The sequence below is a fragment of the Lissotriton vulgaris genome, chromosome 2_1 (genome assembly GCF_964263255.1).
Source record: "Lissotriton vulgaris chromosome 2_1, aLisVul1.2, whole genome shotgun sequence".
NCBI lineage: Eukaryota > Metazoa > Chordata > Amphibia > Caudata > Salamandridae > Lissotriton > Lissotriton vulgaris.
The window spans coordinates 879,498,957-879,571,045 of record NC_141687.1 but is presented as its reverse complement, the minus strand read 5'-3'; the positions used below and the strand labels follow the sequence as shown (position 1 = coordinate 879,571,045).

The 72,089-nt window shown below is 46.7% G+C and overlaps 1 pseudogene; it reads right to left on the bottom strand.

Annotated features, from left to right (window-relative positions):
* Positions 1 to 36,058: 36,058 nt before the first annotated feature.
* On the bottom strand, positions 36,059 to 44,571 carry LOC147731348 (uncharacterized; annotated as a pseudogene).
* Between the last annotated feature and the right edge of the window lie 27,518 nt (positions 44,572 to 72,089).

The following is a 72,089-nucleotide window of genomic DNA, read 5'->3' as shown; positions in this document are numbered from 1 at the left end:
AACCGCCACTCATCATGTGCACCTCCACCAGCGCAGCCACAGACCAGGCAGAGGGTCCACACAGTGCTCCAAGGATCACGCCAGGCAATCTACAAGCACAGATGAAGAAAGCCAGGAGCAGCCTCGTGACAGCAGAGCCTGTGGAGGGACAGCACCGGGCAGCACAGTACAGAGGCAGCCAGGACGACCACCAGCAACCATGAGTGCCAGAGTGCCCTAATTGCACATGCATTGAGCCCTCCTCTGCCATCTTCCCCCCTCAGTAGTCCTTCAGAGGCATGCGTGCATCAAGCCACCCCTGCCTCAGCTACCCAAGGGGCAAGCACACACCAGTCCACCAGGGCACCCCCAGGCCTGCCTCCGGCACCTGACTCTAATGCACCAAGGCCAAGACCAAGTGGGCGAAGACCTCACATCCCAGGCAGAGTCTGGTGTCCAGCACGATCAGCCAGCACCGGGAAGCCCCATGTCCATGCCAGGAAACTCCCCACCACGAAGGCCTGCCAGCATGTGTGCGCAAACGTTCTCTCTTACTAACCCGATCCCCTTCCTGCCAAAACCAGGGGATTCCGCCTTGAAAAGGGAGGACTGGAAAGGTTACTTTTTTACCTATTTATTGTTTCTAGAAGATGAGGGAGATGAGGTATTCCCGAGCAAACACAAGAAAAAAATCCTGCTACATAATTTGGGCCCGGAGGCCTTAGAGTGTACCAAAACTTGGTAAAACAGACTAGGCTCCCAGATGACAATGATGTGTTTCAGCTCGCGTTAGAAGACCTCTGCATTCATTACCAGCCTATAGTGTACACCGCCTTAGACCGCTTTAATTTTTTTCAAAGGAAACAGTCCACAAGTGAGTCGGTTGAAGACTATGTAGCGGCCCTAAAGAGATTGTTGGTCACATGCAAATTCGGCGAGCTTCATGATGACGTGATAAGCGACCAAATATTCATGCACACAGTGAATACGTCCATTCAGGAAAAGCTGCGGGTCAGTGGTGACGTCCCCCTCAAAGAGGTAGTAGCCATGGTCAAAAAGGCAGAACTCTCAAAACGTTGTACAGAAGCGGCAAAGAAAGACAGCTCCAGTAAAGGTACAGTGTGTAAGGTAACGGACACAAAAACCCAAGAGAACAAGCAGCTGTCCCCAAGGGGAACAAAGCAGCACAAGAAAGTCACCACCAAACCGTCTCCTCCCCAAAGGACCCCGGGGAATTACAAGACTGGCTGCTACAGGTGTGGCAGTCGCACGCACCCAGCCAATGACAAACGATGCCCAGCCTTCAGAGCCAAGTGCTTGTATTGTGGGATAATGGGACATTTTGAGAAGGTATGCAGATGCAAGCCTCTGAAGACCTCAGTGAGATCTGTAATGCAGGACTAGGACACTGACGAGGGAGAAGGCAAGGCTGATGAAGGCAGCGTCCTATGCATTGATGACCAAATCTTGGGCATATACTGTTCCAGAAGAAAAAACCCTTCTTGTTTATTGTCAATAGGGGGTGTGCAGGTATCCATGGTAGCTGAGTCAGGGTCCCCGTACATCATCATCCAATGCAACATCTGGGACCGAGATTTCACGCACACCTTGGGCACTCGCCTGCTCCCTACAGACATCCACCCAGTCACCTTCACGGGGGAACCTATCCCCATTGTAGGGTTCTGTCCCCTGCAATTTAAATTCAAGGGTCGCACTGCGGAAGGAAAGCTGTATATAGCTGAGAAAGGACCCTCAGTGTTGGGGTGGGTTGACCAGGGAGCTTTAGGGATCCAACTAAACCCAGGCGGCACAACACAGGTACTCATGACAGACCACTCGCAAACATATGGGAACAATACATGGAAAGTAGACTTTCCGACAGTCTTCAGTGGCACAATAGGCAAACTCATGAAATTTACAGATAAAATATGCCTCAAAGAGGGTGCTGAGGCAAGAAGTCACAAGGTGAGGAACATCCCATTCAACTGCAGGGACGCAGTGCATCAAGAATTATAACGCCTTGAGGACAATGGAGTAATAGAGCCAATCGAGAGCGCAGAATGGCTAGCACCATTAGTAGTAGCCCGGAAACCTAACGGAAAGGTGCGCCTCTGCATAGACTTGAGAGAACTCAATAAAAATATAATTGTGGACAAATGCCCGTTGCCGAAAATAAATGAAATGTTGGCCCTGACCAAAGACATTAAATGGTTCTCCACGATAGACCTCACCTCAGCATACCACCAAATTGCACTCCACCCTGCCTGCAAGAACCTAACATCCTTCATCGCGCCTTTTCTGGCGTATGTCCTTTGGTTTGGCATCCGCCACAGCGGTGTTTAAGAAACTAATGTACAAGCTTTTCAAAGACACTAAGGGGGTGCAATACTTCCAGGATGACATCCATATCATGGGAAAGACCAAATCAGACCATGATGCCAAGCATGCTACGGTGTTACGCACTGGCTCAGAATGGCCTCACAGCTGAGTGGGACGAATGTAAATTGGCCTACGCTCCGTCATGTACCTGGGCCATAAAATAAGTGATAACAGTATTGCGCTGAAATGCACCAATGTGGAAGCCATCAAGGAAGCACCCACACCATGAAACAAAGATGATGTTCGCTCATTCCTGGGAATGGTGGAATTATACAGCGAATGTGTGCACCATTTAGCCACCAAAATGCACCACCTACGCCGGATACTCAAAGAGAAGAACACATTTGCATGGTCGGAGGCTGCCCACGAGGAATTTCAACAGATCAAAGATGACATTTGTGCAGCAGTGCCACTACACAGCTTTGACTAAGCGGCTTTATCCATTCTCACCACCGACAAAAATGACAGAGGGTTGAGAGCAGTCCCCATGCAGAGATCCCTGGAAGGTGAAGTAACCAATGTCAGCTTCGCGTCTCGCTCCCTCACCCCTAATGAGGACAAGTTTAGTGTCATCTAGAAGGAGATGTTAGCAGCTATCTGGGCGATGGAACAATTCTGGCAGTTTCTTTGGGGTTCCAGATTTCTCCTTCGAACAAACCATAAGCCGTAGGGCAAAGTGCTGACATCCAGCGGACACGCCAGCACCACCTACGCATCGGAAAATGACACTCCGACTGCTGGACTTTGTGTACGAAGTAGAATATCTGACAGGCAACAAGAACAAAGTCGCACGCTATCTCAGCAGAGCAGCAGCAATGGAAGAGGCACCAGAGAGCACAGTGTGGGATAAGTACACAATAGACTTTGCGGAGGACCAAGAAGCAGTCATAAGCGCACAAGACTTGGAAACTGCATACAAACATGATGCATTACACACGACCGTCAAACGATTTATCGTAACAGGGTGGCCGGAGAAGAAGCATTTGGACACCGAACTCCGGAAATTCTGGGAGGTTCGGGAAGAACTATCCATAGGGGACAACACCAAATTCCTCCTACGTGGTGACAAAGTATTCCCTACAAGGCAACTGGTGGACCGTCTGCTTGTGATCATGCATGAAGGCCACCTTGGTATAGTCAAAACGAAAAGAGTCAAACAGGCGTATTGGTGGCCAGCAATGGACAACCAAGTGGAGAAGCACGTCAGAGCCTGTGAGCAGTGTAGTAACATCGACAAAGCGCAAACCTTGCTATAACCTCCGTAGTGAAAGTTCATAAACCCAGTCAACCCATGGGAAGAAGTATCCGTGGACATTTTGGGCCCAATTCTGTATGCACAGAGCATTCCCAAGTATGCCATCGTCCTCATAGATCGATACTCCAAGTGGCCAGAAGTCGACCTATGTGAAACAGCAGACACAGACACCATTCTGGCCTTTCTCACTGCCACCTTTTTAAGAGAAGGGATACCAAGGGTCATCACGTGCGACAATGGCCCACAGTTCACGTCCGACAAATGGAAAGCATTCATGGAACGGAATGGCATTGTGACCAATCACACCCCAGTGTTTCATCCCGCCGGGAACGGTCTTGCAGAGAGGATTAACCGAGTGATCATGGTATCGGTGCAGGCAGCCATCAGCGCAGGAAAGAACTGGGAGTCGGAACTTAAATGCACAGTATGGGCCTACCGCATTACTCCCACTTCGACAGGATATAGTCCGTTCAAAATACTACGGGGCCGAGACCCATTCACGAAGGACAACTTGGCATGAATGCAGCTAATGCTACAAAGTAAATGGTCTCCATCAGTAGTGTGAAGCAACTTAGAAAAAGCACAAAATGTCTACACGGACCACTACAACACGCGGAACAAAGTCAAGGAAGTGTCACTGGAGAAAGGCGAGTGGGTCTGAGTGAAGCTACCACAGCTAAGGAAAAAAGGTGACAGCAAGTTCAGCGCCCCCTTGCAGGTGAAGGAAACTTATGCCAGATCTGCTCTATTAAGCGATGGAAAAGTATGGTCCCAGGACAGAATGGCCAGGTGTAACAGAGTAATGAGGTGGGACAAGACCTGAGACACACGCAGCACCAGGGGACCCTTGGAGGAGTGAGGATCCTGAGTATATTTCTGCCTTTCCTGTCAGACAACCTTCTACCTGGCAGCCATGTCCAACGGGCCTTCCCTTTACTGACAGTCCCCCATCAATCCAGCAGCGAACTCCTGCACATATGGGGCACCTCTGACCCACTCGGAGGGGCTCTCAGCAGAGGAGTGAAGGGGCTGTTCTCCACCTTTAGAGCAGGGACACTGATGGTGGTGAAAGGGAAGTAACTGCCACAGAGGAGCTCTGATTGAAGACCCATGGTAACCCTGTCCTACACCCTGGCCAAGCGTCCTGGTTTGGCCATGTTAAATGACTTCCTGGCTTTGTTGGGGGGCCCTATTGACAGTGCTTCTCCCACCCACATGCAACCAGAACTTCTGGATCAGTAACTGCCACACTCTGCACCAATTGTTGCTTGTGCCCCCTTTGCTCCTCCTACTAGTCCCTCCGGCTGACACCTGTGGTAAGTGGAACTCTATTACCACTTAATGGCACCTGAGCTCCTCAAGAGCGGTCAGTGGTGAACTATACGTTCCCAGTGCTGAGGACATAACTGGCTTTGGTGCCTCCCTCAACGTGCTATGCCTTGAGGCATGGCCACTGCAAACAGTTTAGTTGCGTTTTCACTCTAGAAGAGAAACAGATCGAATTGCAGGCCAAACAGGAAGTCCTCAAGAACCACAGTCACTGTTGCAATATCCGCATGCAAGGGGGCCAATGGGGTCCGGTGGGGGAGGATATCATGACCTTTACCGGAGACCTGCTTTGAGCCATCCGAGGGGGGCCACTCATTCTGGACAGGGCACATTGCATCACAGTTCAATCTGGTAATTTGTATGGAACCCTCAACATCCTCACCAGGGCTACTTCTTCCAGGACACAGAGACCGTCCAGCAAGAGGAAAGGCTGACATCGTTTTCCATGGCCACACTTTGCAAATCTTCCCGGACCTCTCCCAGCTGACACTCAAAAAGAAAAGAGACTTCACACCAGTGACCGAGAAACTGTGTGACCTCAGGCTCAATGACCAATGATTCCAGCCCTTCTGACTCCTCTTCAGATGGTGAGATTGCTGGCCGAGCCTGAATGTTTGCTGGTTCTCCCTGATGAATTGCTTAGCATGGAGCAGCAGTTGGTTCTGTAGGGGAGTACAATATCACTTTTAGAAACCTCTTTGTTCTCTATTTAACTAGGAAAAGCCACATGATTGTCACAACCCATCTGGTTAGTAACTGTGAAATAAATCATTGGCACCAAAGATTCTTGAAATATGATGAGGTATAAAAACACTCATATACCATACAGAGTTTACAAATAATGATGTACCACAATTATACCCAGGATCATTACTTGACATATACAGAAAATGAAAAATGAAAAACGAATAGATGCAGTGTATCACATCTAAAAAAGTACAAGACTTTACATATTTTAACACAAAATAAAAACATTACTCCAAAGGGTATGCAAAAGAAGTTCATATAGATTCAAGCATATGTCCTTTTTTGGATTTCCAATATGCTCAACCGAGGTATGGAACATCTATAGTAATCGTCAACATTTTGACACAATAACATTGTGTGCTTAGATCAAGCATCAACACAGGTCTTCATCAGGACAGCTAAATAGAAAGTGTGGCCTGTGTGGTAAAGGATAATTGGTGTCAGTGAGGTGCATAAATCAAAATAACAGATGTAGCGAGATCCATTCACAATTAAAACGTCTCACCTTGTGAGAATGGCCTCTAAGTGGGCTATCTGATAGAATCATAAATGTATTATCCACAGGGAGAAAGCCCTTATGATTATAGTAGAACTGGGCCCCTAAGTAATAAGACACATATTAATTAGAAAATACTTGGAAATAATGAGGGGCAAATGTAAGGAAAGCCAAACCAGAATTATCCTTTCCTTAGGTACCAGGTTGGTTTTCAAAATTCTATTTTAATTCAGTTTAGAGGGCGAGCCTTCTTGTCGACTCCCAAATCGTTATGGTGAGTAGTTGTCTAGGCGGGAGCCCTCGCACCCCCTACCTGAGAGGCCATAGGGGTCGCTCCCGGTTAGGCAGACAGCCCGAGTCCGTGGCCCATTTGGTACACCCTGGTTTAGTCCCCTTTTTTTCTCTTCTTAGCTCATGCCTCCTGTGATCTGGGGAGGGGGGCCAGACACCTGGTCCTACATTAGATGGGGCCTGTGCGGAAATACCCAGCCTTCTAGCATTTCCACCCATCCCCTGCAGGCCATGAGGTTCTTGAATAATGTTAAACTTTTCTCCCTAAATGTCAAAAAGCCAAAACTCCTACTAAGAGGAAACAGTAAGAGGAAACAAATATGGTGCTATCTTCCCCAGCGGGTACCTGAGATCATTTTCTTACAGGAAACTCACCTGATCAGGGAGGGTTGCCACCATATGACCACCCTCGTTATCGATGACAACATTGGGCATATGACGATTAAAAAATAGCGGGGTTGCCATTTTCTTCAAGAAAGGTTTCTTTCCCAAGTTACTGAAGATTTCCTGGGACACAGGAGGGCGGTTCCTAACCCTGAAGGTTGAGAGGGCGGAGATCATCCTTGACCTCAATCAACTTATATGCCAGAATCAAGCACAAGGCACGTTTCTATGCAGAATACTTAAGAACCAACTGGGTTCTACTGGAGGGGATTACTAGTGTGACTTAATTTACATCTAATTGTATCTATATACACGAGGGCTGCTAAGGGTTCAATTCTCCTGGGTTTCATGGACTTGTCCACAGCCTTCGATCTAGTAAATAGATTGAGGCTGTGGACTATGCTGTTGGACCTAGGACTTGACCGGCCCCTTGTGTATTTTTTAGCCGAGTTACACAGAGACCTGAGAGCGTCAATAAGGATGACGAAGGAGGGGAAATGTACTGCAAGTTTTAAATCAGGTAGAGAGGTGCGCCAAGTTTGCATCTTGGCCCCTATGTTATTTACCTTATACATAAACTCCCTGGAGGATAACTTGTTAACGGCAACACTAGACATTCCGCGTATGTGAGGAACATACATCCCTGTACTCCTATACGTGGACGATGCCGTCTTACTGGCTCGGACCCCCCCTGGTTTACAAAGATTATTAGATTCCTTTGGGGCTTTTATGAAATCACTGGACCTTGTGATCAATAATGGTAAATCACACATTATGTCACTAGGCACGGGGAAAAACAACCTCAAATCCTTTTATTGCAGCGGGGAAGCAATCTCAAGAGTGAAAGTGTTTACCTATTTGGGAGTTGTTTTTGATGACAAAGGACTTTGGGCACCGCAGCTCTCAACTAAGGTAAATGCTGTGAGAAGCTCCTCAGCTGCAATATTAGGTTTCGCTAAAAGACTGGGGGGAAAGCCGTGCGAAGCAATCCTAGCTATATACAAAGCAAAAAGATTATCAATTGCTAGGTATGGGGCTGTAATTTGGGGGTACACTAAATCTGATTCCATCCAAAGAGAAGAAAATACATTTCTACGTGCCGTCCTCGGCCTTCCACAATCGACAGCGACCCATTCGGTCCATCTCTAGTTGGGGACAGGATATATTTCAGATACAATAAAAATGGCCCCAATCCTGTTATGGATTAGAACCTGGTTGAATCCGAATCTTACTCCGAATCACAAGATTCTGAAGGATTGCATGAAATTAGACAAAATGAAGGAAATCCAGTGGCTGTCCTATATCAAAATGTCAACAAGGAGACTGGGGCTACCAGAGATTTTCTCCAATCCTGAAGGTCTATGTAAAGCTGATCTTAAATGGGTTAAAATAAATTACATTAAACTCAGCGAGCTAGAACGGGAATCAGAAGAGTTAAGTAAACCTACAGTTAGGGCCCTCTTCTTGCTTATTTCGTCTCTAGCCATGCAATCGTACCTTTCCATCGTTATGATCCCCTTTCATAGATGGCTACTGACAAAATTTTGTTTCAACCAGATTCACTTGGTTTTAAGTGACGGACAGGGATGAAGCAGGCTCCTTGTAAATGCGATGATTTCTCCCCCCAAGATACCATGCATTTTTTTTTTGTCCTCTGTATTATGAAGTCAGAAAAAGGTTTATTATTCCAGTATGGAAAGAGAAGGCTTTCATACAGTCTAAACCTGCATTACTGTTTTTACAATTAATGGAATCCCCTGTAACCATGTTTGGTGTTGCAAGCTTCCTTGTCGCGTCTATTAGGAGTAGGAGGATTAGACAGGCTGCCGAACAGGAGAAGAGAAATTAGTCATCAAGGGCCACATGTATCATTATTACAAGTAGCGATTACCTAATTGCGATTTTCTCCGAATCGCAATTAGGTAATCGCTAATCCTAATGTATGACACTGTTTTCAGTTTCATTAGCGATTCTTAATGGTTTGCAAATAGACCTACCTCATGCATATTAATGAGGTAGGTCACAATTTTCGAGCCAGTAGGAATCTACGCCATCACAGGGATGGTGGCTTGCTGAGGTCAGCAGACCACCATGTCTGTGATTGCTTTTAAATAAATCAGTCTTTTTTGTTTTTTAATGCAGCACATTTTCCTTAAAGGAAAACGGGATGCATTTAAAAAGAAAAAATGAAACTTTGCAGTTTCATTTTTTAAGAGTAGACATTGGTCTGTGGGATCACTGCCTGCTCTTCAACATGATTTTGCAATCATTCACAAAGGTGAAGGGGTCCCTTAGGACCCCTACCCTTTTGAGAATGGGTTACCACCTACTTTAAGCAGGTGGTAATATGCAAATGTTTTGTGACCACATTCACAGTCACAAAACATTCATGCATACCGTTAGGATTTGGTATTTGGAATGTACGCCCTAAACACACCCCTTCCAAATACCAAATCGCAAACCCATTTTGCAATTCAGTAACACCGAATCACAAATTAGGGTTTGCTGCATATACAAAACATTATTTGCGTTCGCAAACGGGCCAATTCTGCAAATCGGCCAGTTTGCGAAGGCAATAAAGCTTGATTCATGTGCCCCCAAATGTTTATCTAGCGTGATCAATTGACTTTAACTATGAAATTGTTTTTAAACTGTTTTTAATGGAATTTTATGTTTTGATATCATTTTAAAGGAAACAAAAACTTGTATAGTATACTTTTATGATTTTTAATAATCGAATAAAGTGGTTTTGACTTGACTTGACTAGTGTGCAAGGACTTTATACTAGTTTGGAACCCTGAATTAGACAGGACCACATCACACTTTCTGGGCCCTGGATCCATGTCAGGACAGCTCTGATGCACTCTTGTACACCATCCTAAGATGCCTTAAGCAGTTGTAGAAGTGGGCGGGATCGGAAGGGCACGGCATGCCCCTACTTTAATTATTTCAGTCCGTTCCCCTACTTCTTTCTTTCAAAGAAGCGTCCCTGGACGGCAAGAATAGTCCAACTTGAAAACGATAACTTTTTCTTTCAGCTTAAAGTCAGGGGCGGCTCGCACTTCTCTGTTGAACTCCAGAGGCTGCAGCAGCCCCTCCCTGAGCTCTCACAGACTGAGGGTAGGCTAATTGTCATTCCGATTGAGGCTGATTATCCCCTTTTGAATGACAATGCGCCCGTCATCTGCCTTTAGCATATCATGCTGAGTTAGTGATTACAGAGGAGCTTTCCCCAGACAGAGTACTGTGGGGAACTTGCCACCATGTGAAATTTGTCAATGTTGTACACAGAGTCAAACTGTTGAGGAGCAATGAAGGGACAGAAGAGGAGACATGAAAGGAGTAGTGATGGGGCGGGAGAGGTGACCAGGCAGGAGAAGTAATGGGCAGGAGAAGTGACAGGGCAGGAGAAGTGACAGGGCAGGAGAAGTGAAGGGGCAGGTAGAAGTGACAGGGAAGGAGAGGCAACAGGGATGGAGAGGTGACGGGGCAGGAGAGGTGATGGGGCAGGAGAGGTGACTTGGCAGGAGAAGTGACTGGACAGGAGCAGTGATTTGGCAGGAGCAGTGATTAGGCATGAGTAGGAGTGGTGAACGGGCAGGTGCGGTGAACGGGCAGGAGCGGTGAATGAGCAGGAGAGGTGAACGGGCAGGAGTGGTGATGAGGCAGGGGAAATGACAGGGAAGGAGCAGTGACGGGATAGGAGAAGTGACTTGTACTTATGTTCCTTGTCTATTTATTTATATTCTATTACATGACATTCACTGATGTGTCTGCAAAGCATATCTGTTGCCCCGAATTTTTGTCCTGAATTTTGACCTCTTGTCCTGAATTTTTGTCCTGAATTTTGACCCTTTGGCCTGAATTTTTACACTCACCATCCTGAATTTGCACCCATGCCATTGTTCCTGCTTATATTTCGCATGCTTTACATAAACCTGTATTCCCTATAAGTATTTGTTTTTTCCTGAATTAAACCTCAAATAAACATGTTTATCCATTGTTTAAATTAAATAACTTTATAAGCTGTAACTGGCCAGTGAAATGCTAAACGTACAAAAAATGTGTATGTTTTGCGATTTCTAGCGACACCCCTGACTCTGCCCACTGATCCAATCTTTGGTTATTCCCGCCCCCTGATTCTCCATCCCCAGTTCTCCTACTTTTTATTCCCCACTTCGACCACTTGCATTAAGTCATATCAGCTTTCTGATATCTCTATTTCAGACCACGCACATGTCGAACTCGTATGGAGTCTGCATGAGACACCTGCGTGAGGTACCCGGCCGATGGCACTGGCACCCTCAGCTCCTACGTGACCTGGTTAATATTGCCTCCATTAAAGAGGCCATCACCGAATACTTTGAACTCAGTGCTTTGCTGGGTACTTCCCCACATGTGCTCTGAGATGGGTTTAAGGCAACCATCAGGGGTGTCATAGCCTCCAAATCTATAGATTAAGCACGAGACACTCGCCTGCTCGAAGCCAACCTCACTGAGGAAATCCGCTCTCTGGAGCTTGCTGATAAACAGCAGCCCATGGCTTGCGTTAAATGGCAACTGTAAGTGCTGAGAGAACAGCTGAGGAGTCACAGGGTTAATTAGGTGGAGAGATCCCTCCTATCCCTTAAACAAAAATACTACAATGTGGGTGACAAGGTAGGCCCTGTCTTTGCCCGCAGTCTGCGGGTACAATTTGCCAGTTCCCATTGCTATAAACTGTGGGTGGTAAATTCCCACTGGGCCGACTGGGAAGAAGGAGGACATTCGGGCCTACTTACTACCAGACTATCTATTCCAGCAATGAGGATGACCAGGCTGCCATTAATTCTTACCTCCATGATTGTCCCAGGCCTCCTTTGGCCCTCAAGTTGTTGAAGGCCCTTTACAGTGGCTGGATTGAGATGTGCCGGGTGCCCTTAAGAGCCTTCCACTGGGGTAGACTCCGGGCCCTGACAGCCTACTTGTTTTCTTTATTAAGCTTTTTATCCCCATTTGAAGCAACATCTGCTTGAACTCCACAACTTTTTTACAAATGCCACAGGCCTCACACCAACGATCTCGGCCACTGAGATAACCCTTAACCCTAAGCCAGGTAAACATCCTACTCTTTGTATTTCTCATCAGCCAATCGCTTTACTGAATACTGATGACACACTGTATACCAAAATGCTGGCTAATTGCCTGGAAACACTCCTGCCAGGGGTGATTGATCATTAGCAGGACAGCTTTATCAAACAAATACAGGGTTCTGACAACATTAGGCATCTTGCCCACCAGGTTGAGAAAGTCTGATCTCACAACATCCCAGCCTGCCTTCTCTTACTTGATGCGTAGAAGGCATTTGACAGAGTCAGTTGGGCCTTCCTCCATACCATTCTCCAGAAGATCCATCTGGGCTGTATACTGATAAGCAAAACCATGGCCCCATATGTCGCACCCACAGCTACCATTCGAGTGAATGGACAAGCCACCCGCTCTTTCTCCCTCCATTGGGGCAGGGGTGTCCCTTATTTCCCTTTTGGTGGAACCCCTGGCTATACACATATTGCAAGACTGGTCTATAGCCAGCATCACATTTGCAAGTCGACAACATAAGGACCTGATGTGTGCCGACAACCTGTTTCTGGCAATGATGGAATGAGAGATTTCTCTACCCACAGTGGTCCAGTGCCTCCATGCCTCTGAAACGGTATCATGCTACAAAATCAATATGACTAAAACCCACATACTTAACCTGGCCATCCCGCCACTACAGGTTCCACGCATAGTGCAGCTCGTTCCCTTCCAGTGGGGTTCAAGATCCATACAGTACTTCGGCCTCACCATCACTTCCTCTTTACAGGCTTGGTCCCAAACCAAACGGGACACTGCTTCACGGGACCATACTGGTGGGACTGTGAAGATGGAAGCCTCTTCATAATTCCTGGTTGGATTGTATAAACATGGTGAAGATGAATGTCCTCCCGTGCTTGTCGTACCTATTCCAGTCCCTCACCACACCCATTCCAGTCGATGACATCAAGTCCATGCTTAAGGATCTATGGGCCAGATGTAGGTCACCAAATGCCGGTCGGTAACAGCCGTTTTCAGCCGTTGCCGACCGGTATTTGGTGATTGAGATGTAGGGGGCCTAAATTTGACAGAATCTGTAAATTTACCGAATCGGTAAATTTACCTATTCTGCAAAATACTGATTCGGTAACTTTACCGAATCGGTAAATCTATATGTAGGTGGCACTGCAAACAGTGCCACAGGCCCCTAAGAATTCGTTCTTTACCATGTAATACTATTGTATGGTAAATAACGAATTCCTGTGTACATGCACATCTGTGCATGTACACCTGTGCCATGTGGCACACAGACATGCCCTAAGGGCATGTATGTGTGTCACATGGAAAACAAGCCTGAATCAGGGGTGCAACAGGGTGTCAAAGTGACACCCTGTCCCCCTTGTCAATTCGGTAATTTTACCGAATCGGTATTTACCGATTCGGTAATTTCCATAGGTTCCTATGGGCCTCAAGGCCCATAGGAATCAATGGCAATTACCGAATTGGTAAATACCGATTCGGTAATTACCGAATCATTCGGATTTGGTAAAAATTACAGAATAATTACCTACATCTTATTTACCGAATCTAAAATACCAAATCGGTAAAATTCGGTATTTTAGAGTCGGTAAATAAGATTTACCTACATCTGGCCCTATGTTCCTTCATCTGGAAGGGAAAACAACCCAGCATCACAAAAAATTTACTGATGCTACCTTGGAATCACAGGGGCCTTGCATACTGTAATCTTTTGGACTATTATTGGGCTGCACATCAGCGCATTATCTCCGAGTGAATGGTCAAGGAAAGTAAGAAGCATTGGATGCATATGGACTTGGAAACGGCATGTAAGCAGCTCTGATATCTGTCTTGGCTCCTGCGACATCACCGCCCCCAAAGTGCATACCTGATGACCCTGACTCACACAGTCCTTGAGTTCTGGGATAGATCCTCAACTAGCCTAGAAGGTAGGTGATACCAAACAAAACCAAGACACCTTCAGTGTGCTGGTCATCTTTCAACACTAGTCCTGACATATGATCTACAGAATCCGCTGGTACACTTTGGCCATAAAAAAAGAAGACAACTTTTACTTGATTGGTTTCAGGAGCCTTCTTCGTCCCTTAGATTCTTTCAAACATTGAACTCAGTCAGGGAGTGACATCAGGTGTTGCTGATAAAGATTAAGGAGGAGAAATGTTTTGGAGGAACTTCAGGACTTTTGACCAGAATCCTTTTCTGCAATTTTAAGCACCAACTCAGTGTCTGTTGGCTATGAAAGAACTAAGTGAGTTGTGATACATCTTTTATCTTACCATGAGGGCAATTCTGTTAATATTCATGGATACAGAGGAGTCTGGTGTGTCCCATAAACCTCTTTTGAAGCAGCGAAGGTGACCAGAAAGAAAGGGAGCATTGTTGGCAAAAACAGATATTCCAGATTCTTTCTTTCCCTTATTTCAGTTCTCATTTGCTGAGGAAGGAAAATTCTAGTACAAACACTTTCCAATTGTGGTGTGCGGTGTCATGTGTGATCTTTAGGGATTTTCACAGTTTTCTTGAGTATTTTATATGAAAAATACTGAGGTATAGGAGCGGCAGCATATCACATTAATAGTTTTTTTTGATCCACAGAAGGAGAATGTAGATAAATCAGACAACATTTCATACAGGTGATAAATGTGGAATTCTACTCATGCCAGAAAAGTGAGGTTGGTCAGTGTAGTTGATATTGATATGGAGAAACAAGAGTGAAGGATGGAAGCAATAAAAGGTGCATGTTGATTGCAAGGCAAGAATATGATGCAGTTCCTATTGGGTCAAGTACATTTTCCCAATAAAGAGATAACTGCAACAACCATTCAAATGGTAGAAATTTGCTAAATGTTTGCTCAATGTTCTCACAAAACAGTTGCAGTATCAATAGCAGCAGTAAGAAATTCCAGACCCTTATGACCTTGGTATCATAGATTTTATTTATGTGATCTGTTTATATAGTTATCAGGGTTCCATTAGAAAATAGAGAGTCTGAGAAGTAGAAATATTCTATTTAAAAAAGTTTTATATCTTGATAGTCACTATGACCCAGTGGAAGTCAGTGCTTAGCTGAGTGATACTTCATTGTGATGGTATACAGAGTCAATCCTTTTCTCTCTTATCCCTTCTCTTTTTTTCAGGTGTACAGCTAACCAACATATTCATCTTGTGTATAGTTGATTGTTTCATGTTTATTTATTTGTTTGATAAATTAAAATCTTACAAAATAGATATAATTTTTTTTTTACAATACTTAAATATTGATGCATCGCTTATATTCAAATACTCATAAAATAATAAAAAGTACTCTGACCCATTAAAAGTATTCCATTAATCATCTTGAGAGTAGTTACACAAATTTCAAACACAAGCGTCCAACTTATTCTTGGCCAATATAAGAAATTTCACAAATGCTGAATTAATTGCTAGGTCTTCGGGATCTAAGCTTGCCATGCGAGCCTGTCTACAGGTCCTTATACCACGTTCATTAAATAGTTTCTTAAGTACAGCTTTTCTTTCGACTTCCAGGTTCGGGCAAAGGCACATTAGGTGTATGATGTTTTCTTGACCCGATTTACAAAGCGTACATGCCCCGAATTCTTCAGGTCTTTGACATGAGCCTGGAAAGATACCAAACCTAGCATTCATTATGATTTGTTTATTTTTTTTGGTCCATGATGTTTCCAAATAGGTTTGGATCTTCTTTTTCTTAAAACCATTTACTATTGGCCACGCATGATGGCTTTTAGTGAAATTATCTTTGTCCTTTATCAAAGAAAGATAGTCCGTGATTTTGTTTACTGTCTTTTTGAAGCTCTCCTGTTTAACCGTGTTGTTACAAATAGAAGCTAAACCATAGTCCTTAATTGCAGATTTTAAATAGGCAAAAATAGTTAGGGAACAGTTGGTTCTTACTTCTTGCCAAAGAAGGCGGGACATTTCGTTGTCATAATCATTTTTTATTCTGTTCCACACCTTCATTATGTTTCCTTTTCTTGCACAAGATTGGTCGTTCAGACCAAATTCCAACCTTACTTGTGATTGTGAGGCATTCTTAGGGAGTGAAAATAAATGACGATAGGTTTTTGCTACCGAAGTATTTATAATCTCTGCATCGCTCCCATTAAGCACCTCACTCCCATATGTTAGGGAAGGCAATAGTTTAGCTGATATTGATTTTAATAGGGGGCGATAAGACAAATCTCCAATGGATTTCTGGATAGATCTAAATGCGGCGGTAATGGGGTTCGCTTTCCTTGTAATTTCACTTTTCTGATGAACGAATTTTCCATTATCACAGTAAATTACTCCCAAGTATTTGTAATCATTTACTTGTTCCAGTTTTTTACCTTCCAAAAACCAGGTATGCGCATGCTTTAATCAAATATTTTTGGTGATTACCATCATTTTAGTCTTTGCGTCATTAATGTGCATACCGTTTTCCTTGGAGTATTTAGCTATGCCGTCGATCAGTCGTTGCATCCCCACCTTTGTATAACTCATTAGAACAACATCATCCGCATATAGCAGGTTTGATATCGGAGTTTGAGCCAGCCTTGGTGGGTGGGCGTTGATATCATTAAGGTCAGAGGTGAGGTCGGATAAAAATAAGTTAAAAAGTAGGGAAGCTAATACACAGCCCTGTTTAAGCCCATTCGATGTTGGAATAATTTTAGTTACCGTTGAGCCATTACCCATCCTCACTCTAACCCAGGTATCAGAATGCAAAAGTTTAATCATTTTTAAAAGCTTGACTGGAATTCCTTGTTTTGCAAGCTTGGTCCAAAGAAGCTCGCGATCAACACAGTCGAAGGCAGATTTAAAATCCACAAAACACAAATATAAAGGTAGATTTGCAATTATTGCCTTTTCAATTAATATTGCTAAGATTAAAAGATTTGTTGTTGTACCAAGGCCTTTGACAAATCCTGTTTGGTTTGGGAGTATTACCTGCACTTCATTTGCCCACTCCGTTAAGTTCTTTAGAAGGATATTGGCAAACAACTTTGCATCTGAATCCTGTAAGGTAATTAGACGGTAATTTTCTGGCTTTTGCCAGGTGCCTTTTTTAAATATCAGAATTATAAGCGAACCTTTCCACAAGGTTGGTATTTTCCCTCTCTGGACCACATCATTAAAAACAGCTGTAAGATGATCAGACCAGAAGTCGGGCGATTCTTTAAATAATGCAAAGGGAATGCCATTCGGCCCAGGGGTGCCATCTTTTTGTTTAGTTGATTGTGGATTTGGAGAGGAATGGAAACATTCATTGCTCCTGTTGGATCCGACTACAAGGATAGTGCTTTCTGATATCAGTTTAGATGTAGCATCAGTCCCAGTTGTATTTCAGAGCATTATGAGATTATGAGATGACATATTTACAGCTATAAGCTATTACGAATTGTTTGGGAAAAAGTGCGTGTATGACCCCATTTCATAGAGAACAGACAGGAGTTACTGGGATCCAAATGTGGGTGTGGAAGTTGTTTGCCACTGGTGTCCTGAGTAATGACAAACATCGGTTCTGCATGCCTCAGGTGTTCCACATGCACATTTTTAAGATGAACATATCATCAAGTTAGGCCTTGCAGAACTCTTCCAGCCCTGTGAAAACATGATTCACTAGGCACTGAAAAGTGGGAGGAGCATTTACTAATCCAAAAGGCATCACCTCAAACTGTTGCAATCCTTTTTGTGTAGAGAATGCAATATTCTAATTGACACTAGGTGCTAAAGTGATTTGGCATTAGACACTGGTCAGGTCACAGGTACTCATGTAGCGAGTAGCACAACATCACTTCATTAGCTCATCAGCTCTGAGGATTAGTTATGCATCCATCTTGTTCACTTCTGTGAGGCCCAGGTATACCACACAAAAGCTCAAGTCTGAGTATCCTTGCCTGGGTATGAATACTACTGGAGAGTTTATGGATTACTTGGCCATCTGCTACACTATTTAGGTTTGCACGAGGTGCATTGTAGGGTGTGGTACCAGAATATCACAGTCATAATATTGTCCATATTTGCAAATATGTTTGTACTAAACATTGCCAAGTTGAGAAAAGGGAGAAATATGGTGTATATTAAGCATTATGATATGTATAGGATAAATTATCCAGTACAGAAACCTTGTGATTTACTTGGAATATTTAGGGTAGCATTATAACGGTAAGATTCTTTGTGGATACTAATATTTCTCTTATATTTAAGACGGTCTCAGACCAGGCAAATCACTGATAGGTCAAATAACTATTTAAAACATGCTTCAGGAAAGTGTATGAAAGCGCCAGAGCACAATCTCATCCAGAGGAAATCCCCAAAGTGCAATAATGACTTTATAAGACACAACACAGAGGGCCTGATTAGTCGGAAGTGTAGTACTATTTATTGAACCCAATGAAATATCAATCAATCAATCAATCAGTGACACTTATATAGCGCGCTACATACCCGTAGGGTCTCAAGGCGCTGGGGGGGGGAGGGGGGGGGGGGCGCTACTACTCGAACAGCCAGGTCTTCAGCTTCTTCCTGAAGGAGAGGTGGTCTTGGGTCAGGCGCAGGTCGGTCGGGAGGGAGTTTCAGGTCTTGGCGGCCAGGTAGGAGAAGGACCTTCCTCCTGTAGTCGCTCTTCGGATGCGGGGGACGGCGGCGAGGGCGTGGTTGGCTGATCGGAGGTGGCGTTTGGGAGCGTAGAAGTTGATCCGGCTGTTGAGGTAGCTCGGGCCTTGGTCGTGTAGGGCTTTGTGTGCGTGGGTGAGGAGGCGGAAGGTGATTCTTTTGTTGACGGGGAGCCAGTGAAGGTCTCTCAGATGTCCGGTGATGTGGCTGGTTCGTGGGATGTCGAGGATGAGTCTGGCTGAGGCGTTCTGGATCCGCTGGAGTCTCTTCTGGAGCTTGGCGGTGGTACCGGCGTAGAGGGCGTTGCCGTAGTCCAGTCGGCTGGTGACGAGGGCCTGGGTGACGGTCTTCCTGGTCTCGGTGGGGATCCACCAGAAGATCTTCCGTAGCATGCGTAGGATGTTGAAGCACGCCGAGGAGACGTTGTTGACTTGCCTGGTCATGGAGAGGGAGGAGTCCAGGATGAAGCCCAGGTTGCGTGCATGGTCTGTCGGTTTGGGTGCGGTGCCCAGGGCGGGAGGCCACCAGGAGTCGTCCCAGGCGGAGGGTGAAGAGCCCAGGATGAGGACCTCCGTCTTGTCAGAGTTCAGTTTCAGGCGGCTGGTCGTCATCCACTCGGCTACCTCTTTCATCCCTTCGTGTAGGTTGGCTCTGGCGGAGGCGGGGTCGTTGGTCAGGGAGAGGATCAGCTGGGTGTCGTCGGCGTAGGAGATTATGCTGAGGTTGTGTTTGCGTACGATGGCCGCGAGGGGGCTCATGTAGATGTTGAAGAGGGTGGGGCTCAGAGATGAACCTTGAGGGACGCCGCAGATGACTTCGGAGGCCTCTGACTTGTACGGTGGTAGGCGGACTCTCAGTGTTCTTCCGTCGAGGAAGGAGATGATCCATTCCAGCGCCTTGTCCTGGATTCCGATGTTGCTGAGGCGCTGTACTAGGGTGCGGTGGCAGACCGTGTCGAATGCCGCGGAGAGGTCTAGGAGGATGAGGGCCGCTGTTTCTCCATTGTCCATCAGGGTTCGGATGTCATCGGTGGCGGCGATGAGGGCGGTCTCGGTGCTGTGATTGGTTCGGAAGCCGGACTGTGAGGGGTCGAGGGATCCGTTCGTCTCGAGGAAGGCGGCCATCTGCTTGTTGACGGTCTTCTCGATGACTTTGGCTGGAAACGGGAGGAGCGAGATGGGGCGGTAGTTCTTGAGTTCGGTGGGGTCCGCTGTTGGTTTCTTGAGTAGAGCGCTGAGTTCGGCGTGTTTCCAGCTCTCAGGGAAGGTGGCGGTGTCGAAGGATGTGTTGATGATGTCTCGCAGGTGGGGTGCGATGACAGCGTCGGCCTTGTTGAAGACGTGGTGAGGGCAGGGGTCGGTCGGTGATCCGGAGTGGATGGAGTTCATCGTGCGGATGGTGTCTTCGGTGCTGATCGGGGTCCAGGCGTGGAGGGTGGTGGTGGGGGGTGGTTGTTCGGTCATGGTGTGCGTTGGTTGGTTGTTGAAGCTGTTGTGTATGTCCGCGATACACTACACAAGTCGGAATTCTGACCTCTGCTCAAACATGGGTTTGCTCAGGGACTGGAAAACATTAAGTATAACTATCAGGTTGTTTGTGAAGAAATGTGTGAATCAGATGAACAAGTAAGACAGTCCTCACAGAGTTAAATGTTTTTCCTGCAGGTTGTTGGGACGGTTCTCTAACCTTTGAAGTGTTTCTCGGACAGGATATCAGAATATTGTGAAAAGAAATTTCGTGTGACAAAATCTGCACATAGATTTTCTGTTACTAACTCCAATAGGGCCACATATTTGCAAATATGGACAATATTACGACTGTGATATTCTGGTAACACACCCTGCAATGCACCTCGTGCAAACCTCAATAGTGTAGCAGATTGCCAAGTAATCCACAAACTTAACGACGGATGGAAAACGAGATAAAGCCCTATTATTACCACCAGAAAGCAATTTAAATGCCCTGATGCTGCTGTTTTGCTGAGTTTACTAGATAGTAGGGCCGAAATGGAAACCATATTCACCACTGGCAAACAACTTCAAACTGTCCAGCATTGCAGGAGGCTGCGTCTGCAAAGGAACATTTGAACATGGATGAGTCACAGTAGCTAATCCTGCCCTGAAGCAGCCCCCTAGCTTGTAGCCACCAGGAAAATGCCAGAGTGGCAGAATGACCTGAGCGACCCTGGTAAATAGGATGCCAGAGGAGTGGGAAAAGCATGCCGGAGGACATTTCCCAGTAATTTGATTTACAATAAACTGAGAGCTATCCCGGAGGCCATTACGTCTAGAAAGCATTTGCTCAGTGGGCACTTCAGACACCGTTGGAGGCCTCGCGCAGCTCTTCGTCCTGATTCTAACACAGTGCCCAACAGTTACGAATTGCCAAATAGGCAAAGTAGTCACTGGTCTAAGGGCCCCACTCCTTTTAGGGGCCCAGCGACAACGAATCAAAATACAACTTAAAGTACATAAACCAGAGGCATCAGATTCACATAACAGTTTGTCTCTTAAAAGCTCATCTTTTGGCAGCTGGCAGCTTGTAAAAGAATCCGGGTCATTGGGTATTAGGAGATATCACAAACTAACCACTTCACGCTTTGTCTTAGCGTAAAAGGCCATTTTTGCTAGGACAAGGTTGACAACAATACTTTAACCAAACATCAATAAACATATACCAATCCCCAAACTCAGATCTTTCATCCATCAGCCATTTACACACTCCAGTTACTCTCTCCCAATTCACTCAGCGACCTCTTCCCTTCTTCCATTCGCTTCCTCACTTATCTTTCAACCTCCTCCAGCATCTCCAGCCATCGCACTCTTGCATGCCACACCCTCATCATGAACCTGTATCCCCCTCCCCAGAAGGGTGAGTATGCCCAGCATGGACTTCCCACCCCTCCAAAGTACTGCAAACACCACTCTAAACCTATCCTAAACTGGCACGCTATTTGGGGTAAATACCTGTTACCACTGATGTGTGTTGATTTAGATACCGTGTATAGATTTCCTGATGTATGCCCTTCTATAGGCACAACTCCCATAGCCCTTATTTAGGCATACAAATCCAACCCTTATTTAGGCATTATCCATGCTAACCAAATACAGGCATGGTCACCTACATCCGTCCATAGATGTCACAACAAGTTTTGGGAAAACCAGACTCTTAAGCCTTTAGGATTTCCCCTGCTTGGATATTGATTTCTCCAAGAACTCATTTATTATGCATGAACATCTATTCCATAGGGGTTCATTCATGATGTTCATCTGCCTGACTTTTACATCAATACTGGCATTCCTAAACACCTTCAAGGTATAAATATACCTTCGGAAGGAATTCGAGTCCCCGCCTGACGGTATGCAACTGTTACAACGCAACTTTTAGCACGAAATACCATTACCATGCATCTTTTACAACGCATGCCATTACAACGCATAGCGCTTTGGGGCGATCTGACATAGGGAATGGGTAGTGAATAGGTTAATTTACTATCCAATAACCTTCCCTAGTGTCCTCGGGGACTGGTGTTGCAATAGTAAATGAAACAATTCACTATCCAGCACCCAAAGCACTATGCGTTGTAAAGGTATTGCGTTGTAAAAATTGCATGGTAATGGTATGCGTTGTAAAAGTCAGCGTTGTAACATCATACATCCCCGCCTGACGTACTGACCAGGTGCTGTCATCCTCCTTGCAGAGAATCAGCTCCAGTGATTCAGACTCCCCTTGCGGGGTGTTAGAGATCGAGACCCGGAAAGAGATTCTAACCTCTCTCATTCTATAGCTAGCTATACTTTAGAAAACAGCACCTACTTCTTACCTCGTACTACACTTAGGTCGGGCACACTGGGGTAGAACTATTTAGAAGCACCAGTTGAGTATTAACATTTTAGCTTGTGTTATTTATGTATGTATTGTTATGAATATATGTCATAGCTATACACCATGCTATTGCAGTATTATTTTATCTTACTGATAACGCTGCACGTATTATACTTCACATTCTGTCTTACGATTGTAGCAGCTCATATCTCTTGCACAAGAAATAAGACTGTTCAATAAATCCTTTTTATTGAAACGCCCGTCTATCTATTTCTGTGCAACTCTGTAGAAACGAAGCATGCACGATTGACTGAGTGAAACTATTATCTATTGTTTCCACGTTTCTGAGAAGAACTGTTCCGCTTCTAAGGGAAACAAAGCTGTCATGTTAATGTGGTTGTCAGAGACTAATCCCTTCTTGTTAATTCGAGAAGTTTCTAGTGACCTCTGAGCTAGCTGGCACACACAAGTAATTACGTTTACTGTACTCGATAGGGACATGCTGACCTCAGTCCTATGTCAAAACTATAGTGTATATTATTCCAATGTGCAGAGCCTATAAGGGGTATAGGAACTACACTACATGGCACCCAACGGTTTTGTAAGGCACTAATTCAAACGCTAGATATTGAAGTAACTCAGTCATGCTTTTCTCAGAGACCCTCTAGTCATAATACTCTATAAGACGTCTGGAGTGGGTAGAGATAATATCCGCCATAGCTGAGTAGGCCGAACAACCTATGTATTAGCAGTTTGGTTTGTTTAACGTTGAAGGATACAGTGTTCCAAAATATTGTGCACCTTATCTTTGTTCCCTTGAAACTTGCTCTGCATTTTTCATTAAACAATGTCTGAAAACGGCAAAAACAATGGAACCGGTGAAGCTGTACCTGATGAAGTCCCTGCAGCTTTTGATTATACAGGTTTTAATGAAACCGATGAGAATGCTATAATCAATACAATTCAATTCAATATCTTTATTTCGATTTTAGAAATCATAAAAGATTACATACTATATAAAATATTCATACAACAATACATCAATACATCAAGACATGACCCGCCAGGAATAAATACAGTTATAAATAGCAATCGATGTCCTATTAGCAATTTTCCTAAAATTTAAAACAATAAATATTAATTTATAATTTGATACAAGATAAAAAAGCCCTCCCAGTACCCTTTTCCAATAAATTCAGCAATAGCTTTTTGCAATTGATTCAAAGTGCTAATAAAACTACAAAGCACTAATTGCAAAGCGATTATGCAGAATCACATCTAGCAACACATTTGCTTCACTTATACAAAGAAGATGAACCACCTGAGGAATATATTCCATTCAAGGATATTGAAATTCCACTCACATACCAGGAACATGATCTCTGGTTTAAAGGCGCCCTAAAACATTTAAATCACATTACCAGGCTCGGTCCACTAGAAAGACTAGGAGCAACATGGCCGGTTTTAGCCGGTTACACACCTGACCCTGACATTGGATCAATGTCGGACAAGGAATTACTTAATAACATACATAAGTTAATAAAATTATACAGTTAAACCACAACTGTCTGAAGGTCCCGAGTAGGACTCTATTAAACACAATCCTACCTCTTCTAAAAAAAAGTGGGATAATAGTAAACAACATTCAAAAGAGAAACTTTCTCAATCCCGAGGAAGGTCTCCTCAAAAGGAGACCTCTGAAAGGAGGTATAACCTAAGGAATAGGGATAATTTGAGAAAACCTGACAGGTATCAAGACACTGATACACGTTCTTTTCGTACCTTTCAGATATCGTCACAGACATCCAAAAGAAGAGAATGGTCAGATCAAAAGGAAGAACGCGTGAAGTCCAAAGACGATCAACACATTCAGAAAAAACAAACCAAAACCTCAATTTACCAAAAAGAAGGTAGCAGGTCTGAACATCAGACATGCCTAGAATTCTGAGAACACAACTCAAGAACGGAGAATGGGCTCAAACAATGCTGGACAGTGCAGCAGAAGTAACAATGGTACAAAAGGGGGTGGTGATGGACGGAGCATCCGAATCAATCAAACACTCACACCCAGTCAAAAGATCTGGGTTTAATCCATCACCGTTCTTTAGCCCACTCTGCCATCCCAGTTCAGACATGGCTATATGCAAATCAGTCTGACCATGTGCCTCATGGGAACAGTCCAGCCAGAACTGCCAAGCCATGTCTTCCCTGGACCGGAAACAAGCTTCCGAGGACCAGTTTCTGGCATTCCAGCCGTCTTCAGCCCGGCTTGCTTGAATCCAGTGGCAAAGTGAGCAGGGGACTCACGTCTGAGCATACCCTGCCACACTTATGGCGGCCAAAAGCGGTACAAAAGGGGGTGGTGATGGACGGAGCATCCGAATCAATAAAAAACACTCACACCCAGTCAAAAGATCTGGGTTTGGCAGTTCGGGCTTGGCTGTTCCCATGAGGCACAGGGTCACACTGATTTGCATATAGCCATGTCTGAACTGGGGTGGCAGAGTGGGCTAAAGAACGGTGATGGATTAAACCCAGATCTTTTGACTTGGTGTGAGTGTTTGATTGATTCAGATGCTCCGTCCATCACCACCCCCTTTTGTACCGCAGAAGTAAAAATAGCTCTCCAGAACCTGAAGGGACTTCTGGAGACAGTGGACTTGAATGAAGACGTCCAAGTTGAGACTACAGACACCAGGGTTAGCTCCCCACATAGGTAATATGAAATAACAATCCGCGTGGAGGGAGACATACCAAGAAAAGTGAAAGCACTCTTTTGGGAGAGACTTTCAAAGGGTTATGATATACTTCTAGCAGAGCAGGATTGGCCACCAGAATTTGTCAGGGAGTGCCCACATGGTGAAGACATCATTTTGCCAGCATTCTCCAACCATGTTCCAGTACATTTAAAATATACTTATGCCAGGAAATGGGCAGTTGCCCAAGCCCCAGCATTATATAAAAATCATGTAGGATGGGATGAGGACTCACCTCACAACAAGATCCATTTGAAAATCAACTAACTGCACAAAGGCAGTACCCAATTAAGCAAGAAGATAAAAAAACAGGTCAAAGAGATTTTAGATCAGCTTGAATACCAAGGGGTGATTGAAACATGCACCTCATCAATGAACAATGCTTTGTTTCCTGTTTCCAAACCAGACAATACATATCATCTAGTTTTGGATTACAGACACCTGAACTCATGTTCAAAGAAATTTGCAGTACGAAATGCACATAGTACAGCATTATTGAATACCATTGTGCGTAAAAAATATAAAGCAACATTAGACATTTCCAATGGTTTCTTTTGTCAAAACATTGCACCTTAAAGTAGGTATTTGACAGCTTTCTCTATAATGGGGACCCAGGGTCACTTCTGTCGACTCCCACAAGGGTTCAAGAATAGCCCAGGGTTATTTTCAGCAAGAGTAACAGAGTTACTACAAATTTTTGATGACGAAGCATTGCCATATGTCGATAATATCTATCTGACAGACAATTACCTGGATAGGCCCTTGAACAGGGTGAAAACCATTTTGCTGGGGGTTGCCTCTGAGGGCTACAAATTCAATTTCAAGAAATCAATAATTGGCTACCTCAATGTCCTTTTCTTAGGATATGAGCTTTCAAGTGAAGAAAAATGCCTGGCAGACAACTTGTTAGAAAAGTGTGCGCTGCTCCAACCCCCAAAAACGATGAAAAACTTACCGTCAATTCTAGGTTTGCCTAGATTGTGGAAGAACTTACACTCTAAATTACACAGAAAGGGTTAAACCTCTCTACGAATTGATCAAACCCGATTTCAATATCACAAACTGGACACAGGAACATACAGAAATGCTGTGCTCACTTCAAGCTGACATGTTAGCAACTAAACACTTACAAACACGCATAAACGTATGCAACTTAGCGATCTGAATCATTCTGGGCCAATGCGGATTCACCTACTTAACTTTAAATGAAGGTGAAAACGTACCAATTGCTAACAAATCATATTTGTACTCACAAGGAGAAATGACATTTATGTCAATAGAAAAATTCTGACAGCAGTTCAAACCACTGTAGCAAAAGAAAGAGACCTATCACAGGGGAAACGCATTATGGTCGTGACACCTGTACCAGCCTTAGAGGCAGTTACAAGAGCGATCATTCCGAATGCAAAATCTTTACATCCGAGATGGATACAATGGGTTAATTCTCTTGCTGCAACCATATGTTTTTGATCCTTATTTGAAAACACAAGCATTCCTGCAATACAAACACAAATGTCCTCTGCCTACTGAGATTCTCCCTCTTGACCAGTATGAATTTATAATTTATACTGACGGATCTGCACAACCCGCTACAGGGGGTAAACAAGCTTATAGGGCAGCATGCATGATCGTTAAAGGTCGTATGTGCGATGGCAAATTCAGTTCAATGGTCACAAAAACGCAATCTCTAGGAGATTGTACAGCTCAGCGAGCTGAACTACAAGCATTCGAAATGGCACTTGAAAATACGTATCGTGAATTCCCCACACTCATAGAGTGAGGTTCTTTTTACTGTGTTCAATCTTACAAATGAATATTTACAGAATTGGCTTCAAAACGGTTTCAAAGATGCAAACGTTTGCACAATGAAGCATAAAACGCTTTGGGAACAAGTAGTTCAGTTGCGAAAGGGAATACAAAACACTCACGTGATAGACACGCTGAGTCATCAACGTGATGGCGTTCAATTTGAAGGGAATTTATTGGCTTATGAAGCCTCGAAGGGGGCTGTGCAAATGGCTTCCATAGCTGCAATCCCTTGTTCAAAAACAAAAATAGTGAAAGGATACTGGCAGTCAATACTTCAAGCAAAGGCAGCGATGCAGCGTTACCTAAAACGTTTCCACTCAAATACTCATATAAAATGTATGCGAACAATGTTCAATTTGCTTGAATCTCTAAAGTGGGGGATCGGGTAATTGCAAACATGGAACATAGATTAGGACTAATCCTGGCAGCACATGAAGGGATCGCCTCTGCTCATGCAGGTGTTTCCACCACAGTGTCGGTATTAAAACAGAGATACTGATGGCCCGGCATAAGTAAACAGACCAGAAACTATGCTTTGGACTGTGAAATCTGCCAGAAGATGAAAGTCTCTACTGTGAAACATCCTGCACAGACGCCCCTGTTAATTTTAGATAAACCATTAGCTTGAGTTTACCTGGACCAATGCGGTCCCTTACAAAGGTATGGTAACTATAAATATATCATGGTCGCAGTGAATTTGTGTTCACGGTTCCTATAGATGTGGCCTCAGCGCTCGGCTGCCGCTCGAACTGTTTTAAAAGATTTGCGGGTCTTTATCGGCACTTAAGCAATAGGCACACTACACTCTGACCAGGGCCCTGCGTTTAGCTCTCGAGCTTACAAAGAAGCCATGGCCAGTTTGGGCGTAGTATTGCGGTATCCTTCTCCATTCCATCCTGAGGGAAATTCTGTTGTGGAAAGAAAAAACCTGGACATAAAGCAGTCTATAGCAGATAGGGTATTAGGTTCAGTGATGGGTGGGTCAAACATCCACATGGGGTCCAACGCTCATTAAATCATTTGCCAAGAAGTTCTCTAGGGAACCAAGAATGTTGGTACCGGACCTTGACATGCAAGGCACAGTGATCGGAAAAAAACAATTTGATATCAAAGATTGTTAGGCTGTTTTATAGGACTTAACTGAACTAAGATCGAAACAAAGCAACGTGTTCCTGAAGCCAACCACCACTGGGGAAAATCTGGCCATCCCAGCAAGGCCTGTCTGGATCCCAAAGCTTGGTGATGTTTCAGAGAAAAGATCACAGACAAGTAGGAATTTAGGCCTTCTTACAGACAATCAGTACCTGCCCTAGTAATCCACGGATAAAGAACAGTACTTTTGTCGCCCCTTGTTGGTAAAAAGGAGAAAAGATTTGTGTCCATCGACCTGATCATACCACACTATGTGGCCGATACTAAGCAGTAGGCCAAGTGGACTCTGTCAAAGTAGCAGACACACTCCTCTAGCTACAATCCAAGAAGTTCAAATTGAGAGACTCATCACCTTTGAAGATTCTACAGTTAGAAATGAAAGACTAATCAACAATGCTATGGAACTCGTTCCTCTTGAGATCCAAATAAGAGTTCGTCCTGATACACCTCTGCAATGAAGTAACAAGTGATCAACTGGTTCCAGCGATTTCAACGAATCCTGATGCAATTCCAACCATTGACAGAACTGCCTCTGACTATTTCATTAACTTTTCTGAGGATCCCAGCGAACCTGAAACGACGCCAGCACAAAGAACTTTCAAAGAACAAGCAATTGACTTTTTTCATCACCTGAAAAAGACGTATCTCGTTTCACCATGGATTGAACTATTGATTGTTTTGGGAATAGTTTTCTTTCTACTTTAGCTAGCTCTGGTAACGACTATGGGTATGCTGATAAATGGAAAATATATTCAAATGGACACAGAAAGTAAAAGAGTCAACTTACTTCTCCAACCACAGAAATCATTCCATCGTGAAGCAAGAGATTTGCCATCAGTGAACATCACAGCCGTTCCTATACCAGATGGTATAGTTTGGGACAAAACTGATGATGTCATTTTTAGCCTGTCTGAACCTTTGAGGATTCCACACTTATTTAACATTTCATTGAGTGACTTTATTACCTCTAATACCTTTTAAGATGATTGGGACTTCAAGACTGTTAATAACATGATGTCTGATCTAGAAATGTCTGCAGCATTCACAAATCATGAATATTTAGAGGGTTCATCAGATTATGAACAGCTTTATTGTTATAACCACTATGGTCATCATTTCTTGCATAAAACTGCATCACCTAGAAATGTATTTATGTATAACCAATGGGAACATTGTCTTACACCTCCAAAGGGTAGAGCAAACACTTTTGCAAAGAAGTTTCCATATTTTTCAGGGTTCAACTTGTCAAATCCAGAAAATTTTTACTTTGGATATACGAACAAGACAGGAACAAATAATATGTTGACCAAAATGAAACAGATTTATTCTGCAGCCTTTATTGCCCAACTACCTAGACAGGGTTTCGACTTTTGGAAAGACAACATTGACACAAAAACTGTCAGTGGTACAAAAGATTGGCAAGTGCAGGGGATAGAAGCTTTGTTTAGAGCTTGTATCATCCCTTAACAAACAATGTTTTTGACTGCCACTGTCCAACTAACTTCTTGCCTTGGAATAGCCAAGGTCAAAGACATGAACACTCCGTCCATACCTGCACCTGCAAGTAAAAGCACAACACAAGGGGAGGTCGATGCACATACTATTTTGAAACACAACAGATCAGATCCTGAATGGGAAAAATGGTTGCTCTGGCAAACAGACACAAAAAACTGTCAAGATCAATTCCTGAACAAAACACAGGGTTTCACTATCAATAGGCCAGACCTAGGATATGTTCAAAGCCAGCATACAGGGGTAGTACCAACATACAGTGTAGGGAAACTATGTCTTGATTGGCTACAGAAAGCTACACTAAGGGATGTAAAACAACACTTATCTTTACTTAAAGAAGGCACAGACCTTAGGGAATTTTTGCTAGGACCAAGAAAACCGTGTCAAAAACGTTTTATATAAGCCGGTATCTACGCGACTTATATTGAAATATGGAAGGTTACCCAAGCAGAAACTGCAGAAAGAATACGAGAAATTGATTATGTAGTCGACAATGGGTTAACAACTCTGCCATCCAGAATATATTCATTGGACAACATTGCATCTTCTGCGATAGACATCATGGAACAAGACTTGGTCATGCTGTAACATGGTAAGTCTCAATTATGTTCTATCATGCTATTACAAAAGGGGGTGGTGATGGACGGAGCACCTGAACCAATCAAACACTCACACCCAGTCAAAAGATCTTGGTGTCCATGGGTGGGTTTAAAATTTAACCGTTGGCAGCCTTACATCCAAACATGGAAAAGTACAGGCAAAGGCCTAAAATCAGTGGGACTAAGGTTGAGGCTCTATGGGACACTGCGGTACAAAAGGGGGTGGTGATGGACGGAGCATCTGAACCAATCAAACGCTCACACCCAGTCAACAGATCTGGGTTTGATCCATCACCGTTCTTTAGCCCACTCTGCCACCCCAGTTCAATCATGGCCATATGCAAATCAGTCTGACTCTGTGCCTCATGGGAAAAGTCAAGCCCAAACTGCCAAGCTATGCCTTCCCTGTACTGGAAACAAGCTTCCTAGGACCGGTTTCTGGCATTACAGCCGTCTTCAGCCAGGCTTGCTTGAATCCAGTGGCAAAGTGAGCAAGAGACTCACGTCTGAGCATGCCCTGCCAACTTATGGCGAACAAAGCGGTACAAAAGGGGGTGGTGATGGACGGAGCATCTGAACCAATCAAACACTCACACCCAGTCAACAGACCTGGGTTTGATCCATCACCGTTCTTTAGCCCACTCTGCCAACCCAATTCAGACATGGCCATATGCAAATCAGTCCGACCCTGCTGTGGCATGTTGCCAAGTATCCCATATCTAGCAACAGTTACATCCAGGGACACTTGCTTTAGGCAAGTCTTGTTTCCACAAATAGAGACAGCTAGGGTGTTGCCTTTATGGCTTTCACTGAACATCTCTTCTATACGAATTGATACTTTAAGCAGAATGAAAGCCATTCTTTTGCAACAAACAGTGCCACTGACCTCGGCCAAAGAAACCTATGATCTACAAGTTGCAAGGACTTCAGCCGAGATACATGCCCTTTTGAATACAAACTGCCCTATACATTTCTCAGAAATGTTGGAACGTATCTTAAACATGTCTGATATGAGCGGTATTGTACATGTATTTAAGAACGTGCGTTCAGGACTGTTAGCACCTTTTCAAGCAGACCTCAGAATCATTCCAAACTTCGTGCACTCTGTGTTTGGCGGACTGCCACTACTTTTAGCACTCTTTGCGGAGGTCCTATTTTTATTCCTACTGCTACGATATGGCAAGCCAAATCACCAGCGTCACTCCAAGCACCATCGAGAGAGCTCTACTGGAGATGAAGTGTTGTGAGTGCATTATCCAAATTTTGGGTATACCTCATCTATGATAATTAAATACCACATGGTTTCTGTCATTCAGACCAATCTGGTAAGATTGCATCTTACCTGTTCTACGCTGCCTGCTTTGCGGTGAACAATGCATGCTAGACATCTGTCTAACACTCCCATCAGTCATGCCGACGAACGTCGATACTCTGCTGGACCCATGCTGTGTGTTGTCCCCACCGGCTACCAATCCTGATGACGCCATTCATTGAGATCTCACAGACGCAAATTGCTACTGCTGAAGTACGAGAGGAAACAACAGGCATGCAGGTAACCTCCGATACGAACATTGCTGATTCTTCCAATGCTGAAGGCGATAGTTCACATCTATGTGCGGTTAATTTTCCAAATGAGGTATTCCAACTCTCACCTACAACGGTAGATGACTTTTTGTCTACGGAAATTGTAGATTTCATGTTTTCTCCAAGCCCACACACTGACTTTTGATTTTGCACACAGTGTACCGGGAAGACTCTGAATCTGACCTTCATTTTTCAAAACAGTGACTAACTTTGGAACTTTTTTCCTCTGATTAATTTTTTTTCTCCAAATTTGTATTTTTTCATTTTACTACAGTAATCTGCTTATAGTAGAACTATTCATAGAGAACAGAATTCTTTGAAAAACTTCCAGAGACAGTATGTCAACTTGTCAATAACAATTGTTTTATGTAACTTGACATGAAATGGTTTTGGACCTTTGTTCTTCTGTATTTATGAGCCATTTCATCATGTGTATATATATTTATGATTCATTCATTTAGAATTTAATGTAAATATGTTTAGAACGAAACATTGCTTTGATATGCACAGCACCAATGCATTTTATGCATCTCAACAGTTTTAAATGCATTTTTTATTAATGTGTTTTAGACATGTGTTTTGCAATTCATGTAGAACTCTATTTCAGATATGTTTAGCATGTTTAGAATTTAGTAATGTTGTTCATACGAAACTGGAGTGGGTGTTGTGTGTCGATATAGATACCGTATATAGTTTTACCGATGTATGCCCTTATATAGGCACAACTCACATTGCCCTTATTTAGGCATAGAAATCCAACCCTTATTTAGACATTATCTCTGCCAACCAAATACAGGCATGGTCACCTACATCCGTCTATAGAGGTCAGAACGAGTTCTTGGAAAACCAGACTCTTAAGTCTTTAGGACTTCCCCTACTAGGATATTATTTCTTCAAGAACTCATTTATTATGCATGAACATCTATTCCTTAGGGGTTCATTCATGATGTTCCTCTGCCCGACTTTTACGTCAAAACTGGCATTCCTAAACACCTTCAAGGTATAAATATACCTTTACTTACCATGGCAAACCAGCTGGACTGCATACTTGCACAACACAGCTCGCCACGGCAAGTTTGGAAGGAATTCGAGTCACCACCTGACGCACTGACCGGACGCTGTCATCCTCCTCACAGAGAATCCAGCTTCAGTGTTTTTGACTCTCCTTGCGGGGTGTTAGAGATCAAGACCCCAACATCTCTCATTCTAAGGTATGGAGCAGACTAGAACCTAGAGGGATTCTTTACAACTCTTGGCAAAACTAAAACATAGCTAGCTATACTTTAGAAAACAGCACATACTTCTTACCTCATACTACACTTAGGTTAGGTATACTGGGGTAGAACTATTTATAAGCACTGGATGAGTATTTACATTTTAGCCTGTGTTATTTATGTATGTATTTTTATGAATATATGTCTGTTAGAAACGGGACCCTGGCCGGCCAAGACTCGCGTCGAGGTCAGTCAGGGATCGCCATTTCTAAAGTCAGGGCAAGGGAGTCACACACCAAGGTAACCCCCACTCACCCTCTAGGTAACATGGCGCGAGCAGTCTAGGCTAAACTTGGAGGCGGTATGAGTTAAGTATTTGCGCACGCACCCCAGCAACAACACCCAAGGCCCACCACAAAGAAAGACTCCACACAAGGATATATAAAAAATAGCCTTTGTATTATAATAAACAAAACACATTAGATAACACACAAACTTTACAATGTGCCAGGGGCACGGGCAAAATTTACAAGGGGAATTATGTACAGGACAGGGCCACATGGACCACCGTCAGGGGTAGGCACTTGTCAGAAAATAATACTGGTAGGTATACACTTATGTCGTAAACATAGAATGAGTAGCACCAAAATTACAAATGCAACACACATCCAGTAATCACTGGAACAGAGTCAAGACCTCCTACGCAACCCTAAAACACTGTAGGTAATCACGCAGGTAACTAGGACCTTCTCATCAGGACCTAAGGAAGGAATACCAACACCTAAGCAGTTCACTCTTAGCAAAGGGAAGGAAACCTAAACATAAAATGAAACATCAGCAATCCTCTATGCAGGTCACATTTAGCAAAGTGGATAACATAAAATGGGACATCACCAATCCTCTATGCAGGTCACATTTAGCAAAGTGGATAAACCTAAAGTGGGATGTCAACAATCCTCTATGCAGGTCACATTTAGCAAAAGGGGATAAACATGAAATACCTAATCAGGTCACTTTTAGAAAAGGTAAGCGGACATAAACAATTGCACATGAGATGCAGGTTAGAACATTTTGCGCAAGAATCACATAGCAAGAAATTACAATGCGCGGGGTGCACAAAGCACAACACTCACAATGTCCCTCAGGCCGACTGGCCTCGAAAGGGGCGAAATGCCCTGAGTCTCAGTGTCAGGGAGGTCTGCGCGGGCAGCACAGAACACAAGCCTAAACATGGCAACTGTCCACTAAGTGCTGGACAGTTGTTAACAGGACTGGGCAACGTTGGAGCCAGGAGGGCTCAAGAACAAGGTGGGCAAGAAGCCTCTCAGGGCTCGCAAAGCAAATAGGTAAGGTAGAGCTCAGCGCTCTGAATCATAGAAAATGCCCCAGAGCCTCTCTCAGGGCTCTCAATGCGATGTGGGCGTTGAGCCTCGCTGGGCTCGTGGATTAACTGTGGCCAATGAGCCTCGCCGGGCTCGAAGAACAGAATGGCCCCTCAGAGCCTTGCAGGCTCGCACAGCACAAATGGGCGTGTTGGAGTCTCTCACGGGGGACTCAGGATCAATAAAAATGCCCCACGGAGCCTCATGGCTCCAATCACCAAAGAATGGCCCCTTCTCTCCTGCGGAGCGGCCCGCTGCCAACCGGGGCCGCTCTGCACACAATGCAGATGCCTCTCACTCACCGGGACGGCGGGGACGCTCCGACACTGCTCCTGGGCGGCTCTTCCTCTGCCGGGGCTCTCCCTTCGCTCGGGAGCCTCGGGGACGGCCGGCTGCTTCTCTCCTCGCTGCTCCGCTCCGGGGGCGGGACTTCCGGTTCGCCTCTCCCGGGCCGCGCAGCAATTGGCTGGGCCAATGATCGCTTCCGGGTCGCCGCGGGCAGCGCAGCGGCTCGTACCAGGCAGGCAGGCTTCTCAGTACCCGAGGAGTGGGCTCCCTCGAGGTATTTACAAAATCCAAGTACGGGGCAATGCCGGGTGGCACCGGCCTTCAATTAAAAAGATAAAGCGAGGTGGCACTCGCTACGCCAAAAATCGGCGAAATTGGCTCCGATGCCGGGTGGGCACCGGCCAGGTCAATAAAGCGCTCCCAAGCGCTCTGGAGCACAGGAGAAGCGCGCTCAGCGCTTCAAGGAAATAAAAGCGCACCTAGCGCTCTAAATCAAAATCAGGGTGCCTCCAGGCACAGGAAAGCTCCAGCAGGGTCTGGAGGCAGGCAGAGGGGCAAGGCAGGGCCAGAGCCAGCACACTGGGTCTCCAGGCAGGGAGACAGCCAAGTGGCGGTCCTCTTGGCCCCTGCAGCAGCAGCAGCCCCCTCTGGCAGGATCCTGGAAGGAAACCAAAGACAGGACAAATTGTATGGGGACACAGCCCCTTCTTATACAGAAAAACCCTTTGTCTCAAGGGTGCAGGGTGGGGGGAAAACCAGTCGCAGCTGGTTCTGAAGTACTCTGTTTACCTCAGCCACCCTCTTTATTCACTGGCAGGGCTAGGGCCATCAGTCGCACTACAGGGGGTGGAGCCAGCATTGTCTGGGGAAAATCCAGGCCCATCAGGGACCAGGGGCACTCCTCCCAAGCCATCAAGAATGCTAATCTCACACTCACCACCGGGCAGACCCATCCAGCCTTCCTGGAGCCAGGCTCACCAGCCAGCTCCAGCCAATCACACTGCAGACATATTTTACAGTAATATGCCAAGTCCTAGAAATGGCATTTCTACTCATGACACACACATGCCACATACACCATTGCAAAGCATTCATTCCCACGAACACGCACATACCAAATTCGAGCATGCACTCCCCACGCATCAGGAACTACTAGGAACACAGACATTCCCCATGCATCCCTATGGGAGAGCAGGCCAGCCTAACTACATGCACGCACTTTACCCTGGGACACAGAGAAAAAGTGCGCACGGACCAGAAAATCATCCACGCATATCACAAATCTAAAGCAAAAAGATTAGGGGTGAACCTGCCTTAAGGGCCAAGTCCAACACAACCCCCTTCCAGCCAAAACGCAGGGCAGACCAATCACCACCGTGATGGAATTACCTGCTTGGGGCGATAAAACACGGACGCGGGCCCGCAACTGCAGGGACACCCTCCTGTTTTACGCCACTGTGACCCCCTGGGGTTCTTTCTAAAGCTATGGTAGGGACTCACTGGATTACCCCACTGTTACTCTCCAGCTGCCCTCGGCGAGGACCAGGCCCTAGGCCATCCAGGTGCCACTGGATCCTGCCAATTCACCAAGTGGGGGGTAGTAACCCCTGGCACATAACAGCCATGCTCCACTCTTCCTGTCTGCAAGACAGGGCTAGACTGCCACTGGCTCTCCAGCCTAGGGTCTACAACCTTAGGTGGACCAGGAGTCTCAGGGAAGGCTCTCCTCCCCTTACCTCTTCTCCTAGGGTTCCTCCTCCTCCTGCGAGGGGTACCCTCTAAACACCACTCTCCCAACCTAGGGTTTAACCCCTCAGGTGGTACCGGGGTCAGAGGTGGGCTTTCCCACCCTCTGCACCCCCTTCCAGAGTCCTGCTCCCTCCCAACCGGGGCAGTACCTCTGGAGAAAGAACTGGTTAGGACACTGCTTACAGTATTCCCACCCTTCAGGTCAGGCAAACCCTGAACCTGGACCTCCAACCTCCGGTCTAGAACCTTTGGTAGAATCACTGCCTGGCACTCCAGGACTTCTGAGGACTCACAGGTCACTCCCCAATCACTCATTTCACTGGACTTCTGTACTCTCCCTCCTGGAGCAGTACTGCCAGACTCCACAACTACAGAAGCTCCGCTCACAGATGCTCCAGGTCCCCCACACACTAGGAGATCTCCCTCAAGTGGACTAACAGGTAAGCATAGGTCCCCACCCTGGTGTTCCCTAAAGAAACCATCCAGGCTCTGAGGCAGGGCTTCGGGCATCTGGGGACTCTCGGTCTCACACTCACTTCCGCTCCACTGAGACAGACAGCAAGCCCCTACACCCTCCTCACTAAACTGAGACCTAGCTGGGCTACTCTCACCCTCCTCCACCACGCTGGGTTGGAGAAAACCTGACCCACTATTATTGGAATCACTCACTAGTGGCGCTAAGGAACCTTTCGCACTCTCCCAGCGCTCTGCTTCATCTGCAAGGGTATCTGGATCAATCAACCCAAATTCCAACAGGTGTTGGCGCAACTCTGGCAAACAACTATGGAGCACCTGCTCCCTTAGAACCAGATCAAAAAGCTTGGCAAACTCAGTTCCCATGTGAACCTCTAGCCAATCAGACAGTGCACCTTGACATTCATCTACAAAGTCCTCCCAGGACTGGTGAGACAGTTTCCTAAGGTTCCTAAACCTCAACCTATTCTCCTCCTCTGGAGAAACAGGAATCATACTCGGGGAACTGGGAGTGGGACTGTCAACACCAACACTTAAAAAGCTGCCACCACTGGACTCCACCCTCCCAGGGGAATCCAGACAATTACACATGCACTCAGGGGGTAACCTACTCTCTTGGGCTACCTTCTCCCTGAACAAGGCCCTCTCAGCCACTAGCTTGGCATGCTCCAACCTGAGCTGTTCCAACGCTAGCTGATACTCCCTCTCTTCCTTCCTATCCAACCACTCCTCTGGGGACAGGGAAAGGGATGGGGCGCTGGTACTGACACTGGACCCAGCAAGGGACTCCCTATCTATGGGGCCATCACTCTATGCTGACATCCATCCACTGTCATCACCATCCAACTCACATTCTTCATCAGAATATTCAGGGCTCCCCACAGACTCACCACCCTCATGGCGTGTGGCCCGGGCCCCCTCTCTCTCACTGTGCTTGAGCTCCCACTGATCCTTTTGCCACAGGATCAGGCTGTCCCTAAGCTGGGACTGAGTAACCAACTCACTCACCTCTATGCCTCCCTTTTCTCAGAATCTGACCAGCTCTAATCTACTGTACCTAAACAGACTACAGAGATCAAAAACTGGCTCCATTTTGGCGGACGTTCTCAGGAAAAGTTTGACACAGGGAACCTGGGGGTCTGAGCTAAACAGGAGAATACAATCAACAAAATTCAGCAAGATTCCTATCAGAGAACTTGCACTCCACTGTCCAGCGTAACACACACACATTCACACACAACCCTCCCCTCAGACTGGTAAGGCAGTTTCTACCACCCCTGATTCTCTCAACCTGACCACTAGCGACACAGGTACCAAACTCTGGGAGCAGGGCGGGGAACAAGGTACTGGACAAAATACAAATGACACCTTTCAGGAGAAGCAAAACTGAACTTCCCTAAAAAACAATAATCCCCAAAATGCGTTTATCTTAAAAATACAGAGCTTTGAAGTGTGGCCTGTCGCCACTGTGGTACAGCGCAAACACAAATCCTTATCCCACCGCTGCCACCAATGTTAGAAACGGGACCCTGGCCGGCCAAGACTCGCGTCGAGGTCAGTCAGGGATCGCCATTTCTAAAGTCAGGGCAAGGGAGTCACACACCAAGGTAACCCCCACTCGCCCTCTAGGTAACGTGGCGCGAGCAGTCTAGGCTAAACTTGGAGGCGGTATGAGTTAAGTATTTGCGCACCCACCCCAGCAACAACACCCAATGCCCACCACAAAGAAAGACTCCACACAAGGATATATAAAAAATAGCCTTTGTATTATAATAAACAAAACACATTAGATAACACACAAACTTTACAATGTGCCAGGGGCACGGGCAAAATTTACAAGGGGAATTATGTACAGGACAGGGCCACATGGACCACCGTCAGGGGTAGGCACTTGTCAGAAAATAATACTGGTAGGTATACACTTATGTCGTAAACATAGAATGAGTAGCACCAAAATTACAAATGCAACACACATCCAGTAATCACTGGAACAGAGTCAAGACCTCCGACGCAACCCTAAAACACTGTAGGTAATCACGCAGGTAACTAGGACCTTCTCATCAGGACCTAAGGAAGGAATACCAACACCTAAGCAGTTCACTCTTAGCAAAGGGAAGGAAACCTAAACATAAAATGAAACATCAGCAATCCTCTATGCAGGTCACATTTAGCAAAGTGGATAACATAAAATGGGACATCACCAATCCTCTATGCAGGTCACATTTAGCAAAGTGGATAAACCTAAAGTGGGATGTCAACAATCCTCTATGCAGGTCACATTTAGCAAAAGGGGATAAACATGAAATACCTAATCAGGTCACTTTTAGAAAAGGTAAGCGAACATAAACAATTGCACATGAGATGCAGGTTAGAACATTTTGCGCAAGAATCACATAGCAAGAAATTACAATGCGCGGGGTGCACAAAGCACAACACTCACAAAGTCCCTCAGGCCGACTGGCCTCGAAAGGGGCGGAATGAGTCTCAGTGTCAGGGAGGTCTGCGCAGGCAGCACAGAAAACAAGCCTGAACGTGGCAACTGTCCACTAAGTGCTGGACAGTTGTTAACAGGACTGGGCAACGTTGGAGCCAGGAGGGCTCAAGAACAAGGTGGGCAAGAAGCCTCTCAGGGCTCGCAAAGCAAATAGGTAAGGTAGAGCTCAGCGCTCTGAATCATAGAAAATGCCCCAGAGCCTCTCTCAGGGCTCTCAATGCGATGTGGGCGTTGAGCCTCGCTGGGCTCGTGGATTAACTGTGGCCAATGAGCCTCCCCGGGCTCGAAAAACAGAATGGCCCCTCAGAGCCTTGCAGGCTCGCACAGCACAAATGGGCGCGTTGGATCCCTCACGGGGGACTCAGGATCAATAAAAATGCCCCACGGAGCCTCGTGGCTCCAATCACCAAAGAATGGCCCCTTCTCTCCTGCGGAGCGGCCCGCTGCCAACCGGGGCCGCTCTGCACCCAATGCAGATGCCTCTCACTCACCGGGACGGCGGGGACGCTCCGACACTGCTCCTGGGCGGCTCTTCCTCTGCCGGGGCTCTCCCTTCGCTCGGGAGCCTCGGGGACGGCCGGCTGCTTCTCTCCTCGCTGCTCGGCTCCGGGGGCGGGACTTCCGGTTCGCCTCTCCCGGGCCGCGCAGCAATTGGCTGGGCCAACGATCACTTCCGGGTCGCGGCGGCTCGTACCAGGCAGGCAGGCGGCTTCTCAGTACCCGAGGAGTGGGCTCCCTCAAGGTATTTACAAAATCCAAGTACGGGGCAATGCCGGGTGGCACCGGCCTTCAATTAAAAAGATAAAGCGAGGTGGCACTCGCTACGCCAAAAATCTGTGAAATCGGCTCCGATGCAGGGTGGGCACCGGCCAGGTCAATAAAGCGCTCCCAAGCGCTCTGGAGCACAGGAGAAGCGCGCTCAGCGCTTCAAGGAAATAAAAGCGCGCCTAGCGCTCTAAATCAAAATCAGGGTGCCTCCAGGCACAGGAAAGCTCCAGCAGGGACTGGAGGCAGGCAGAGGGGCAAGGCAGGGCCAGAGCCAGCACACTGGGTCTCCAGGCAGGGAGACAGCCAAGTGGCGGTCCTCTTGGCCCCTGCAGCAGCAGCAGCCCCCTCTGGCAGGATCCTGGAAGGAAACCAAAGACAGGACAAATTGTATGGGGACACAGCCCCTTCTTATACAGAAAAACCCTTTGTCTCAAGGGTGCAGGGTGGGGGGAAAACCAGTCGCAGCTGGTTCTGAAGTACTCTGTTTACCTCAGCCACCCTCTTTATTCACTGGCAGGGCTAGGGCCATCAGTCGCACTACAGGGGGGGGAGCCAGCATTGTCTGGGGAAAGTCCAGGCCCATCAGGGACCAGGGGCACTCCTCCCAAGCCATCAAGCATGCTAATCTCACACTCACCACCGGGCAGACCCATCCAGCCTTCCTGGAGCCAGGCCCACCAGCCAGCTCCAGTCAATCACACTGCAGACATATTTTACAGTAATATGCCAAGTCCTAGAAATGGCATTTCTACTCATGACACACACATGCCACATACACCATTGCAAAGCATTCATTCCCACGAACACGCACATACCACATTCGAGCATGCACTCCCCACGCATTAGGAACTACTAGGGACACAGACATTCCCCATGCATCCCTATGGGAGAGCAGGCCAGCCTAACTACATGCACGCACTTTACTCTGGGACACAGAGAAAAAGTGCGCACGGACCAGAAAATCATCCACGCATATCACAAATCTAAAGCAAAATGATTAGGGGTGAACCTGCCTTAAGGGCCAAGTCCAACAATGTCATAGCTACAAACCATGCTATTGCAGTATTATTTTATCTTACTGCTAACGCTGTAGGTACTATACTTTGAATTCTGTCCTACGATTGTAGCAGCTCATATCTCTTGCACGAGAAATAAGACTGTTCAATAAACCCTTTTTTTTTAAACGCCCGTCTATCTATATCTGTGCAACTCCGTAGAAACAAAGCATGCCCGATTGACTGAGTGAAACTGTTATCTATTGTTTCCACGATTTTGAGAAAAACTGTTCTGATTCTAAGGGAAACAAAGTTGTCATGTTTATGCGGTTGTCAAAGACTAATCCCTTCTTGTTATTTTGAGAAGTTTCTAGTGAGATCTGAGCTAGCTGGCACACACAAGTAATTAAGTTTAATGTACTTGATCGAGGCATACTGACCTCAGTCCTTTGTCAAAACTATAGTGTATATTATTCTAATGCGCAGTGCCTATAAGGGGTATAGGAACTACACTACACCACTCCTGAAAACATGTAGGGTGGGAGGGTGGTCCAAATTAACTACACCCTTCCCTAATGGTGCTGGGGGCAGGAAGAGGACAGAACTTCCTCTCCCCCACCCCTTAACCCCTAACCCCTAAACTACACCTTGTCCTGGCATCGCACGAACACCCCAGGGGAAGACTGATCTGCTGACCGTACTTCCCCTGGGGGCCGCTTCGCGCAATAACCACACCACGCTGTGTCTTAGCGTAAAAGGCCATTTTTATTAGGACAAGGTTGACAACAATACTTTTACCAAACATTAATAAACATATACCAATCCCCAAAATCAGATCTTTCATCCATCAGCCATTTACACACTCCAATTATTCTCTCCCAATTCACTCAGCGACCTCTTTCATTCGCTTCCTCACTTATCATTCAACCTCCTCCAGCATTTCCAGCCATCGCACTCTTGCATGCGACACCCCCATCATGCACCTGTATCCCCCTGCCCGGAAGGGTGAGTATGCCCGTCATGGACTCCCCATCCCTCCAAAGTACTGCCAACCAGGAAACCCCTGAAGGGCAGTTACCTGCCCCCCCCTCCAGTGTACCTTTCGCCCTAAAACCTGATGGCACCAAGTGGATTCATTCCACAGTTTACTGATAACATCCCTCATTTCCATCATGTAGTGCACATTTCCCATGAGCGAAAGGTGCAACCATCATCGTGAAAAAGCAATGGCTCTTCAAGCAGCAAACCCACATGAGCAATCACTTTAATACCATTGTTTCCGCAAAAAACTCTCATTGCGCGATTCAATTTCCGCTGCACTTTTTAATTTGCAGCGGGCTTCAGAGCCCCTGCCAAATCCTTCTCGGCACAAACTCAGTCCATACAATACAGGCACCTACCAGATTGTTCCTCATTGCTTCCAGGTCCTATGGCATCAAATGTAGGCGGGACACGCAGGATTGCTTGATTAAGTCATTCTTCCCCAGGTGGATAACCAACATGTCTGGGCAGCCTCTTTGAGCCACCTTTTTTGTCAGCCAGGGCAACAAAGCTCCCCAGCACATCCCATTCTTACCCCACTATTGTACCTCATGGTGGCTGCTTCGCAGGCCCAGGCTACGACCGTACACCTACATGTCCTCATATTTCGATGCCAAGTGTACAAACGAGTATCCTACAACCCAGGTAACCGTCTTGACTCCTGGAACCTCAATGCAACCTACGAAGAGAAACAAATATTAATACCACTGACCAAACACACAATTACCCCTCGCGTACCCTTAAGGCCTACCCCTACAACGCGCACCTGGCTCATTTGTGCACATAGTGTTTGCAGCAGCGGGACATAACGTTCGCAGCAGCAGCACCTCCATTGCCCAATTAGTTGAATCTTGTCCAAGGACCAACCCAGTTGCGCTGCTGCCATCGCTGCACCAATAGGAAATGAATGCGTCCCATGCCTAGCAGGGTCCCTGCCCAAGCATCTCAATGCCATTCGTAACACCGCCAGTAACTGAAAAGCCATACCCAGCTTTTGGAAAGTATGACAAAAGATTTCCCCAGCTACCCGCTGTGTCCTTCAACGAAACTCTTGTCACTTGTGCACCAGGCATGCTTTCACACATCCGCTTTCGCCCAGCCACATCCACTTTCTCTGCCCAACCTTGTCCGTCCGGCCCTACCAAATACCCAGACGCGTCCCATCCAAGCGTAAATCCTCAAACACTCTGCAAGCTTTGTCCCTCGCCCCCACCAATTCTGAAACCCTGAAAGCCCCAAAGAACATCCAAATCATACACAAACAAAACACTGCCACATCATACTCGTCATAACAACAATGAGATAACTCAGCCAACAGGCCTCGCGACAGGTCAAAAGTAATCGCTTACCTAGGCACATCCCCACTCCCTCACCCCTTTCACGCCCCCAACCTTTCAACATTCTATTCAACAAATCACTTTTTGCAGGATCAAAACCCATGTACAACGTGCTGTAAGAAGAAATCCCAGCCAATTTCCCTGCAATCGTAGTCTGAGACAACCCTCTATCAATACAGTCTAAAACTAAACAAATGAATCTCTATTCACATCCTTGGCTGGACATGCGCCATGTCTCACTGGTCCATCCCAGAAACGCGCCGAGTTCAGACCACGCCAACCTGTAAGAGCGCCTCGTAGAGTCAGCTATGGGTTTCTCAACCAGGCCCACTAGTCTCACTCCCCCCAGGCCCAGATACCGTCCGGCACCTTGGTCTTGCAAGCTTCCGCTCCAAGCGTCAGTGAAACAGCATATTAAAACGCAGGTATTGTAACATAAAACTTCACAACAAGGGTGGCACCCACAGGTCTCTTGCTTTCTAATTGTTAACAAAGTCCACTATTGTCCTGTTGTCCATGTGGGACACTACTGACCTGTTCTGGAACTCCGGGCCCCACACCTCTAATGCAACCAGCAGAGGGAAGAATTCTAAGAAAGCAATGCTTCTGCTTGTTTCAACCAATGCTCTGGACACTGTTCTGTGCACCACCTCCCGTCCCAGAAGACCCCGAAACCAGACGCCCCTGGGGCGTCGGAGAAAAACTGCACCTGCCAAAGCATCTTGTCATCCACAAAATCCAGCGACACACCATTGAAATTAGTTTAGACAGGAACCTCTGCCACACACGTAGGTCCGCCCTGACTCCCATCGACATCCTGACTCTGTGATGAGGGAGCACCGTATCCGACATGGCCATGCCGAGACGTCTGCAGAAAGTCCTCCTGCCACGCATCACCCGGCACGCAAAATTCAACAACCCTAGGAGTGTTTGCACCAACCTCAGATCGATCTTTTTCTCCCCAATCACGTGCAGCAGGAAAGCCTGCATGTCTGTCACCTCCTGCTCGGGTAACCTGGCCATCCAATTGACTGAATTCAACTCGATATCTAGGAATGTCAGTCTGCAGCTGGACTCAGCTGTTTTCTCCGGGGCTAAGGGAACCCTGAAATAACGTGCTAGAACTTGAAACTGACAAAGCACCCTCTCGCACTCACCAGACCGTGCCCTCCTGCGAACAGAAAATCGTCCAAGTAGTGAAACACTTCACAATGACCGCTCCTGCATGTAAATGCCCACTGCAGAAAGGAGTGAAATGTTTTAAACAAAGCACAGGCAATCATGCAACCCCTGGGAAGGACCTTGTCAACAAAGATGGACCCTTCGAACTGCATCCCCAGCAAGGAGAAATCAGCAGGGTGAATGGGAAGGAGGCGAAAGGCTGACTTTATGTCACACTTTGCCAATTCTGCACCCTGCCCACACACCTCACCAAACTGATCTCATCGTCAACTGAAGCATGCAAAATTCTGGAATCCTCCTCAGCAATGAAATCATTGACTGATCTCCCTTCTGGCCAGGACAAATGATGAATCAGCCTGAACTCCCCGGGCTTCTTCTTAGGCACCACTCCCAAAGGTGAAATAATGAGATCTGAGATAGGCTAATGGTCAAATGGGCCTACAATCCTACCTTCTAGCACCTCCTTCTGCAATTTAGCTGCAATCTCACTCGGCAATTCCTTCGCTGACTTCAAATTCTCTGCCCATCTCTTCTCCCGGGGGTCCTGGTATCCCACCTAAAAACCCTCCATGAATCCCCAATGAATCCGCAATGCAGCGTCTTTATCGGGGTATCTAGAGAGCCACGGATTCATGGCCTCATTGTCAACCTGTGTAGGAGTCCTTGGGCCCAGCTTGCCCCTGCCCTTTTGTGACCCTCCACTGTTCAGATGGTGTGGCCAACACAAAACATTGTGTGAGGGGGTGGCGTCTGCCACACTTGGAGCATTCTTGCAGGGGTGCCATGTGCAGAAACCCTTGTTGAAGTTCCAACATGTACCTACTAACCCCTGTGGGCTTAGGTGACCCAGTTGACCCAGTGTAAGTGCTCTCTCCTCCGGCTCCGGTGTAAGAGCTCTGCCCTCCCGCCCCAGTTTGAGTGGAACGTGACTGAAAAGGCCGGTACATAACTTTGAGGCCACTGGCCGTGTGTGTAGATGCCGAATGAGTGGAGGACATCCACTGCATCCAGAGCTCCTGCTCTACCTCACCCCATGGCTTATCGGGGTTGTCGGTAATCCTAGCCCTAAACTCCTCGTCATAACTGAGCCACGGGAAACCCTTGAAATGCATTTGTGCTTTCTGAATGATGTCCAAAGACTTAAGCAATGCTGTAGCCCGGTCCAAATGCTTCTCCCAATATATACTTGCGTAAATCAGAAAAGCTGATGCCCATTTCTCCATGTTAATCGGCACCCTCTGCCGTCTATTCAGTTCCCACTCTTCCTCCTTGGAACCCCCCTTGGCCTTGATCTCCCTATGCAACAACTTGAACACATCGACATACACATGTTTCCATATCCGTGACTTAGTCTTCTCAGACAAATGCGACCCCAATGCCATTGCCAGGTCCATGTATGGTAACTTTTTCCGATGTTTGTCATCCCCTTTGTCATCTTTCCTTTCCTGGTCATCTGTCTTGTCCGTCTGGCAGACCATCCCGGGTCCCGCACAGACCCCTCACCCACATCCACTGACCAGCAGGCTTTCTTCTGCCTCCCCCCCTGTGTGGCCATCACCCCAAGCTGCCCTCCAGGCACCCTCACCTGATAAGTTTGTGGGCACCTCCAGATCCTTTCCTCTGGCATCAGCCGTCTTCTGGCTCACCTAATTGCTTCCACTGATGGTGGCCTGTGGTGCCTGCAATACACCAAACTGTCCAGTTGCCGCCGTAGCCCTCCCCAATGCACACTGATCCTCACTTCACCTTCTTCCAGCTCATCACTTTTGTCATCATAATCCAATTGCTCCTCATGTATATCCTCAACAGGCGCCCCAACACCTAATGCACCCGCTCTCCTCAAACCTTTCCCTTTCACACCAGGCACAACACCACACTCCGGCGGTCTAATGCCCGCTCCATCGATGACGGGCAGGCCACCGCGGCCCCCTGCTGCTTCGGCCCGTTGTCTAGGGGCCGTCTTGCACCCCGATGGCACACCCATGCCTCTACTAAGCTCCACCGCTGGCTTGGGCCCCCCCAGACCATCTAAGCCTGAGGGGGCCCCAGCGCCATCAGGTCTCTGAGCTGTCGCTGCCTTCCCTGCTCCAACAGTGGGGGCCTCACCTCATCTACCCAGACCCACTTGCTTTGGGGCCGAGAGGCCGAACCCTGTCTCTGCCTTCACCTTCAATCAGTGCGCTGGGGCCCCATCCGGGGGCACACAAAATCTGCCACTTCCACTCTGTCTTCTGAATAATGCGCCGATGGTCCTGGTTCTTATCCTCCAGGGACATGCCTGTCAACCTGTCCCCTGGACCCCATGCTCAAGTCACTTGTATTTTGCTCCCGGGCCCGCGAAGGACCGGTGGCACCATCACCTAAGGGCTCTGAAATCGATAGCTGCGTGCCCTCTCTCAGGGGACCCTGAACACTGCCCCCCCACAAACAGGCCCCCTGCTGAAGACGGTGAGAGGTCCACAAGCTAGTCGCACCACTCCCCTTATTCTCCCCGCAGATTCACAATCAGATAGCAGGAGAGCAAAATTCTCCTGCACAGGCTCTCCCCAAGCACCCTCCTCCTCCCTCCTCTTCACTTTCTGCTCCCAGGTCCCAAGATACATCCCCCAGCAATTGCCCGCCCATAGCACGTGTCTGTGACGTGCTGGAAGCGCTCCGTAGGCTTCAACATCAGACCCTTGCTGCTGCCCTGGCGTGACCCCGCCCCCACCCACCAGCCCTGCCATCATGACAGATGTGGCTGCCTCAGTCTATACAGACACGGGGAGGCTCTTACGCCGTCCCCCGTGCTTCGCCGGTTCAATCGAATTCAGCCCCCGGCCCCAACCACACATTCCTCTTTTGGGAAGTGGTGGCTCTTCTTGACACACTACCACTTCTGCGCCAACTCACGCTGAGGTGGACAGAGGCGTGCGCCTCATCCCAACCCACGCCTGGTCCAGGACCCCAGGCCGCAAGACATCCACTCTCCTGGCCCGGCCCATCACTTGGAGGGCAGCGGGGACCGCCGCATCAGGCTCCACCATATTTGAGAACTGCAGCGAGTGTGCCACCATTGGGGAAAAAATTACGCTCCGTTAGGGGTGAGGGTAGTGGCGAAAGTGGGTACAAACGACTGGGTATATAAGGGCAACTGGACCCGGCTTTACTGAAACAACGCCCGCACCAATCGGCCTAAGGAACTTCTTATGCTATTCTACAATTAACTTCTCCAAATTAACTACACCCTTCCCTAACGGTGCAGGGGGTAGAAAGGGGGTGGAACTTCCTCTCCTGCCCTTTATAACCTTAACTCTAATCCCACCCCTAAGCCCACTCCCTAACCCCGAACCCCTAAACTACACCTTGTCCTGGCCTCGCACAAACACCCCAGGGGAAGACTGGTCTGCCTACCTTACTTCCCCTGGTGGTCGCGGTTTGCAAAAGGGAGCCCGAAATTTGGAAAGACTAGAGGCCTCCACAGGGTTTAATCCGACACTGGCCCCCAAGAGGTCCCCTTTACCTCGAGTTACACTCTTTTTAAAATTTTTAAAACCTTTATTTTGAAAGAGCACACAGCTATTCAGCCTAACATCCCGGAGGCAAGGCAGCATGGTGAATCAGGAGCGCAATAGTGCAAAAACATTCGCAACAGAACAGTGGAGGTTGTTTTTTATATTTTATATTGGAAGAGAACAGAAAACAAAGGAAATAGAAACGCCAAACGGCGCCAAAGAGTGGCAATGGAGTAGAGAAATCTGTCAAGGTATTGGTAGCGGGCAGAGGAGAGCAAGCAGTGAGTCACTAATACAGGAGAGTGAAGCAGGATAGTGGAAAGGAGGAGAGACAGGATCAATCAGTTCAACGTATCACAGTTGGTGTCACAGGCTACGGTGACATATGTTCATCTAGAGAAACAGGCTCAGGTGGCAGGCATACATCACCCCCATAAGCATTCCAGGCTCCCCACACTTTAGTCCATTTCTGGGGCCTACCCCTGGCAACATAGACCGTCTTTTCCCGGAACATACACCAATCCATGTTGGCTTTCCACTGTACCACAAGGGGAGCCGTGGCAGCACCCCACTTTTGCGCGATGTCCCGCTTGGCCACCATGTTACCCAGGGTCACCCACTGGGTCTGCGCCGTGTTGTGATCAGATGGTTCCCAGATGTTGAGGAGACACCTCCGAGCTTCTTCTTTAGCCACCACCCCAGTCACCTCACTCATAATCCGGTGCACCCTTCTCCAGTAGGAGGCTATGACGGGGCATTCCCATAGAATGTGCAGGAAGGTAGCAAGGGCACCACAGCCTCGACGGCAAAGTCCGTCGGGCGAGTATCCCATACGCACAAGCCGGGGGCCAGTCACATACACTCTGTGCAAGATCTTGAATTGCACCAGCCTAAGACGAGAGGAGATGGCAACCTCTTTAGGGGAGGACACTGCGCTCTGTCAATCCTCATCGTCGATCTCTAGGCCATCTCCCACCCACTGATCACGCACTCCAAGGAGAAGGTCGGTGCGGACATTGATTAGTTTTTTATATGACAATGAGATAGCACTACCGGGCATATGGCCATCCAACACTCTGTCTTCCAAGGGAGAGCTCTCTGGAATCGCCCCCTCCGTCGGTTTTGGCAGAGAGCAGCGCGTGCCGCAGCTGGGCGTAGCGGAAGAACTCCGAGCCGCACAACTGGTATTCAGCCTGCAACTGAAGAAAGGTCTTGATTTCGCCCTTAGAGATCATATCGTCCACCCTGGAGATGCCTATGAGGTCCCATTTATCGAAGCCCTTGGTGTGCCACAACCTGCCCAAAATATCAGAGTCATACAGAGGGGTGAATCTGGTCAGCCTGCCCTGCCAGCCCTGCGCCTTGGTGATCGCCCGCCAGATGTGGACCGCCGTCTTCGTTGGACCCGACATCCGCCGGTCCAAAGACCTCGAGTACAGGGCCCGGTAATAATTACCACCGCCCAGGAGCCATCTATCCATGGCATAGCCGGGGCTGTTCACCGGACCGTAGAGACCATGGTTGAGAGCCGCGAGTTGGGAGGCCCAGTAATACCTATGCACGTCCGGCAGTGCTATGCCCCTGTCGTACCACGGAAGCGTGAGCTTCGTGACAGCGACGCGGGGGCGACCGTCCCAGAGCAAGGCCCGTTGAAGACTCTCAATCTCCCTAAAGTAGCGGGCCGGAACCGGATCTTGGGTGTTCTGCAAAGCATAAAGGAACCTGGGCAAAGACATCATCTTAAATAATGCCGCACGGCCAAGTAGGGAGAGCGGAAGCTTGCGCCAACTGTCCACATCGCGCCGGAGACGCTGGAGAGTAGGGAGCAAGTTGTGGTCATATCGCGCCTTCGAACTCCCGGAGATGTAAATCCCCAAGTACTTGAAACCCTGTCCGGCCACCTGGATGTTGCAGCCTCTGGGGAGGCGCGGCGTGTCCCCTTTTAGGACGTACAGGGAGGACTTGGCCCAGTTGATAACTAGGCCAGAGTACCGTCCAAAAAGTCTGAGTACGTCGCATGCCACGATGAGTGACTTGCAGGATGAGGTTAAGTAGAGCAGAATATCGTCGGCATACAGGGAAACCCTGTCCTCGAAGCCGGGGGCACAGGTTATGCCATGTAGATCAGGGTGCGTGTGCAACATGGCCGCGAGCGGCTCAAGAGCAAGGGCAAACAGGAGAGGCGACAAGGGGCAACCCTGTCTGGTTCCTCTGTGAAGGGCAAAAGACGCCGATAGACGGCCATTGACAGTAACATTAGCCAGTGGACTAGCGTAGAGAAGTTTCACCCAACCCACGAACACCGGGCCAAAACCGAGCTTCGTCAACACTGCCCAGAGGTAACTCCACTCAAGAGAGTCAAAGGCCATTGTGGCGTCAAGAGAAGCGAGGACTGCCGGTTCCTCAAGGGTATGGGCCCTAGCCAGGGCGCCGTGGAGTCGACGCAAATTGAGGGCAGTGTTGCGGTGAGGAATAAAGCCCGACTGGTCCGGATGCACCAAGTCGCCAATAACTCCAATCAGTCGATTAGCGAGTAGCTTGGCAAGGATCTTAGGCTCGACATTCAGGAGAGATATGGGACGATAAGAACGACACATGTCTCTCGGCTTCCCTTCCTTATGGATGACCACAATGGTGGCCAACCTCTGGTCAAGGGGAAGAAGGCCGGCGTCTCGCGCTTCCAAAAACATAGTACGCAAGTGCGGGGAAACCACGTCTGGCCGAATCTTATACAACTCGACAGGGATGCCGTTGGGACCAGATGCCTTACCCGACCGCAACGAACGGATCGCAAGAGCGATCTCGTCGGCAGATATGTCTCTATCCAAATCGTCACGGTCTTCTTCAGAGAGACAGGGAAGGTCAACTGCCGAGAGAAGCGTTGTCGAGTCAGCCTCGGAACATTCCGAGGTAGAGGTGTAGACACCCCGAAAGTAATCAGCAAAAGACTCGGCAATGGCACTGGGGTCAGTGACAGCAACCCCGTCGTCGCCCAAAATCTCGGGTACGACATGGCTGGCCATCTCCCTCCTGTCCAACCAGGCCAGCAACTTCCCAGCCTTGTCACCAACGTCATAAATAAGACCTTGCTGTTCCTTAGCCAAGGCCAGGGCAGCATTTGTGGCCAGATCGTGGTATTCAGATTGTTTGAGGGAAAGGGCATGTAGGAGAGCGGGGTCGGGTTAGGGCCCCAACTGGGAGTCAAGGCTCATAACCTCCTCCTCGATGCGTACCAAGTCGGCATCTCTGACTCTACGGGCCTCCGCTATAAGAGCGAAAGCCTCGCCCCTCAAAACAGTCTTAAATGCCTCCCACAGGGTCTCGGCCGAGCCAACCGAGCCCTCATTTTCAGAAAAATAAAGGTCGATGGCCTTGGCCAGGAGAGTGCGAGTTTTGGGATTGCGGAAATACCACGGGTTAACCGCCACCGGTCGGTCCGACAGGACGATGTCAAAATCAAATGAAACCCATAACGGGGAATGGTCGGAAATGCCCCGCGCCAGAAATCGGGCCTCAGACACGGCAGGCGCGTGTGCTGCTAAGGTGAGAACATAGTCTATACGAGAAAGACTACCATGTGCACCGGAAAGGAAGGAGAAATGGCAGAGTGTAGGGTGTAAAAGCCGCCAGCTATCCACTAAGCCCATGGACTCGAGGAAAGATGGCAACCACAGTTGGGAACTCCGGAGGTCTCTAGGCGGATGTCGGTCCAAGGAGCCAGAGCAAACTGAGTTGAAGTCACCCCCCACAACCAACAAACCAGGAGGCAAAGTTAAAATGGCGCCACCAAGGTCTTGGAAAGTACTAGACTGTAGGCCAGGGGGAACGTAAACCGAAAGTAACGTCTGGGCACGCCCTTCCCATCTCCCCGCCACTGCGGCGTAACGCCCTCTCTCATCAATCATGGTGACATCTATCTCAAGCGGAAGGGACGTACGTACAAGGACACCCGCCCCCCGAGAGCCCGAGGAGAACCCCGAGTGGGCCACCATCTTATACCCCTTACGATTGAGTGCTTTGCACGTGTTACCAACCAAGTGCGTCTCCTGTAGAAGGACAACATCTAGCATGTGGCGTTTAAGCAGCTGAATCACAACCCCTCTCTTGATACGGTCACCCAGCCCATTAACTTTCCAACTGAGTACTCGTAGTTTCCTACCCCCCATCATCGTGCCGCCCGCCCCACCCAACCCCAACAATCCTCAACAGCAAGTGAAACTCAGCAGTGTACACGACCCATTGCCTAAGAGAAGGAAGAAAGAAAGAATAAACAAACAAATAGACTTGCCTAATCCCACCCCCCACCCTGCACCCCTGCATCAGACTAAAGAGCCCCCCCAACCAGCAGTGTGCCTCTCGCCCCATTAACTAGTCTACGAGAAGCCCCCAGAGGAGTAAGGAATCCATTTTCCGGGACGTCAAAGAACAGGGCAAGACCATCATGTTCAATCCGAAGCTTGGCAGGGAACAACATCGAGTACTTAAAGCCCATGTCCCTCAGTCGCCGTTTCACTCCCGCATAGCTCTGACGCTGTCTCTGAACAGCCCTGGTGAAATCAGGATAGAAATGTACTTCAGAATTCTGGAACTTAAGCGGTCCATGCCTTCTGGACGCCTGTAGGATCGCGTCCCGGTCCCGAAAATTGAGGAGCCGTGCAATGATGGGTCTAGGCGCCATGCCCGACTTCGGCGGGCCGCCCGGTACCCGGTGAGCGCGCTCCACTGAGAAGAAATTACTCAGACCAGAAGGCGCTAGATGTGTCTGTACCAGTTCCTCCACAAAAAGGTCCACTGCTGCTTCCTCTGAGCCTTCCGGAACACCAATGATTCGGACATTCTGCCGCCTGGCACGTCCCTCAAAATCCTCCAGCCTCCTGGAGAAATGATCTGTAGTCAACCGCAAAGTCCGGACCTCAGTCTGCAGGTCCGAGACATCGGTGGTTAGGCTAGAGGTTTTGATATCCAACGACTTCACACGGTCATTAGTCTTACCCAGGTCGGCCCTGATAAGGGTGAGATCAACTGCCAAAGTGTCCACCTAGTGAGTCAAGACCTCATGCTGTTTCTGCAGTTCGGACCATATGCCCGCGATGGCCCCCATAATGTCACTGAGGGTAGGCTCGGATCCATCGGGCGAGCCCGCCGAAGGAAGGTCTTTAGTGGAGGCCACCGCAGCAGGTGGCGTCCGCGGCTGAACATACCGCTCAATCCTGTTCAGTTGTGTTTGGGTCTTGCCGCGAACGCCTTTGTTCGACGCCTTGTCGGGGTCCCCTCTGCCCGCCATGATGGGTCCGATGAGAACAAAGGGGCACACCACCTAAGCCAGAGCCAAGCGAACCAATAAAAAGGGGTTGAAGCCAGATATTCAGGCCAGGCCGATGATAGTGAGCACCGCAGTCATAAGCACTTCGCCAGTAGGGACCTCAAGCAGCCACTACGCATTCCAGTCGTGCGGAGTGACGGAGATCGGGGAGACAATGGCGCATCCCTGGCACGGAGTTCCACTCGACGTAGCTCTGCGTAGGAACCACCGATTTGGAGGCGGAAAGCGGCTCCCGCTTCAGTGACCCGTCAGCAAGTAGAATCCACCAACGTGGATCAAGATTTCGAACAGGATATTTGCGGAGGATCGGAGGGTCCGCGGAGCTCCGAGCTTACGCGGCCATCTTGGTTGCCCGCGACGCTCCTCCTCCTCGAGTTACACTCTTAACTGGTCCTGGCTTTTCAGCCTGCACAATTTTGCATGTTGGGATTTCTGAAGCTATTTTGGTAATGGGAAGTGTAAAACACACGTGCAAGCATAGAATGCAATGATGTTACCATCTAAAAAGCCTGGGCTGGATGAAGGCATCACACAAGGGTGTGGCACCACTTGGCAGCCATGATTGGAAGGATCAGTAAACGAAGAGAGTGCTCAGATCACAGTTCAATGCACTCTTCCTTTCTGACAGCAAACACACTAAAGGCTGCCAAAGCATACGAGAAAGTGTTCAACTGCTGAGCAAAAATAAAAAGCATGCCACCAAAGGGCAGAACTAAACACAATTGTGTTACGAATTAGCATCTTGGCTTAAAACTCCCAAATCACACTACTCCTGCTCCAAGAAAATTTTGCTGAAAAATGCTATTGCCTCGCTTACTTGGCAATGGTTTAAGAAACAATACCAAATACTGTTTTACCGCTGTGTGACTGAGGGGGAACACACTGGCAAAGCAGTTCTGAAATCATTGGTGGTGACCAGTCAAGAACAATGTACCCAAATTTAACAAAGGAGAAATAACAGCACATTTGGGCACGCTGGGAGTGCAGGGTTGGCCAGTTAGCAGACATCTTCAGGGCTCAGCGAAACAAAGAAAACAGTCTCATGAGGATTTTTTTGTCGCTCAAGCTTAACCTCTCTTAGTCCAGACTGTTGGGCTAACCACAGCTCATGGAATTTATTGAATTCATAATGTTTACTCCAGCCATATAGATTTCTATTTGAGAAGAAACAACGGATTTATATTTTTGTGAACATTCAATGAAAATGAGAATTTTGGGACAACAAACATTGAAAAAGTCAAAAGCTTCATGCACGATACCCAACCTGGGCGCAGCATGCGTGCGACCAGTAGTTCTTACTTGAATTGCACATGCCACATGTGAAGAAGTTACACACATTCTGTCACAACAGTACACTCTACATTTTTCAGTGTGGCGCTGTGCAGATCCAGCAGTCGTGCAATGGAACTGGGGCTATGCCCTGTGCAGTCATAGCTTCCTAGATTTGCACTCTTGGTGTGTGGCTGTGTTTGTGCCTCAGACCACTCAAGGAAGGAGACGGTGCAGAACAAAATGGCGCCCTTTTGAAGGAACATGGCCCTGGAGTGCTACCTGAATAAAAGTCCCTCAATCCTGCAGAGGTCTAACTCTCTCTGCCGCTGCTTTCCAGTTTCTACTGCATTGTAAATATTGCCATGACTTCCAAGTCACATATTCCTGAAACTGAGGGGCATATTCTCAAGGACTTATCGCCGAGTTAGCAGCACTTTATCCCAGCCAAAGTGGTAATAAATTCATCGCCCTATTCACAAGCTGCTGCTAACAGTCGACATCACCAGTTTACCTGCAATAGCTACCGCAAAAAACATCGCCACAGATGACACCGGCAACTAACGCTAATGATATGCAGAGTAGGCGTTCCTGTGCAAAAAGCTGCGACAACACCATTTCACAACATTCTCAACAACCAGCCAAATGAGCGATAAGATCACAAAACATGGTATAAAGTGCATTAGCAGCAGGGATTTATCACCTGCTCTTACCTGGTGTCAAGTTGGACGACAACCTGCACCATGAAAGGGAGCCCAGCCCAGAGCCACACCTGCAGAACAACAGATGTCATGGGGCTACTGATCACGCAGCTCGGACACCCACGAGGGCCACAAAACCCGCCGCCACCACCCCCAGGACCCACCCAGTCCCCCGGGTCCTACGCCGGGCACTATTACCCAACCCTCTGGACATTGATATTTTACATCAACTTTACGAAATCATGAACAAAACAATTCGCCTGATGTTGCACAATTATAACAATTAACATTCATGTGTGGTCAGAAAAAGGAGAATTCTTAATTCATCATTGAGATTATAAACAAAATATTACATTCAAATGTAACTCAAAACAACTATTTGGAAGAGTCATTGCAGGTCTTTCCTGGACAATCTGTGAGTCACAGCCTGCAAGACAAAATTCAAGATTATAAGGTGTGCCATGCGCTCATCAAAGGACAGAGAGAGAGAGAAAGAGAGAGAGAGAGAGAGAGAGAGAGAGAGAGAGAGAGAGAGATAGGGAAAGAGAAAGATAGAGATAGAGAGGGAGAGGGAGAGAGAGAGAGGGAGAGAAAGGGAGAAGGAGAGAGATAAAGAAAGAGAGAGAGAGGGAGAGAGAGGGAGAGGGAGAGAGCGAAAGAAAGAGAGAGAGGGAGAGAGAGAGAGGGGGAGAGAGAGAGAGGGAGGGAGAAGGAGAGAGATAAAGAAAGAAAGAGAGGGAAAGAGAGGTAGAGAGAAAGAGAGAGAGGGAGAGAGAGAGGGAGCGAGAGGGAGAGCAAGAGAGAGAGAGAACGAGAGAGAGGGAGAGATAGGGGGAGAGAAAGAGAGAGATTGTACAAGGAACACATGGCCGCTCGGGCTCTTGCCTCATACATGCCAACTGTTGTGTGTATTAAGTATGGGCGAATTTTGCGAATCTCGCGTTCGTGAATTTTGCGGATTTGCGAACTCGCAATCCGCAAAATCCGCGAATTCTCGTGAATTTGCGGATTTTTTTTTTCATGTTCGAACGGGTTTCTGCAAGTTCGCGAGGGTTTTGTACAATTTCGCAAATTGCGAAATTGTACAAAACGCGTGCGAACTTGCAGAAACCCGTGCGAACACAATGTGCCCAGTAGGTGTGAATAAAAGGTCAGAGAAAGATCAGTTCAGCAGATGAAGAGAAAGAAGCTCCTGGTCACAGGAACAGCACTGGTATTGCGCTCGTGAAAGTCAAGGATGCAAATCCTATCCAGCATCACAGCTGATTTTCCACGGTAGATTTGGGAAGAAGGCACACCTGTCCAGCCTCGACGACGCTCACAATTGTTTTTGGGCTAATGAATGAGTCACTGAATTTGAGCATCAACTAGTTCGAGCGACCATGTGTGTGTTACTATGCAGTCGCCCCGAAGGGCGCAGGGGTCCCTTGAGTGAGCTGCAGACCTGTGCCCAGCCATGCAACTATTTTACAATGGCGCCAGCAAGCTGCCAGCGCCGTTGTAAAATAGTTACAAAGTTAGCTTGCATAGGAAGCACTTAGATAAAATAAAGCAGCACCTGCTTCGTTTTATCTAGTGGTTCCTGTGCAAGCTAACTTTGTAACTATTTTACAACGGCGCTGGCAGCTTGCTGGCGCCATTGTAAAATAGTTGCATGAGTGGGGGTTCAACTTTTGAACCCGTTACGTTCGCGGATTTTTTTTGTGGATTTTGCGGGAAATCCGCAAAATTCGCGGATTGCGGATTTCCCAAAAATCCGCAAAATCCGCGAGCGTAACGGATTTCCCGCTCACACTTAGTGTGTATATCGCTATTGGTGCACCATAAGCCTAATGTCTGGCCTCAATTGCAGCGGGAAAGCCACATCACATTTCCAGAATGCAAGCAGTAGTCAGACTAACATTAGGGATGAATGCTCCTTTGTCTCAATACATATGGCGAAAGGACATCTCCACCTCCAACCTTGGTCTTGATGTGGCTGGCACCCCCTGAGAGAGATACCTTAGCAGATGATGACGACTCCCACACCACGCACAGCGCTAATAAAAGACCAACGTATCCACACCCCACACACAGAAGACCCTGCTTGAGGTACTCCTGCATGGGCTGTCCTTGACACTTATGTACACAACAACCCATACATCCAAACGTTGCACACACATACAACTCATTGCTCCGAGCTGTGGCATATCATCCACATAACTGCCCCAGGTCAGAAGAGTGCAGGTTCTACGAGACCCACCAACGCAATGGCAGGATATCCCGGGCACATGCACAACCCCTGTCACGTGGAACTTTACAGTGCATGTATGCTGCATTTGTTGGGAGCACTGGCAGTGTTGCAGATCAGTCACCATCTGAGCTTCCGTCTTGCGTACATCACCTGCGTCCAGCTTTGGTTCCACTGTTGATCATGCACATCCGAGTGGCCCATCGATGTCTGCCTATCCAACACAACAGTAGCTGAACTGGATTATGACTTGTGTGTGCGCCCCCGGTTGGCCCACGACCAAGAGTGCAACTGTGATACCCGTGCATGGGATGCATTGATATTTGGAGCATGTGCTAGAAGTTGGCCATGGGCGATTGCACATGTCCTCGTGTGCAGTGACCACATTGAGATGCTCCCCTATTGGGCTGTGTTGCGTATTGGTGAAGCGGCGTGGACGTAGCACATCTGTCCGGACCAGTTAATGGATTGGTTCTCCCTCGTGTTCGTTGAACTCGACAAGGACGTATTCTTGGAACTGATTGCCCAAGAAGCTGGGCTCGCATTCATGGACGAGTAACTACGTTCCTGCAGCCATAACTGATTTGCAACCCAGAGCACAGGTCTTAATACCTTGTGCATCTTGGAGGAATGGTCACATAACCAACCACAACAGTGGACATGTTTGCATTCGCCTGGACTCAGAATGTATGTGCGTGCACCTACGCATGTTGACACACACATGTGCAAGGTGAGGCAGTCCCATGGGCGGAGCTGCACAGCGCCGTTTGGCAACGTACCTAAATCTGACATACTGCTGGAGGGAGAGTACACACATGGCAATGTAGTACTACATGTGACCTTGTTGGATCCTTTCACCTGCTCATTGTCAGCAGAGCAGACAGTCAGCGCAGTCCGGTGGTACAGCACTATGCAGATCCCATGTGCTGTGAGTCGTGTCCCCTGACATGGGGCAATGAGCATACTCCAAACATCGAGAGAAAAAGGTGGGGGGGTCAAAGGGGAATTTTTGACGACCACGGTAGCTCAAACCCCTATGCCTATTGAAAAAACAAACAAGAGTTACCTGGTCCAAATGATTGCTTGTGTGTTGTGTCGCCCAAAAAAAACGCTAGACCAACATGTCATCACAATGATAATGCTGGGTTGGAAAGAATTCCCATCAGCCCACCATTATGGTGAAGTTTCGTCATATGGGATACATATCATAAACCCAAATGTCTCCCAGCGCACCTGGTAATGATGCGGAGATGGATTTTGAAAAATACTTTTCCAAACCACAGTATTTCAAAGGTAGGACTGATGGAGTGCAGTGCTCGTGAAAAAGAAGATAAAGTGTAAATAAAATTGACTCCTGGGACAATGAATATGTTTATTAAGTATTATCTCAGGGTCAAGGGGTAAAAACAACGCCTAATAGTCTTAAAGAATGACTATATAACGGCGCAGTGCATGGAGGTCGACATGTTTCAGCTTATGTGGACAGTGAGTCCAAGCTTTCTTCAGGACCAAATGATGTTAAGCGACTGCATTTTGTGAAAACTAGGTGCATTGACAATTTGGATTAATCCTACCAGAACTTTGAGCCCAAATGTTTTCTGGTGTTTATCCAACTATTCATGACTCTCATAAAGAAAAAAGGACAACAAAGTGTGAGAGGCGCATGTGGTATATTGGTGATTAAAACACAACACAACAAAACAATTAAGGCGACAAGAAAATTTTCTTCGCCCATCAGAAGCTGTATAGTTCTCCTGAATATGATCCTTACAATTTCAGGATTTTGAAACATTGGACTGTAAATTATCACTCACCCAGCATTTTGTGGGAGAACACCTCACCACACCCGGCACCCACTTGGGAAGAAGAAGGCCCCGCTCTGTTAGAAATGGAAAAGTGTAAAAGGACCTCAAAAATACATTTTCAAGGTACACAGTATACATACTCAACTAATCCAAAGCATGTACTAACAAACACCAGTTGATTAAAAAGGAGACTCAACCTCTAGAGAAAACATGGTAATGACCATGCATGGAATGGCAATGATTGGAATTATATGCAAAAATGCAACTTAGCAAAAAATGGCAGAAAAAACATTCCCTAGATCTTACTAAGGAACATATTTATCAAGAACATGGGGACTCAATAGCAAGTTAGTTAAGCCCATATGGGTTAGCTCATAAAGACCAGCTAAGTTCTAAGTATCCAAGTTAAGAGCACTAGAGAGAAAAAGCTCAATGTACAAATCCCATGTTGTTAAGTCCTAAATGCTAAAGGAGCCATACCTGTCCGTCGGTACCTCTTGGGCCAGCGTCCGAGCAGGAGTAGAGGTAGCTTGGACTGCGCCCGCCTTCTCATTATATACCCGATCTAATTGGGTAATCGAGAGCAGCTGGCCGTTAACGTAGATACGGCGCTTAATTGAGAGTTATTGAGTTACTAATGCGCATGCGCCGGTATTCTAACCTATTGCAGGCGAGGCTGGGGTCTAGTGACTAAAAACCTGCGCGCGCGCGAGTTATAGATTTAATAATGCGCATGCGTCGGTATTCTAACACATTACAGGCAAGGCTGGGGAATAGCGACTGAAAACCATCGAAAGCGCGAAGGCAATGTAGCTGATCGCGGTGCGCATGCGCGAAGAAGCTGCAGAGCTCGCGCATGCGTACTCGCTATTCTAGCGGGACTGGTGTCTGTAAAGAGGCAAATATCGCACTGAATCAATGCCATATGATTCCGAAAATAGTGTGGCAATAAATTCGGTAGTTGAGCAGATCAGATTTATGAATTTAGGAGACTCCAAGTGAGCTCATATTTTCAAAATAGATTAGACCCTGACTTCACTCTAAAAAATCAAAAGTAGGAACTCATGTGTTAGGTGAAGGTGAGAGCCCGGTTTCCACTAAAAACGACTATGTATAGTAGGTTAAATACTATTTAGAGTGTGGTTGATGATATTAAACACTGTATGTTGGAAGTTCAGATAAGTCGTATAATGCCCAAAGAAAGTGTCCATCAAGGATTAGGGCAAAGATGTATAATACCCTAAAAGCGATTAAGAGCATATGAGGGTAGTTATAAAGACGCCCATGGTATATCGTCATTGAGCCCCTTAGAATCGCTTTGAAGCTGGAAAACCCACTTCTGTTCTTTTTTTAAAAGGAATTTTGACACATCACTTATATGAGAGGGAATATAAGGATGTTCTAAGACAACCCATTTCATTTCATCTGCTGTGTGTTTACAATTTAGAAAATGGCTCGTGAGTTTCGTTGCCTGTTTGTGACACCTGATGGTACTCTTATGTTCCCCAATTCTTAATTTAATTTTGCGAGTAGTGTATCCAATGTACCTGAGGGAGCACGGACAGGTAATCATGTATATAACATTTTCTGTGTTACAATTTGTATGTTTTTTGAGAACCCAGGTCCTCCCTGTCCCTAGATCAATCGAGTTGGTTTTGCTAGTCTGAGGGCAAACACTACATGATCCGCATGGATGATGACCAGTAACCGGAGGTAGGTCCCATAGAGTTGTTGATCTCTCAATATTCTGTATCCTTGGTCTCGTATGGACCAATGTGTCACGTAAGCTGAGTGCTCTTTTAAATGAGAAGAGGGGTAAAGGGATATTAGCATCCGTGGTGTTCAAAATACCCCAGTGTTTACGCACAGATTTTTGGATTCTGTTGGATTGTGCATTAAATGTGCTGACAAATGTTAGTCTTTCAAGGGGTGGTTTAGGTGGACGCCTGTCCAACAGAGCCTCGCGATTGTTGTTCGAGGCTCATTTCCACGCTCTTTTCACAAGGTGTGAGGGATATTTGCGTTCATGCAGTTGGGTGCAGAGGATGGTAGCATGTTTGTTAAACAGTGTCTGAGATGAACAGTTCCTCCTTACTCTGAGGAATTGCCCTACAGGAAGGTTCTCTTTTAAGGAGCGTGGATGGTGGCTATTGAAAAGCAGCAGGGAATTCCTTGCCATAGGTTTGGTAAATAGTTCACTCGCAAACCACCCGCTTCTGGGAAAATGGACAGGTCTAGAAAGGAAAGTCTGACATGGCGGTATTCCAGTGTAAAGTTGAGATATTGATTACGTTCATTCAGCCATTGGTGAAAGGACTCTATCTCTCTTTCAGAGCCTCGCCATACCATCAAAATGACATCTATATATCTCTTCCATAGTACCACTTGATGGAAGAATGGGTTACTATGGTTGAGAATGAATTCCTGTTCAAATTGATGGACATAAAGGTTGGCGAGGCTTGGGGCAAAGACACTCCCCATCGATGTCCCGGAGATCTAGAGAAAAAATTGTTCCTCGAATTTGAAATTTTTTTCTTTCATTGCTATTCCAGCACATGCTAGGATGAAGTTCACAGGAGTGATACTATCCAAATCTTCTGACGACAGGAGATGTCTGATGGTGTCCAAGGTGTCTTGTTGGGGTATGCAAGTGTAGAGGGACTCGACGTCGAAGCTGACTAGCAGGTCGGTCTCTACATTGTACTCTACACTGGGTAACAGTCTGAGAACATCAGCTGTGTCTTCTGGAAGACGCAGCTGATGTTCTCAGACTGGGCAAAGATGTAAAATACCCTAAAAGCGATTAAGAGCAAATGAGGGTAGTTATAAAGACGCCCATGGTATATCGTCATTGAGCCCCTTAGAATCGCTTTAAAGCTGGAAAACCCACTTCTGTTCTTTTTTTAAAAGGAATTTTGACACATCACTTATATGAGAGGGAATATAAGGATGTTCTAAGACAACCCATTTCATTTCATCTGCTGTGTGTTTACAATTTAGAAAATGGCTCGTGAGTTTCGTTGCCTGTTTGTGACACCTGATGGTACTCTTATGTTCCCCAATTCTTAATTTAATTTTGCGAGTAGTGTATCCAATGTACCTGAGGGAGCACAGACAGGTAATCATGTATATAACATTTTCTGTGTTACAATTTGTATGTTTTTTGAGAACCCAGGTCCTCCCTGTCCCTAGATCAATCGAGTTGGTTTTGCTAGTCTGAGGGCAAACACTACATGATCCGCATGGATGATGACCAGTAACCGGAGGTAGGTCCCATAGAGTTGTTGATCTCTCAATATTCTGTATCCTTGGTCTCCTATGGACCAATGTGTCACGTAAGCTGGGTGCTCTTTTAAATGAGAAGAGGGGTAAAGGGATATTAGCATCCGTGGTGTTCAAAATACCCCAGTGTTTACGCACAGATTTTTGGATTCTGTTGGATTGTGCATTAAATGTGCTGACAAATGTTAGTCTTTCAAGGGGTGGTTTAGGTGGACGCCTGCCCAACAGAGCCTCGCGATTATTGTTCGAGGCTCGTTTCCATGCTCTTTTCACAAGCTGTGAGGGATATTTGCGTTCATGCAGTTGGGTGGAGAGGATGGTAGCATGTTTGTTAAACAGTGTCTGATATGAACAGTTCCTCCTTACTCTGAGGAATTGCCCTACAGGAAGGTTCTCTTTTAAGGAGCGTGGGTGGTGGCTATTGAAAAGCAGCAGGGAATTCCTTGCCATAGGTTTGGTAAATAGTTCACTCTGCAATCCACCCGCTCCTGGGAAAATGGACAGGTCTAGAAAGGAAAGTCTGACATTGCTGTATTCCAGCGTAAAGTTGAGATATTGATTACGTTCATTCAGCCATTGGTGAAAGGACTCTATCTCTCTTTCAGAGCCTCGCCATACCATCAAAATGACATCTATATATCTCTTCCATAGTACCACTTGATGGAAGAATGGGTTACTATGGTTGAGAATGAATTCCTGTTCAAATTGATGGACATAAAGGTTGGCGAGGCTTGGGGCAAAGACACTCCCCATCGATGCCCCGGAGATCTAGAGAAAAAATTGTTCCTCGAATTTGAATTTTTTTTCTTTCATTGCTATTCCAGCACATGCTAGGATGAAGTTCACAGGAGTGATACTATCCAAATCTTCTGACGACAGGAGATGTCTGATGGTGTCCAAGGTGTCTTGTTGGGGTATGCAAGTGTAGAGGGACTCGACGTCGAAGCTGACTAGCAGGTCGGTCTCTACATTGTACTCTACACTGGGTAACAGTCTGAGAACATCAGCTGTGTCTTCTGGAAGACGCAGCTGATGTTCTCAGACTGGGCAAAGATGTAAAATACCCTAAAAGCGATTAAGAGCAAATGAGGGTAGTTATAAAGACGCCCATGGTATATCGTCATTGAGCCCCTTAGAATCGCTTTAAAGCTGGAAAACCCACTTCTGTTCTTTTTTTAAAAGGAATTTTGACACATCACTTATATGAGAGGGAATATAAGGATGTTCTAAGACAACCCATTTCATTTCATCTGCTGTGTGTTTACAATTTAGAAAATGGCTCGTGAGTTTCGTTGCCTGTTTGTGACACCTGATGGTACTCTTATGTTCCCCAATTCTTAATTTAATTTTGCGAGTAGTGTATCCAATGTACCTGAGGGAGCACAGACAGGTAATCATGTATATAACATTTTCTGTGTTACAATTTGTATGTTTTTTGAGAACCCAGGTCCTCCCTGTCCCTAGATCAATCGAGTTGGTTTTGCTAGTCTGAGGGCAAACACTACATGATCCGCATGGATGATGACCAGTAACCGGAGGTAGGTCCCATAGAGTTGTTGATCTCTCAATATTCTGTATCCTTGGTCTCCTATGGACCAATGTGTCACGTAAGCTGGGTGCTCTTTTAAATGAGAAGAGGGGTAAAGGGATATTAGCATCCGTGGTGTTCAAAATACCCCAGTGTTTACGCACAGATTTTTGGATTCTGTTGGATTGTGCATTAAATGTGCTGACAAATGTTAGTCTTTCAAGGGGTGGTTTAGGTGGACGCCTGCCCAACAGAGCCTCGCGATTATTGTTCGAGGCTCGTTTCCATGCTCTTTTCACAAGCTGTGAGGGATATTTGCGTTCATGCAGTTGGGTGGAGAGGATGGTAGCATGTTTGTTAAACAGTGTCTGATATGAACAGTTCCTCCTTACTCTGAGGAATTGCCCTACAGGAAGGTTCTCTTTTAAGGAGCGTGGGTGGTGGCTATTGAAAAGCAGCAGGGAATTCCTTGCCATAGGTTTGGTAAATAGTTCACTCTGCAATCCACCCGCTCCTGGGAAAATGGACAGGTCTAGAAAGGAAAGTCTGACATTGTTGTATTCCAGCGTAAAGTTGAGATATTGATTACGTTCATTCAGCCATTGGTGAAAGGACTCTATCTCTCTTTCAGAGCCTCGACATACCATCAAAATGTCATTTATATATATCTTCCATAGTACCGCTTGATGGAAAAATGGGTTACTATGGTTGAGAATGAAGTCCTGTTCAAATTGATGGACATAAAGGTTGGCGAGGCTTGGGGCAAAGACACTCCCCATCAATGTCCCGGAGATCTGGAGAAAAAATGTTTCCTCGAATTTGAAAACATTTTCTTTCATTGCTATTTCAGCACATGCTAGGATGAAGTTCACAGGAGTGATACTATCCAAATCTTCTGACGACAGGAGATGTCTGATGTTGTCCAAGGTGTCTTGTTGGGGTATGCAAGTGTAGAGGGACTCGACGTCGAAGCTGACTAGCAGGTCGGTCTCTACATTGTACTCTACACTGAAGACACAGCTGATGTTCTCAGACTGTTACCCAGTGTAGAGTACAATGTAGAGACCGACCTGCTAGTCAGCTTCGACGTCGAGTCCCTCTAAACTTGCATACCCCAACAAGACACCTTGGACACCATCAGACATCTCCTGTCGTGAGAAGATTTGGATAGTATCACTCCTGTGAACTTCATCCTAGCATGTGCTGAAATAGCAATGAAAGAACATTTTTTCAAATTCGAGGAACAATTTTTTCTCCAGATCTCCGGGACATTGATGGGGAGTGTCTTTGCCCCAAGCCTCGCCAACCTTTATGTCCATCAATTTGAACAGGACTTCATTCTCAACCATAGTAACCCATTCTTCCATCAAGTGGTACTATGGAAGAGATATATAGATGACATTTTGATGGTATGGCGAGGCTCTGAAAGAGAGATAGAGTCCTTTCACCAATGGCTGAATGAACGTAATCAATATCTCAACTTTACGCTGGAATACAGCCATGTCAGACTTTCCTTTCTAGACCTGTCCATTTTCCCAGAAGCGGGTGGATTGCAGAGTGAATTATTTACCAAACCTATGGCAAGGAATTCCCTGCTGCTTTTCAATAGCCACCACCCACGCTCCTTAAAAGAGAACCTTCCTGTAGGGCAATTCCTCAGAGTAAGGAGGAAATGTTCATCTCAGACACTGTTTAACAAACATGCTACCATCCTCTCCACCCAACTGCATGAACGCAAATATCCCTCACACCTTGTGAAAAGAGCGTGGAAACGAGCCTCGAACAACAATTGCGAGGCTCTGTTGGACAGGCGTCCACCTAAACCACCCCTTGAAAGACTAACATTTGTCAGCACATTTAATGCACAATCCAACAGAATCCAAAAATCTGTGCGTAAACACTGGGGTATTTTGAACACCACGGATGCTAATATCCCTTTACCCCTCTTCTCATTTAAAAGAGCACCCAGCTTACGTGACACATTGGTCCATACGAGACCAAGGATACAGAATATTGAGAGATCAACGACTCTATGGGACCTACCTCCGGTTACTGGTCATCATCCATGCGGATCATGTAGTGTTTGCCCTCAGACTAGCAAAACCAACTCGATTGATCTAGGGACAGGGAGGACCTGGGTTCTCAAAAAACATACAAATTGTAACACAGAAAATGTTATATACATGATTACCTGTCCGTGCTCCCTCAGGTACATTGGATACACTACTCGCAAAATTAAATTAAGAATTGGGGAACATAAGAGTACCATCAGGTGTCACAAACAGGCAACGAAACTCACGAGCCATTTTCTAAATTGTAAACACACAGCAGATGAAATGAAATGGGTTGTCTTAGAACATCCTTATATTCCCTCTCATATAAGTGATGTGTCAAAATTCCTTTTCAAAAAAGAACAGAAGTGGGTTTTCCAGCTTCAAAGCGATTCTAAGGGGCTCAATGACGATATACCATGGGCGTCTTTATAACTACCCTCATATGCTCTTAATCGCTTTTAGGGTATTATACATCTTTGCCCAGTCTGAGAACATCAGCTGTGTCTTCCAGAAGACACAGCTGATGTTCTCAGACTGTTACCCAGTGTAGAGTATAATGTAGAGACCGACCTGCTAGTCAGCTTCGACGTCGAGTCCCTTTACACTTGCATACCCCAACAAGACACCTTGGACACCATCAGACATCTCCTGTCGTCAGAAGATTTGGATAGTATCACTCCTGTGAACTTCATCCTAGCATGTGCTGAAATAGCAATGAAAGAAAAAAAATTCAAATTCGAGGAACAATTTTTTCTCCAGATCTCCGGGACATCGATGGGGAGTGTCTTTGCCCCAAGCCTCGCCAACCTTTATGTCCATCAATTTGAACAGGACTTCATTCTCAACCATAGTAACCCATTCTTCCATCAAGTGGTACTATGGAAGAGATATATAGATGACATTTTGATGGAATGGCAAGGCTCTGAAAGAGAGATAGAGTCCTTTCACCAATGGCTGAATGAACTTAATCAATATCTCAACTTTACGCTGGAATACAGCCATGTCAGACTTTCCTTTCTAGACCTGTCCATTTTCCCAGAAGCGGGTGGATTGCAGAGTGAACTATTTACCAAACCTATGGCAAGGAATTCCCTGCTGCTTTTCAATAGCCACCACCCATGCTCCTGAAAAGAGAACCTTCCTGTAGGGCAATTCCTCAGAGTAAGGAGGAACTGTTCCTCTCAGACACTGTTTAACAAACATGCTACCATCCTCTCCACCCAACTGCATGAACGCAAATATCCCTCACAGCTTGTGAAAAGAGCGTGGAAACGAGCCTCGAACAACAATCGCGAGGCTCTGTTGGACAGGCGTCCACCTAAACCACCCCTTGAAAGACTAACATTTGTCAGCACATTTAATGCACAATCCAACAGAATCCAAAAATCTGTGCGTAAACACTGGGGTATTTTGAACACCACGGATGCTAATATCCCTTTACCCCTCTTCTCATTTAGAAGAGCACCCAGCTTACGTGACACATTGGTCCATACGAGACCAAGGATACAGAATATTGAGAGATCAACGACTCTATGGGACCTACCTCCGGTTACTGGTCATCATCCATGCGGATCATGTAGTGTCTGCCCTCAGACTAGCAAAACCAACTCGATTGATCTAGGGACAGGGAGGACCTGGGTTCTCAAAAAACATACAAATTGTAACACAGAAAATGTTATATACATGATTATCTGTCCGTGCTCCCTCAGGTACATTGGATACACTACTCGCAAAATTAAATTAAGAATTGGGGAACATAAGAGTACCATCAGGTGTCACAAACAGGCAACGAAACTCACGAGCCATTTTCTAAATTGTAAACACACAGCAGATGAAATGAAATGGGTTGTCTTAGAACATCCTTATATTCCCTCTCATATAAGTGATGTGTCAAAATTCCTTTTAAAAAAAGAACAGAAGTGGGTTTTCCAGCTTCAAAGTGATTCTAAGGGGCTCAATGACGATATACCATGGGCGTCTTTATAACTACCCTCATATGCTCTTAATCGCTTTTAGGGTATTATACATCTATGCCCTAATCCTTGATGGACACTTCCTATGGGCATAATACGACCTATCTGAACTTCCAACATACAGTGTTTAATATCATCAACCACACTCTAAATAGTATTTACCTATTATACATAGTCGTTTTTAGTGCAAACCGGGCTCTCACCTTCACCTAACACATGAGTTCCTACTTTTGATTTTTTAGAGTGAAGTCAGGGTCTAATCTATTTTGAAAATATGAGCTCACTTGGAGTCTCTTAAATTCAAAAATCTGATCTGCTCAACTTCCGAATTTATTGCCACACTATTTTCGGAATCATATGGCATTGATTCAGTGCGATATTTGCCTCTTTACAGACACCAGTCCCGCTAGAATAGCGAGTACGCATGCGCGAGCTCTGCAGCTTCTTCGCGCATGCGCACCGCGATCAGCTACATTGCCTTCGCGCTTGAGCTGGTTTTCAGTCACTATTCCCCAGCCTTGCCTGTAATGTGTTAGAATACCGACGCATGCGCATTATTAAATCTATAACTCGCGCGCGCGCAGGTTTTTAGTCACTAGACCCCAGCCTCGCCTGCAATAGGTTAGAATACCGGCGCATGCGCATTAGTAACTCAATAACTCTCAATTAAGCGCCGTATCTACGTTAACGGCCAGCTGCTTTCGATTACCCAATTAGATCGGGTATATATGAGAAGGCGGGCGCAGTCCAAGCTACCTCTACTCCTGCTCGGACGCTGGCCCAAGAGGTACCGACGGACAGGTATGGCTCCTTTAGCATTTAGGACTTAACAACATGGGATTTGTACATTGAGCTTTTTCTCTCTAATGCTCTTAACTTGGATACTTAGAACTTAGCTGGTCTTTATGAGCTAACCCATATGGGTTTAACTAACTTGCTATTGAGTCCCCATGTTCTTGATAAATATGTTCCTTAGTAAGATCTAGGGAATGTTTTTTCTGCCATTTTTTGCTAAGTTGCATTTTTGCATATAATTCCAATCATTGCCATTCCATGCATGGTCATTACCATGTTTTCTCTAGGGGTTGAGTCTCCTTTTTAATCAACTGGTGTTTGTTAGTACATGCTTTGGATTAGTTGAGTATGTATATTGTGTACCTTGAAAATGTATTTTTGAGGTCCTTTTACACTTTTCCATTTCTAACAGAGCGGGGCCTCCTTCTTCCCGAGTGGGTGCCGGGTGAGGTGAGGTGTTCTCCCACAAAATGCTGGGTGAGTGATAATTTACAGTCCAATGTTTCAAAATCCTGAAATTGTAAGGATCATATTCAGGAGAACTATACAGCTTCTGATGGGCGAAGAAAATGTTCTTGTCGCCTTGTTTGTTTTGTTGTGTTGTGTTTTAATCACCAATATACCACATGCGCCTCTCACACTTTGTTGTCCTTTTTTCTTTAGGAGAATCACGAATAGTTGGATAAACACCAGAAAACATTTGGGCTCAAAGTTCTGGTAGGATTAATCCAAATTGTCAATGCACCTAGTTTTCACAAAATGCAGTCGCTTAACATCATTTGGTCCTGAAGAAAGCTTGGACTCACTGTCCACATAAGCTGAAACATGTCGACCTCCATGCACTGCGCCGTTATATAGTCATTCTTTAAGACTATTAGGCGTTGTTTTTAACCCTTGACCCTGAGATAATACTTAATAAACATATTTTTTGTCCCAGGAGCCAATTTTATTTACACTTTATCTTCTTTTTCACGAGCACTGCACTCCATCAGTCCTACCTTTGAAATACTGTGGTTTGGAAAAGTATTTTTCAAAATCCATCTCCGCATCATTACCAGGTGCGCTGGGAGAGATTTGGGTTTATGATATGTATCCCACATGACGAAACTCCACCATAATGGTGGGCTGATGGGAATTTTTTCCAACCCAGCATTATCATTGTGATGACATGTTGGTCTAGCGTTTTTTTTGCGCGACACAACACACAAGCAATCATTTGGACCAGGTAACTCTTGTTTGTTTTTTCATACTCCAAACATCACATGACTCATCCAGCAAAGCAAGGTGGGCTGAGACCGTTGCCATTTGTAATGATTGGTGTACATTTTTGCCTTCCCATTTCTTGCACCTCTACATGTTCAACTGTGATGAGTGTTGATTAGAATGAAAAATTGCTTAGTCATCTGGGACAAGCTTTGTGGCAGTAATGGCAAGATAAGCATCTGCAGGGCATGGAAGATCCCAGCTACTTCTCGCTGGTGTTCAGCAGTGGCAGCCATCCTTCCAGCCTGCATCCGCTCCATGGTCTCCATTGTCCTCTGCATGGGTGCCAACTCTGTGCTGTCATCGCTGGAGCCTGTCTGAATAGACAGTTCCTGTATCCGAGTAATGGCTCCAGCGAGGTCAGCCAAGGATTGTTGTAGAGCATGGTACTGACTATGGGTGTCCGTTAGGGACAGTAAGAGTTGTCCCTGATGGGAATTATACACCCACATATGGCATCTAGTTTGTCTGCCATGAGGTCGAAACCGATCCGCACCTGTTCAGCCAGCCCCCACTGGCAGTTTGACACACAGCGTTGTAAGGCCATGTATTTTTCGGGGCGGGGTCCTAGGAGACAGCTGTGGTGCTTCCTGCTGTGTTGTGAGTGCAGAGGGTGGGGTCACCTCGAAGCAGCTTGGCTGCCCTGCTCCTGGATGTGGGGTGCGGAGGCTGTCCACGAGTCGTTGTAGGGTGTCCGAGAAGATGGCCAGGGGGGTCCTCTTCATCATCACTGAAGAGATGTCTGGTCTGCTCTGCAGGAGGTGTTGATTGTCCCTCTGCAATGTAAAAGGGAGATGCAGGCTAACAGTGTGTTCCATGTATGTTGATGCATTGTACATGTTTACATACAGGCTGCATGACAATGTACATTGTGACTGTTTTGGAGGAGCTGGATATTTGATGGGTTACATGGGGCATTTCGACTACATGACGGATGTGAGGTTGTACATTATCATCCCACAGTTTCCTTTTTTGCCAGTTGTGATTGGCCACTTTCTATGCATGCGGCACCATTTGTGTCCTCTGTTCTGTAGTGAAAGTGTTGCACTTTGCACCACATTATCGTCAATGTTGATGTGCTGTGATTGCTATGTGTGTGTGTGCTGCATTGTGGGAGAACCGCCCCTGCAGTTCTGATTTAGCGGCCCGTCATATCTTTGAGGCAGTGTGCCTTTGACTTGTGTGCTTTTCCGGTGCTGAGATGTTGGCGGCTTGGGTCATTTGTGCTCTTGGACGGTTTTTGTACTCTTGTGCATTGTTTGTCTGCAGATGTGTTGTTGATGTCAGGGGTTATATGTGCACTTGGATGTGTCAGAGTGTGACCTGCTCCTTTGAGGATGTGATCCGCACTGGGCCATCTCAGTGTTGTGCACCATGTCATGTATTTTGACTGCAGCCATGTTATTGGTCATGCAGTGTCACTTGCATTGTCAGTGTGGCTCACAGAGCTGCTGCTTTGCTGGATTCAGCACATGTTGTGAGATTGGTGAAAGGGAGCTAGCCTCTTTGTGCACATAGAGGACAGGGCCTACTTGGTGTTTCTAAGTGTGCTGCAGTGTGCCAAGGGTATCAGGGACATGTTCCCCAATCATTGTGGGTGTGCAGTGTGCTACACATAATTGTGCATGTGTTCCATTGTGCC